The sequence below is a fragment of the Oryza sativa genome, chromosome 2 (genome assembly GCF_034140825.1).
Source record: "Oryza sativa Japonica Group chromosome 2, ASM3414082v1".
Classification (NCBI taxonomy): Eukaryota; Viridiplantae; Streptophyta; class Magnoliopsida; order Poales; family Poaceae; genus Oryza; species Oryza sativa.
The window spans coordinates 14,225,174-14,291,435 of record NC_089036.1 but is presented as its reverse complement, the minus strand read 5'-3'; the positions used below and the strand labels follow the sequence as shown (position 1 = coordinate 14,291,435).

The 66,262-nt window shown below is 45.7% G+C and overlaps 1 protein-coding gene, 2 long non-coding RNA genes and 3 other non-coding genes across 6 annotated transcripts; 2 read left to right on the top strand and 4 right to left on the bottom strand.

Moving 5' to 3' along the window:
* Nucleotides 1–8,481: 8,481 nt before the first annotated feature.
* On the bottom strand, nt 8,482–8,620 carry LOC112938019 (small nucleolar RNA Z247). The gene has a single exon (XR_003241067.1). It is a non-coding gene; the product is annotated as a small nucleolar RNA Z247 (small nucleolar RNA).
* A 2,572-nt stretch (nt 8,621–11,192) lies between these two features.
* Nucleotides 11,193–15,052, bottom strand: LOC112937980 (uncharacterized). Its single transcript, XR_003241010.2, has 4 exons — nt 14,288–15,052; nt 14,067–14,135; nt 12,684–12,765; nt 11,193–11,559 (listed from the first exon to the last, which is right to left on the bottom strand). It is a non-coding gene; the product is annotated as an uncharacterized lncRNA (long non-coding RNA).
* A 2,871-nt stretch (nt 15,053–17,923) lies between these two features.
* Nucleotides 17,924–18,029, bottom strand: LOC112938070 (small nucleolar RNA R71). The gene has a single exon (XR_003241120.1). It is a non-coding gene; the product is annotated as a small nucleolar RNA R71 (small nucleolar RNA).
* A 22,566-nt stretch (nt 18,030–40,595) lies between these two features.
* LOC112938069 (small nucleolar RNA R71) lies at nt 40,596–40,701 on the top strand. The gene has a single exon (XR_003241119.1). It is a non-coding gene; the product is annotated as a small nucleolar RNA R71 (small nucleolar RNA).
* A 3,843-nt stretch (nt 40,702–44,544) lies between these two features.
* Nucleotides 44,545–47,583, bottom strand: LOC136355223 (vegetative cell wall protein gp1-like). The gene is made up of 3 exons (XM_066307617.1): nt 47,578–47,583; nt 45,206–46,250; nt 44,545–44,654 (listed from the first exon to the last, which is right to left on the bottom strand). The coding sequence occupies exons 1-3, from the start codon at nt 47,581–47,583 to the stop codon at nt 44,647–44,649; spliced, it is 1,059 nt and encodes a 352-aa protein (XP_066163714.1). The 3' UTR covers nt 44,545–44,646.
* Nucleotides 47,584–60,946: 13,363 nt separating this feature from the next.
* On the top strand, nt 60,947–62,349 carry LOC136355479 (uncharacterized). Its single transcript, XR_010739752.1, has 2 exons — nt 60,947–61,238; nt 61,357–62,349. It is a non-coding gene; the product is annotated as an uncharacterized lncRNA (long non-coding RNA).
* The last annotated feature ends 3,913 nt before the right edge of the window (nt 62,350–66,262 follow it).

Genomic DNA, 66,262 nt, shown 5'->3' with positions numbered 1-66,262 from the left:
CCCAGTGTTACATGCCCCGCGACCATGAAGTTGATGATGGTTACATACCACGGGTCGGAGTCTGTGACTTTCAAGTTTCAACAGCATGTCATCTCGTAGATAGTCATTTATCGGTAGCTCTTGCATGTTAGTGATTTGCATACGCGACAAATGATCTGCAACAAAATTCTCCACTCCCTTTTTTATCCTTAATTTCGATGTTAAATTCTTGGAGTTGAAGAATCCACCTAATTAGCCGAGGTTTTGCATATTTTTTAGTGAGCGGGTATTTTAGTGCAGCATGGTTAGTGTAAACTATTACCTTAGCTCCCACTAAATATGACCTGAACTTATCAATGACAAACACTACAGCTAGGAGCTCTTTTTTAGTTGTGGCATAATTAAGCTGAGCTCCAGTCAATGTTTTACTAGCATTTGCGATAGCATGGTCAGTGTAAACTATTACCTTAGCTCCCACTGCAAAGTTACTAGCATCGCACATGATTTCAAACGGCTGCAACCAATCAGAGGGTTGGATGACTAGTGCTGAGATGAGTGATTCCTTACAGATGTTAAAAGATTTTAGACACTCATCATCAAGTCAAACGGGACATCCTTAGCTAGCACCACTGCTTGTTGCCCGTAAACATCGTCAAGACGGAGCCGTTGCACAATCTGTATGCCTTCGTCTCGTCACACCGAAGTCATCGTGAGGCCTGTGATTATGCCGAAATGAGATGTTGTCCGTCCGTGGTGCTTTTCCCCTCTTTGTCAAGAATCGATGCAGTCTGTCCGTGGTTCTCTCCCTTTCCGTGGAGTATGACATCGTCGCTCGTCCGTGTATTGGAGGGTCGCTTGTCTACATCAACATGAAGCAAGAATGGTACCGTCTATGATGCCAGGGAACCGTTCGTGTTGAATCTACACCAACAATGTCCTCAGCCGTTCCGCCGACATGGCATTTACTTCTTCCAAGGTCGTTGTTGTATTTCTTAACGACATTACTAGAAATATAATTCCAAGTAATGGCACAGAAATACTACTGGTATATTATGGTTACAGAGTTTATCCGCAAGCGCATGGATATACCGTTGTAGCATTTCACCCGAGAGTATTCCAAGGTATCATATTTGTTTAATCCCGTGGGAAGATTATAATAGAGAGAACCGTACTAATAATTTATATATTACTTGTAATAACCAAAGTCTAAGCAGGGGTTAATATAATTCATAGGGTAGAGTGTCACTAAGCAGAAGCAGTCATCCTCTTATTTATGATTATCTAAGCTAAGTGGAAAGAATATAGAAAGATCATATTCCTATACTTATAGTATACATACATATTATACATACATCCTAATTATATTATTACTTAGCTAATACCCTCTATCCGATGCCCTCCTGTTGCTTGTTGACGGTCGTTAGCGATCAGTTTCGACTGTCAATATTACCAAAATAGAGAACTAGTTATGGTTGCAATGCATATTAGTGTTAGAATAATAATATTCCACGTATTGGGTTTACTAACCTTTTGCAGAGAATAACCATAAAGTGGAGGAGAATCAACATCAAATTAGATGATCAATTAATCGGACGATGTCGAGGATCAGATTTATGTATGAATGGGCCAAGAACTTAGAAATGACACGACGAATTGGGCCAAAATTCACAAGTCTGTGGAGGAGAGCATGAGAGGAGGCCACCAACCAAAATTTGGGCTGGTTGGGCCGGCCCCTGGTTCGGCCGAACCTTCCTCACCGCCGTTCGATCTAGGTCTTTGCCTGGACGGTGTAGATTGGCTCCGAACGGGTATTTCCGACCATTCCAACCATCACAACCGTCATTGGGAAGCTATAAAAGGAGCTCTCATCCTCCATTTCTTGACATACTTCAAGCAAGAGCTCTCTCATATTCTTTCTAGTTTAGTTTAGTATTCTTAAGCTTGTGGAGTAAGGATAGAATAGAAATCTGAGTCCAGATGTAAGAGCCTTAGGTTCATACCAGGTATTTAGAAGTGCATTTGTTGTCCTTTAGATTTCATATTTACTATACTGCAATTTGATTATATGCGATAACAAAGTTAACTCTAATCGGTAAAATTGAAACCACTTCTATTTGATTAATAACTTGAACAGAAGTATACATGTTTAATAATTTATTCAAATACTAGTTTATTTATCACCAACAAATATAAATTATGTGGAATTTTTACTCTCTGTTTAGGCCTCCTACAAATCCAAACCAACTTTCAGCCTAACCAATTTCATCTTTTCACAAGATTTCAAATATTAGGAATTTATGTGTGAAACTTTGAAAAGTGGAACCTATAAACCAACACCTATCACCACACCAAATTCCTGAATTGTTGAACAAATTTTACCTAATCAAATTGAATTTACCAAGATAGGGAAAGAAAATAAATCCTGGAAATTTCAAGAACGAATCTATACTCAGTTTTTCACCCACCTCGACTTGGGCCCACTTGTCACTGACCTTGGGTGCCTCTTTAGCCCCACAACACACCCATGGGTGTGTTCCCACATCAGGACTTAAGGGGGGGCAGAGAAAACCCATTCTTCTTACTCCCCTTTCATCTTCACTGCTTGCTCTTTCTTTTCTTCTAAGCTGAGCTCTCATCTCACTTCTCCTCCCCAAACCCCATCCAATAGCCCAAGATCAATCCCTGCATGTTAGACCACAACAATCCCCATCATCCAAGCTTTCCATCCATCCCAACATCTTGCACATGCATGGAGACTTGAGAGAGATCGAGAAGGAATAAGAGAGTGGTGGTTTCAGCCTGCAGGGCTGCAGAAGCAGCATTTTGTTTTCCTCCTTTTGGTGAGCTTCCTTTTCATCCATGGTGCCTCTTTTGAATTCCCTCCATGTTGAACATTTGTAGCAACGTTCTATAGGTTGTCCACTCCATTACTGCAGCTAGAAGGTGGCTGCAACTCACCCTGAGTTCATCTTTTTTGATTTCGGTTGAAGCAGCCCTACGCAATGTCTCTTGCCGTCAGCCCGAGGCCTAGCTCCGCCTCTTGCCAACTGCCCAAGGCCTTAGCCTCGCACAATCTTACGTCCAGGTTGCTACCATGTGAGCCAAGTCCGGTGGAAGTTGGAGAAAAGGGGAGTGAAAATAGAAATCGATTTCTAAAACAACTATCGGACTGAAAGAGGTATGAACTTTAGAAATCCATAACTAATTCATATGAACTCCGAATTCAGTGAACCAAATTCCTATAGATTCATAAACAGAGCTCTTCAATGTTGTAAAATAAAAATGACCAACTTTTGTACTGGTTTTCCCAGTAAAAATATAAATAGCTATATGTATCCCTTGTGTCTAGCTCTTAATAAATTCGTATGAAATTATTGGTAAAATCTAAAATTGTGCAACCATTTTTGTTGAGCTTATATTTTAGTACTCTTTGCTGTTGTGAAAATGATTTTGACAAAACTACCTCTTAAATCATGTTTAGGAGTTTATTTAGAATTCCTATGTTTTTAACTTGTAAAATCCTTAAATAAATAATGACAACACATATAGCTTTGAAATAATTTTTCTTAGGACCTGTGAATGATGTTCTTCCCATAAAAATAATCATACTTGTAAAAACTTGGTTTGAGTTGCAAGATTCTTGGAATGCTCTAAAGTAGACTCAATTATTTGCAAAACTGCCATTATATGACCTGAAAGCTTGTCATTTTCATATCTCCTAAACTATATGTGATAATCTAGTGATTCTTTCACCTAAATTCAAGTTAACATGTGCTCTACCCACTGTATTTATTTCATAATTTATTGATCATTTTGCATGTGCACATGTTTATTTGGCTTTTTTTCACATATTGCTTTTTTTGATAGATTCAGAGATTTCGGAGAGTAGCGAGCCATATACAGAGGAGGATAGTGACTACCCTCAGCAGCAAGGCAAGCACCTAAGCATATAGAACGTATTCTTTCTCTAAAAATGATTTGGTTGCAATCTGTACGTGTATATATATATATATATATATATATATATATATATATATATATGCATGCATTGCCTAGATATTAATATTATCGGTTTATGGTGTATGGGTAGAACCTATTTATGCATTTAGTTCTTGTGATATTGCTGTCCTTATACCCTATTACCACTGGTTAGGATTACTTGGGATGTCTTATTCATTACTCCCTCCAGTTCGATATTAAGTGACGCTTTGGACAGGATTGCATATACCAATGACTTATTAATTAGTCACCATATTCCCTGTTATACCCTTATTAAAGACGCTCGGATACACTGCAAACCAGGAATAACTTGTCTCACTTGGTTAAAGCCACCATCCCAAAGCATATGGATCTGTGTTCGAGTGCTTGTAGCGCTCATTTTCATCCGATTTTGCATGGTACTGTAGCCATGCATGCAGGATTTTTTTATGTCATTTTTGCTCGCGCGCGCGCGGTGAAGTTTTGTAAGCTGATTTTTTTCGCTCGTTCGCGCTTGGTATAGAAAATTTTTTGGTGCATCTTGCAGCTGGTTTTGAGCGTTTTGGCGCCTGCTGCCTCTTTTGAAGATTAAACTACCCTCTTAATTACTCAATATAAAACTCAGGTGTATGCAGGAAAGCGTCACGGTGGACGCAGGGTTTCGTGTTGATTCACTAAACGCAAAAACGCGCTGAGTTTACAGATATATATGCGTGCAGATGTGTTGGTTCGGTGATCCTAATTACAAGGGATTAGAGTCCTATCCTCTATCTATCCGAACCAACATGCATCCGTGCATATCCATACAGAGAATGATAAGATATGATAAGATCTAACACTCCTCCTCAATCTTAACTCTTTCTAGGTTAAGATTGTTCTTGAACATCTCCATTTGTCTCACTGGTATAGCTTTTGTAAAACCATCTGCAACCTGATCTTTAGTAGATATATATGCAATTTCAAGCAACTTTCTAGCTACCCTTTCTCTCACAAAATGAAAGTCAACTTCTATATGCTTTGTACGAGCATGAAAGATTGGATTAGCAGAAAGATACTTAGCTCCAAGATTATCACACCATAGCTTGGCTGCTCGAGGCGATTCTACTCCCAGTTCTTGCAACAAAGTCTGTACCCACATAATTTCTGCTGTTGCATTAGCCAGAGCTTTATACTCAGCTTCAGTACTAGACCTTGATACTGTAGCTTGTTTTCTAGCACTCCATGATACAAGATTTGGGCCTAAAAACACTGCAAAACCTCCTGTTGATCTTCTGTCATATGGAGATCCTGCCCAATCTGCATCTGAAAAACCACTAACAAGCAGAGAGGGATTCCTACAGAACTTAAGACCCGTATCAACTGTATATTTAACATATCTTAAGATCCTTTTTACAGCTGCCCAATGAGTTGTAGTTGGAGCATGTAAGAACTGACACACCTTATTTATCGAAAAAGAAATGTCTGGTCTTGTCAAAGTTAAATACTGTAAAGCACCAACTACACTCCTATACTGAGTAGAATCCTGAGGTCCAAGCAATGTTCCCTCATTTACTGATAGTTTTTCTGAGGTTGACAGAGGAGTACTGACCGGTTTACACTCATACATACCAACCCGTCGTAGAAGATCCGATGCATACTTCTCTTGACTAAGCATGAGACCATCCTTCACTTTATGGACCTCGATTCCCAAGAAGTAGTGCAGATCACCAAGGTCCTTAAGAGCAAAGTCCTTTCTTAGTTCCTGCAGAAGTGTTGAAGTTGCATCTGGTACAGAACTGGCCACAATAATATCATCAACATATATCAGAAGAAATATAGAAACCTGTCCTTTCTTATAGAAGAACAGTGATGTGTCTGTCTTTGAAGGTACAAAGCCTAACTCACTTAACTTAGTACTTAACCTGGAGTACCAAGCTCGAGGCGCCTGTTTAAGTCCATAAAGAGCTTTATCTAATTTACAGACATAGTTAGGCATAGACTTCTTTTCATACCCTGGTGGTTGCTTCATATAGACCTCTTTTTCTAGGACTCCATGTAGGAAGGCATTTTTAACATCCAATTGTCTAAGACTCCAACCTCTAGAGACAGCAAGAGACAAAACTATTCTGATAGTAGCAGCTTTAACAACCGGACTAAAAGTATCCTCATAATCAATGCCATACCTTTGCTTGAATCCTTTTGCAACCAACCGTGCTTTATACCTGTCTAGACTGCCATCTGCTTTCCTTTTGACCTTATACACCCATTTACAATCTATGACATTTCTTCCTTTCTGAGGAGGAACCAAATGCCATGTCTTGTTTTCTATCAGTGCCATGTATTCAGCATCCATGGCCTCCTTCCAGTGTTTATTATTCACTGCTTCTTCCAGACTCTGTGGTTCACCAGAAGAAGTAAAATTTAGCCATTTAACAGTTCCATCAGTATATACCTTTTATTTCCTGATCCCGCTTTGGAGACGTGTTTTTGGTCTGATCGGTGCAACAGCTGCTTCTGGCATGGCCTGATCAGTTTGATCAGACTGATCAGTAGTCACATCATCATGCACGCCAGCCGATGATGCAACAGATGGCGATGTGGACGACGCTGTTTGTGGGGACGCCTGCACCAGGTGCTCCTCCTGGATTGGATTGCCATGCTGCTCAGCTGCCGACGCCATCGCATCATCTGTCACAGGCGAAGAGTGCTCCGGCGACGCATCATATGCCACACCATGCACGTCGTCCTGTGCACCACCATTTGCTGCTGCTGCTGCATTTTCATCTGCTGCTGCTGCATTTTCTTCACCGTTTGCTACAATTTCTTCACCGATTTCTGCATTTTCTTCACCAAACTGATCAGTAACATTAGGCGGATAATTAAGCACATGGTTATTCTGTTCTCCCCCTAATGAAGAAAGATGCGGAACCAAGGATGGTGGAAGGAGAGATATTTCCGCTCTAAGGCGTGCGCCGGCATTTGAGTGGAGTTCGGAGAAAGGAAAAATGCTTTCATCAAAGGTTACATCCCTGGAGACATAGACTCTGCCTGTGGCAATTTCTAGACACTTGAACCCTTTATGTAGGTTACTATAGCCTAGAAAAACACATCTCTTGGAACGGAAAGCTAATTTGTGTTTATTGTAAGGCCGAAGGTTGGGCCAAACAGCACACCCGAATATTCTCAATGCTGTATAGTTTGGTTTTTCCTTGAACAATTGTTCTAAAGGACATGCAAAGTTGATAACCTTGCTAGGAGTGCGGTTAATAAGGTATGCCGCAGCAAGAACGGCTTCGTCCCAAAATTTAATTGGCATAGATGCATGTGCTAGTAATGTGAGTGCAACCTCAATGAGATGTCTATGTTTTCGTTCAGCTGAACCGTTCTGTTGGTGAGCATAAGGACAGGAAACATGATGAGAGATACCTATCTTAGCAAAGAAGGTGTTGAGTTTTTGATACTCTCCCCCCCAATCTGTTTGAACAGCAAGAATTTTGTGACCAAAAAATCTCTCAACAAGAGTTTGAAACTCCTGAAACTTTTGGAATACTTCCGACTTATGCTTAAGAAGGTAAACCCAAGTAAATTTACTATAATCATCAATAAAACTGACATAAAACTTCTTTCCACCAACAGAAATAGGAGCAGGGCCCCAGACATCAGAAAAAATAAGTTCTAGAGGTTGACTTGACACACTTGAAGACTTAGGATAGGGAAGCTGATGACTCTTGCCCTTTTGACAGGCATCACAAATTGAGTCTTTATTTGCTACGGTAGAACAAGGTAAATTATTCTTGCTAAGAACTCTAGTGACTATGGGCACGGCTGGGTGTCCCAAACGACTATGCCATCGGGAGAAGGAAGGAGTTGTGGCGGCATGGACTTGCTTGGCAGGTGATGTAGGAAGGGAGTAGAGGCGACGGCAGCATCTCCCCTTAAGAATCGTGTTCCTCGTGGCTCGATCCTTTATCAAAAAATAATTGGAATGAACCTCAAGGAAAGCAAAATTATCCATAGCTAAACGATGAGCAGAGATAAGGTTCTTTTTCGCTTGAGGAACATGTAAAATATTTTTGAGATGTAATTCACGAGTAGGGGTATGAATGACAGAATCACCAATGTGCTTAATTTCCATACCTGCACCGCTTGCGGTGTGAATCTTGTCTCCTCCCTTGTACTTCTCCCGAACATCTAACTTGTCGAGTTCGTTGGTGATGTGGTCGGTTGCCCCTGTGTCGAGGTACCAATTGGTGTCGATGCCATATGCAGCTCTTGCAGCCGCACTCCTTTCATCAGGGACATAGGTCTCATCGTACCTATGCCAACACTCTGCAGCGACGTGCCCCCTCTTCAGGCACACTTGGCAGATGGGGCGGTCATTACCACCCCGAGTCTGATTTCCTCCAGTGCCGCGCCCACGTCCTGGAGCAGCAGGATTGCTGCGCCCACGTGTGCCACGGCCGCCGCCGCGACCACGCTGAAAACCACCACGGCCGCGTGCGGCCGCGTTCGCCGAAGCATGAGCTTGCCGAAGAGCTTGCCTGTTCTCAAAGTTAAGAAGCTGAGAGTACACTTCCGCCATTGTGGTCGACTCATTGCGTGCCACAATAGCAGATACAACAGGTTCAAAATCATCATCTAGCCCATTCAGAACATAAGCGACTAAATCTTCCTCATCAAGGGGTTTCCCTGAACTAGCGATTTCATCTGCTAGTGCTTTCATCTTGCCACAATACTCAGATATACTCATGTTACCTTTCTGGGTATTGGTGAGAGTAAGCCGGACGTTGAGCGACCGGGCTTTGGTTTGTGCAGTGAACATGGCGCACACCTGCTGCCATGCCTGCGCCGCCGTGGATGCCGTCGCCACTTGGGTGAGAATGTCTCTTGACAGCGTGGAGAGAAGAAAGCCTAGGACCTATTGGTCCGAGGCAAACCACTCCTGGTAGGCGGGGTTGACGATCTTCTCCGTCGTCTTGTCGCTCGCCGTCTTCTTGATCTCCATGGATGGAGCGGCGGTGGCGCCGGTGATGTGGCCATCAAGACGGGCGCCGCGTATCGCGGCCAGGACTTGCGCCGACCAGAGCGCATAGTTTCCTTTGGTCAGTTTCTCTGAAACTTGAACGCCAAAGAGAGGATTGGTGGAGGCAGTGCTTGACGAGGAACCTGCCATCACGCCGGACTTGCAGATCACGCCGGACTTTGAGGCTCTGATACCATATAAAACTCAGGTGTATGCAGGAAAGCGTCACGGTGGACGCAGGGTTTCGTGTTGATTCACTATACGCAAAAATGCGCTGAGTTTACAGATATATATGCGTGCAGATGTGTTGGTTCGGTGATCCTAATTACAAGGGATTAGAGTCCTATCCTCTATCTATCCGAACCAACATGCATCCGTGCATATCCATACAGAGAATGATAAGATATGATAAGATCTAACACTCAATCTATTTAAGCCATTGTTAGCTAGCAGTAAGAAACACTTCCATATGCACTTCAACCCAACCAGATATCTCATCAACATGGACTTGAACATGGAGCCGCCGGTGGAATTTGGAGCTGAGATTGATCTTAACATGGAGCTGCCTATAGATGATGGCAACGGTAAGTATTTCTATACTCCTTGTTCTTGGCCGTACAACAATGTTCTTTACAATGCTTGCTTGTTTGTTCTTGGCTGGCTGAGATTGCCTTTTCTTTTGACATGACAATATTTCAATGCTTTCATAGGTGCTTTTGAGTTGAACTTTGAAGCACCTCACATTGGCTTTGATCTGAACTTTGAACCACCCCATATTGGATTTGACTTGATCTCGTCAAGACCATTCTCGTGGACTCGGCTGCAGTGAACGCACACTTGCGTGAGCTGCTCCACCTCCATGGCGTCGGCGCTGTTGTCCTCCTGCGCGAGGTGGTCCACGATGCCGTCCGTCATCATGTCGTCCTCCAGCGCAACCTCAGCATCCATGGCGTCCTCCTGCGTGAGGTGGTCCACGATGCTGCCCGTCGTCATGTCGTCCTCCGGCGCAACCTCAGCATCCATGGCGCTGATGGTCACCTCGTCTTCATGTGCGACGGCGGCGTCCTGCAGCTTGGCATCCAAGATGCTGGTGCGCGACGAGCGGCGGTGGCAAGAGGCGAAGCGACGCAATGGCCAGAGGCGAGCAACTAGCAGCACACGGTGGCTATCATGGAGTCTTTCCGCTTCCGTGGCCAGAGTATTAGTACTCCAGGCATTAGTTAATTTTTGCCTTGGGATTTTTCCGCTGGATGGAGACGAAGCAACAGCATTTACTGTTTGCATGCATGCATGAGGGTATTCTGGAGAAATACAAGGGAGAGAGTTGCGGAGAGAGCTAAAACGTCTTTTTTTGCCAGCCAAAGAGGATTAACCCATAACGTCAGTTAATATAGAACTGGAGGGAGTAATGCTTAGCCATGCTTAGTGCTAATAGAACTATAGGGATGGACAATGCTATTAATTGTGGTATATAGACAATTTGCATTATTGGGCATAAAACTTGAGCACTTACACTAAATAATGGTTGATGAAATATGTTGGACTTGGACGGGTGATAGGGCGATGATGGGAGGTTGGTTTCCCTGATGCAAGTTGCCCCGTCTAGGTCATTAAGGATCGAACATTTTGACATCTAATCAAGCACCCTACGTACTTACCACATGCCTTATTTGGGACCGGCTTGTTCTTACTAGTTCTATTGCGATCATTTATACCTCGTTGGAGAGTCGTGAGGTAGGTAGCCTTTGGAGGGCCTCGGGTGCCTAGGTTTGGCCGGGGGTGCCTCCTGTGTGGCGCGCCCACCTTGATCACATCACGCACGCACGTGACTGAGTCGTTAGGAACCCCAACGTGGTATAGGTGGTTGGGGTGGGGCTAGGAAAGGGTATGTAATTAGCTTGAATCACTTGTGTACCGCACTCAACGGGGTGTAGCATTTGATCCTTGTTCATTTCGTGTGGGTCCAGTTGTACACCTCTGATCAGAGTATAATCTATTTGAATAGCCGCGTCCTCGGTTATGGACAATGCTTGATGTGTTAGTCAGTTATGTTAGCATCAAATGTAGATTATTATGGATGGGATTATGTTTGATGGTGGTGTTGGCATGTTGTGCCATGTTGGTATGGACTTTGGTAGTCCATGGTTGATGATGAGAGCTCCGTTTGGGCTCATTTGCTTATACATTCCAGAATTATATACTTGCTATCCATAAATTAAAATGATGCTAGATTTAGTTGTCCTTACTTATTTTACTCATTAATTGCTCAATAAAATTAGCTTTATGCAAATGTTGCACCTAGAGACCTACTATAGGCTAGAAAGTTGTCACGCCCAGAAATTCACTAGTAATTTCCGAACTGATTTGTGCATAAAATCCTCATCCAGGAATCAGCCGAGGTACACAAACTGATAATTTAATATACAGATTAATCAAAATAACTAAAGCAATAAATACTTACATAAGATACACTTAGTCCTCACCATGAAGAAAACTGCAGCGGAAAAATAAAATCTAGCGAAGCTCCGGCTCCACTCCCACAGGCAGCTCAACTGGGGTATAAGCCAAACGTCTTCTCCATCTGGATCCCTCTTCTTCGACTAAGGTTTGATTGATTATTGCAAGGTGAGTACATGGAATACTCCGCAAGCCACACAGCAACTATGCAAGTGCACAAGGATACCAAAGAATGGCATACTATAGGGCTCATTTGCAAAATCAGCATTTAGCAAACATTTGAGAATTGTAAAACAGTAAATTAATTAATCATCAATATTAATCAACACTGAACAGCACACCCATGCTGCACAGGCCCAACCTTACCTGAACAACCATACCCGACTGTACAGATCTATTTCTAATCCAGGAATGCACCATTCCAAAGCAGGAGCTAATCAAATTATTACCAGTTATATCATCATTTATTATGGTGAGAAGTGTGAGACTAATCACGAAAGACATTGTTAGACCCGCCCATGACCGCGGGCACGACTATTCGAATAGTTTTACTCTGTCCAGAGGTGTACCACTGTACCCATAAGACACGATTCCGCACATGTTACCATGCCCCGAAGTACCACCATGGCACTGCAAAACACAACCCAAAGCAGTGCACCGTTCCTGGATCATAATCACCCCCTTATAAAACAAGGCATGGACTCTCCAGTGACCCCCGTGGGCTTATCTCCGCCACTTCTCAGTCTGGTGCTCCACAATGAACCATGCTATACAAAAGATAAAGCCATTGCCCATGCTGGCTTGTGGTTGGCACGATTAATGTTTCACAACCGAAACTCATGAACCGGACATTAATTGTCACGTGCAGAACCGTCAAAACCATGTGCTCACAACCCACCATTGTCAAGTTTTAGTTGGCATATTGATTAATTAACCAATCACGATTAACCATCGTGAGCTATCATTAAATATCCATTATTAAGTAATAGTGAAACATTAGTTATCCCAATCATGTGCTAATGTTTCTAAGCATGGCTAAGCAGTTATATCTAATACATCTAGTTGAACCATTATATAAGTACAATTAGTCCAATTAAAACCAAAGGTATCAAAGAATAGGGTAATCAATGCAAATTAGCCATAACAAAGGAATAGGTTCACCCACCCGGTGACATTCGAAAATAAATGCACAGTTGAAAGAAATAGAGAATTTAAATATAGGATCAATATGTTCAAAGGAATTATGTTTGGGATCTGTGTGACTTGCCTTGCAATAAAGGGTCTTCAATAAGTCTTCTTGAACACTTCCGACACACTCCCGAACCTTCGAAACGACGAAAATGGACAAGCTAACACGCAAAACGAGGAAAAAGACTAATAAACACAAAATAAACAGTACATAAAAGTAAACAAACATGTAGATCATGATTTTAGATGAATTATGAGACTTGAACGGCCTCATTCCGATTTCGTATGAATTAGTTACGAATTTTATAAGATTTAATCCAATTAAACCTATTAAAGAAAAGCCTATTCCAAATTAATTAAACCATTTACAAATGATTTATAACTTAGATAGAAGAATAAAGCAGACTCCGGAAATAGATTAGATCATATTTGGTAGATGACATATGATAAAAAGAACTAATATGCCATTGAAATGAGAGAACGAATTTATATTGATTTTGGATGGCTGAGATTAATCTTGACCGAGTCAACCAAGATCGGATGGCTTGGATTGATCTGGCAAGCGAGCCTCACGAGATACCGATTCAACGAGTCAATTCTACGTGACACGGGATCACCCAAATGATCAACTGAAACCGGCGAACAGAACCGGCGGCTCTGAACTAATGGACTACTCAAAACGGACGAACAAACGAAGCACGGGGAACACCTCGTTCGAACGAACGAGCGAATGATTCAACAACGGCTGCGGTTAAACCGGTGGGCTAGATGCGATTCACGGTAAAGCCCCGGTACGGCAAACGATAGGCCGGTAGGAACCTAGAGTTGCACCTACAGCTAGACAACTTGACTACAGAGCAGCGGGCTAAAGCGGCGGCTAGGTTTAAGTGACACATAGCTGTGACACGTTGGCACTTGGGCGACTTGGCTCGGCTAGGTGGCGGCGGCTCGGCGGAGGCACGCGGCTAGGGTTAGGGAGACCGCATAGCCGGTAGCGACCATGCAAGGCTAGGGTAGCAGCGCTGCGAGCAAAAGCACAACCGACACGGCTGCGGCTGTGGCAAAGCGGCAAATAGCGGTAGCGATAATGATGCACGACAGCGGCGCGGCGGCTGCAGCGGGACAATAGCAGCTGCGGCTAGGTCTAGCCTCTAGGATAGCGGCGCGGCAAGGCGACAAGCAGCTGCAGCTAGGCGGCTCGGTAGCTACAGTAGCGGAACGGCAGCGACTTGGCATGCACGAGCATCGGCCAAACGGCAGCTAGCGGCAAGCGGCAACACACAGCAGCAGTAGCATGGCTGTGGCAGGGAGCGGCACGGTGACGGCTTGGCGACTAGCGCAGCGGCGACGCTAGGGCAGCAGCTAAGCGTTGCACGGCAACGTGGCAGCGACAACGCGGCTACTCGATGACATAAACGAGAGATTAAAACCTAAACCGAGGGAATATGGATAGAAGTCTCACCGAACCAAAGCGATCGGAGAGGGAGAGACGACGACGGTGACCCGGCGGCAACACACGGAGACGACGACGCTAGATAGACAACGGATTAAGTTAGATTGGATTAAGGCCCTAGGAAAAATCTCACCGGTGAACAGCATGGGAGCAACGGTTGCTGGCAAACCACGGCACAATAAAGCAAACGGAGGGCACCGGGAGGTAGAGAAGGCGACGGCGATTCTTACCAACACTTACGCGACGACGGACAGCGAAGGAGATGGCCGGCGACGAGCTCCGAAGGGCGACGAGGTACTGTCCACGATGATGATGGCTTTCCGGCGACGAGCGGCGGCAACGGAGGGGTGGAAGGCCTTCACCTCGCAGCTGCGAACCCAAAGGAGGCGGCGGCGAAGCTTGGCGACGACGGAAGGAGTAGCAGGGCCTCGCCGGAGATCAAAACGCCGCGGCGAGCTTGTTCTTAACGGCGACGAAGGGCTTCCTGTGGTCTTCAGCTTTGGGGAGATGGCTGCCGGGCTTCCTCTTGACCTTGCGGAGCCGAGAGAGGTGGCGACGCTGACCTGCGACGGCCGAGGCGACGGCGCACGGCGGCTGGACCGGCGGCCGGAGGTGGAGAGAAGGGGAGCGCAGGGAGGGCGTTTCCGGCGACGGCGGAAGACGGGACTTGAGGGGATGGGTAGAGGAAGACTAGGGGTCCTTTATATAGGCACGGGAGCTCGGGTCCGGGCCCAAATCGACGGGAAAAACTCGGGAAATTTAGGATTCCCGCCGGAAAAAGGAAAGGTTGATCCGCGAAATTGGAAATGATTTCCATAGAAACTTTTAGGAATTTCTTGGGGAAATTGTAGAGGAGATTGAGGGGATTCTATTCCCGCAACTAATTTGGAAAGAGGAGCAACGGCGAGGTCGGATTTGGTAGGAGCAGGCGGCGGCAACTGTGCATGGGCTGTAGACAGTCGGCTCTGTCTAGAGGTTGAAGAAGGAGCACTGTAGTGAGGGAGGCCAAACAGACTTTTGGCTGGGCTTCTATTACACAGCCCGATTGAAGGAGGGACACAAGCTGACTTTGGAAAAAAAAAGGCCGACCAGAGAGAGGAAGGAAGGATGGCCGAGGACTGAAAGAGAACTTTTCCTATTTCGGCCCCAAAAGGAAAAGGGGATTTTAATTACTTTTCGCAATTAAATTAATCCCTGAAATGATCTTTCAATTGTTAAAAATACTTCCAATGCTCAAATAATTCCAAGAAAAATCTTGAAAACAATTGGGCACTCAAAGTATTTAATAAAATTGAAAAAGCTCATTTAATGATTAATTTAATGTGTGAATCATTACTGAAATATTCTTTGTATTATTAAAATTAGGAATTGAGCTCTAAAAAATCCGAGAAAATTTCAGAGAGTATAATTAATCATGGATAATTTAATACAAATTAAATCCAGCCATGCTTTATATTTAGGAAATTTTATTTCCCACATTTAACTTCACTTGTAAATTAATGAACATTTAATATAAATTCTATTAATAATTTATTAAATAATTTGTAAATCCTGAAACGGAAATTCAGGCTGTGACAAAAGCTTGCATACTTCTCTCTCCCTTATGTATATATAATTTTGGGTAAGACTTGCGAGTACAATCTTGTACTTAACCCGGCGCCGCTGTTTCAGGTGAGGATACCGGTTATGAGTTATGCTTCTTGTGTGGTCATTGCTCTGCCGAGGGTGGCATGGGTGATGAGTGATCTCTTGTAGCTTGGCTCTTGCCCGGTTGGTTTGCCCTAGTGGGGTTGTGGCACCACCGGTTTTATCTTTTGCTTATGAACTCTATTTGAGACTTCCGCTGCTATATTTATGTGTTGTATGTTGGGACCTTGGACCCTATTATGTGTCATGTACCTCGCTGCACTTTAACTCTATTATGGTACTTGCTATGTTTATTAATTGCTTGTGATGAAAGTGTGAGGCTAGTCGCATTCCTGGGGACTAGCTAAGCATGAGTAACGGGTTTTGATCGCTTGAGATAATTAGGGATAGCGCTTTTGGATTGAGTCACTGGGGTATGTTTTTGGTCACCGCCTTTGTGTGGTAAGGCAAGCATATGACGGGGTGGACTAGCAAGCTATCTTATGATTATCTCTTGTGTTCACTACTCGGCATTCTGATTATTATATTACAAGATGTCAACCGTGATCATGGACACATTGAGGACGAGTGGCTATTTATGCGTGTATGGATCCCACACCTCCAATAGTATGTGGTGGTCGCGTTGGGCATTAGCTAGTATAATACTCGGGGTGTCCACACCGGAAGTCTTCGGAAGAGTTCGGGTATGGCTCTAGTAGCTCTCCTCTTCTCTTTTGTAAGCTTTGTACTTTATTCAGAATACTCTTCTTTATACTTTTCTGGTATTGAAATACTTTCCGAGTATAAGAATGCCAACTTTACTATATGTTCATGTTATACTGATTATACTGCTAGTTTATCTGGTAGATGCATAGGTACGGGTATAATGTTTGCTATTGCAATTACTCTATGTCATGACGATGATATTAGAGTAGTATCTGGTAGTTTAGGTGTGGTGTCTAGATTATTGGGTATCATTATTTGGGGTTATATGCTGCGGATAAGAGGTGAGCCGCTGATGGTGACAGCTCAGTACGGGTATTCCTCCTTGCGTGTATATAGTCCTAAGTTAATTTCCTGGAGAGGGTACTTCTCCGTATTTAGCCCCGGTTGTATGGTCATGACGGGCTATCATATGGAACTCGGCTGCCAGGGGTGGCTTCTCGAAGTACCATAAGGGCATCGGAAAGATGGTATTAGCTAGTTAATCATATAACTGGAATGTATATACTATGTATACTAGAAGTATAGGAATAGATTCTTTCTATTTTCTTTCCACTTAACTTAGATAATTTAGTATGAGAATGAGTAGTCCTATGCTTGTGTGTCACTCTACCCTATGGATTATTATAACTCCTGCTTAGACTATGATTATTACAAGTAACATATAAACTATTAGTACGGTTCTCTCTACTATGATCTTCCCACGGGATTAAATAAATACGATACCCTTGGAATACTCTTGGGTGAAATGCTACAACGGTATATCCGTGCGCTTGCGGATGAACTCTGTAACCATAATATAGCAGGAGTATTTCTGGCGCCATTGCTGGGAATTATATTTCTAGTAATGTCGTTAAGAAATACCAACAAGCATTTCTGGCGCTGTTGCCATGGAAGATTTATAATAGAGATTACCAATACTAATAATTTATATTTACCTCTGTATAATCACTGTCCTTTGCAGGCTAACCTTGATTGTTTTCACTATTGTTGTGGAAACAGGGTAGTGTATGATTGGTTTCAACTTGCCGGAAAACTTTAAAGAAAATCCAGAAGCTTTCTTTCGGAGCGTCAAACCACGAGTCGTCGCTCCGCAGAAAACTCTCCCGACAAAGAAACCAGCCATACCAGTGCCACCGACCTTCTATACTATGGCTGACAAGACCCTTCATGAATTCGCTGCTCCCTCTGCTGACAACGTGGCCAATGGGCCACAGATCAACATGGGAGACGTGGATTTCAATTTGAAGTCCAGCCTCATCACGATGGCGTAGGCTAGCCCGTTCTATGGCAAGCCTAACGAGGATGCTAATGCTCATTTACAATAGTTCCTGGAGATCTGCAGCACGTACACCATGAAGTGAGTCAGTCCTGACGCCGTCAGGCTGCGGCTGTTTCCGTTTTCTCTCCTTAGGAAAGCGAAGTAGTGGTTCTACGCCAATCGTGCTACAATCAACACCTAGGACAAATGCTCTACGGCATTCTTGTCAAAGTTATTCCCGATAGGCAAGACCAATGCCCTTCGCGGAAGGATTTCAAGTTCCAGCAGACGATGGATGAGTCCATTCCTGAGGCGTGGCAACGACTTCAGGAATATGTGGCCGCCTGTCCTCATCATGGGATGGATGACTGGCTGATTCTACAGAACTTTTACAATGGACTCACTCCCACGTCTCGCAACCACTTGGACGCGGCAGCTGGAGGGGCCTTTTTCTTTAAGACGGTTCGAGGAGCCATTGATTTAATAGAGAAGTTGGTCTCCAATATAGGTTGGAGCGAGGAAGGACCCTAGACCCGTCAGCGAGGCATGCACACCGTCAAGGAGACGGAAATGCTTGGCCTTGACGGAAATGCTTGCTGCCAAGCTGGACCTCCTCATGAAACGTCTGGACGACCACGACAAGAGGCCACAAGGCACCGTCAAGGCCTTGGACTCACACGTTATGTGTGAGGTCTACGGCAGCACGGGTCACTCTGGGAATGACTGCCCGGAGACCCGTGAAGAGGCGATATACATGGGCAACAAAAACAACAACGGGTATCGTCTATCAGGAGGTCGGGTGAGGAACCAGCCACGCCCATACTATCAAGGAGGTAACAACAATGGTAACTTCTCTAAACCAATCCTCCTTGAAAGATCTCATCTTTGCGCAAGCTAAAAACGCAGATGCTCTTAGCAAAAAGCTAGCCGCTAATGACAAGGTCCTAGAGAACATAAATGTTAAACTTGATGGCTTTGCTTCTGCATTTCAAAACCATCTAAGCTTTAACAAGATGATTGAAACACAGCTGTAGCAATTAGTTGCTTTAGTCCCTGCAAATGAGTTTAGGAGGATTCCGGGGCAGCCCGAATCCTCCGTTGAAAATGTTAAGGTGATCACAACGAGGGGAGGTAAGTCCATTCGTGATCCACCATATCCTAACCTTGCAGTGACTAGCAGTATCACCTGGGAAGCACCATCTGGTAACACGGCTGATGAAGAGGTTCAGCCAGAAAAGGTTGTGCCGCAGGAGTACTGCGACACCCGGTTTCTGCTGTTTCCTCAAAGAAGTAGGAAACCGTCAGTAGACGAGCAGTTCGCTCGTTTTTTTGAAGTAATCCAGAAGATCCACATCAACGTGCCGTTGTTGGATGCCATGCAAGTGCCAGCATACGCGCGCTATCTCAAGGACATCCTCAACAACAAAAGATCGCTCCCGACAATTGAGGTGGTCAAGCTGACGGAGCAGTGCAGCAATATCATACTCCACAAGCTCCAGGAAAAGAAGAAGGATCCGGGGTGTCCCACAATCACCTGCTCAATCGGGACTCAGCAGTTCGACCAAGCCCTTTGCGATATTGGAGCAAGTGTAAGCGTCATGCCCAAGGACATCTTCGACAAGCTCAATTTCACGGTGTTGGCACCAACACCGATGTGCCTGTAACTGGCCGACTCGTTGTAGGTATTTCTTAACAACATTACTAGAAATATAATTCCCAGCAATGGCGCATAAATACTCCTGGTATATTATGTTTACAGAGTTTATCCGCAAGCGCACGGATATACCATTGCAGCATTTCAACCGAGAGTATTCCAAGGGTATCGTATTTATTTTATCCCGTGGGAAGATCATGTAGAGAGAACTTGAGTAATAATTTATATATTACTTGTAATAATCATATTCTAAGCAGGGGTTAAGATAAACCAATGGTAGAGTGACACACAAGCTAAATGGAAAGAAAAGAGAAATATTATCTATTCCTATAGTTCTAATATACATAGTATACATACATTCTAATTAATCGATATACTAGCTAATACCCTCTATCCGATGCCCTCCTAGTACTTCGAGAAGCCTCCCTTGACGGCCGAGTTCCTTACGACAGCCCATCATAACCATACAACCGGGGCTAAATACGGAGGAGTACCCTCCTCAGGGAATTAACTTACGATTATATACACGCACGGAGGAATACCCGTACTGAGCTGTCACCATCAGCGACCCACCTTTCATCCGCAACATATAACCCCAAATAATGATATCCCGTAATCTAGACACCACGTCTAAACTAGCAGATACTACTCTAATATCATCGTCATGACATAGAGTAATTGCATAAGCAAACATTATACCCGCACCAAAGCATCTCCCAGATCAGCTAGCGGCATATTCAGTATAACATGAACATAATGTAAAGTTGGCATTCATATACTCGGAAAGTATTTTAATACCATAAATGTATAAAGAAGAGTATTCTAATAAAATTACGAAGCTTACAAAAGAGGAAAGTAAAGCTGCTAGAGCCATACCCGAACTCTTTCGACGGCTTCTGGACTCCTGATTTCTACTCTATTCCTATTCCACCAGCTTGATACTTCTAAACTAAACTTAAGAGAATATGAGAGAGCTTTGCTTGAGGTGTGTGAGTGAAGTGAGAAGAGCAACTCCTTTTATAGCCTCCCAATGACGGTTGTGACGGTTGGAATGGTCGGAAATACCCTCGCAATGAGTTGCTACTATGTATATCTCAAAGGTACAAGTGTAAGGTATATGTACCCTCTCTCAGATTAAATAATCTTTGGCACGGTAGCTTACCCTTACCCCTGATTCCCACGAGACACTGCTTCTCCTTGCCTTGGGTGGTTGAAAGACATAATAGCAATTAGAGCACCAATCACCTAATATTTATTCAACTCTTATTCCGGAAGTTTTCAAATGATTTTGCAAAAGAAAGCCAAGTTCCTCACATGATTCACTCAGTCTCTCCAAGTGTACCAATATGAATTCCTCACCAATTTTGCCTTTTTTTGATTCCTACTCTAAGCTGTTGATATGTGGAGCTTCGTAGGGTTCAAACATGGCATACTTGCATTCACATTTATTACTAAGTCAAAAACTCAGACTAAAGCAGATGACTAAACATACTCAAGATCAAGATCGTGCAAAGTGTGTGTGATATATGGTGGGAATGATATATAAAGAAAAATAAAGAAAATGCTTCTCCTTTGTGCTTACTTCCTTCTCCTAATTTTTTTTATTGATTAGGAGAGGGCATGGCTACACTTTTTTTTTTCAACATCATGCTCATGCTTGTGAGAGCATCTCTCTTCTTTTTTTTCATAACCATGCCTTTCCCTCCTTCTCTCTTTTTTTAGAAGACTTTCTTTTTAGGAGAAGAAAGCACTTGAAAGCATGGAGAATTTATTTTGGTGGTAATATGGAAATGGAATGGAATGTTTGCGTAGCTCCCAGTGTAGGAGTTTAACATGTGCAAATATGTGGGTGTATGATCTTGATCATAGAGCATGAAAAGTATCTACACAAGTCACAAGAATTTGACAAAGTTCAATGGAATGGCAAGCAGCCAAAGTGTATATAGTTTAATCATGATAGCACATTTTTGGCTCTGGTAGGAATTTATATCAAATGAGGAACTCTCAATTTTATCATTTTGAAAAACAAGACATCCGCAATTCAAGTCAAACTAGGATTAGGATCATAGCAACTCTTATTTACTATCTCATATCTTACAACAACTTAGACTCAGATCAGCATGTGCAGCTCATTTACCTCAGGTTCCCAGATAATTGTTGGCTACTTATATTTAACCTTTGAGAGAGCACTTTACCTATGAACCCATATATAAGAGATATAAAACAGAGCAACTATTCATCATTTCAACAAAGAGAACTAGCTTGTCTTACCTAGAATGACTCAAACCTATCCTATTTTGTTTTGGGTATTTTCTTTTTGGGTATTTTCTATTTTGCAAATTTTTATGTTGTTTTCAGTTTTATAAGATGCAATTCAAAAACAAATATGCAATTGGAAAGGGAAATATGCAATGTGATACAAGTACCTTAGTGGGGGGAGATCTCTCCCCCCAAGCTTGGCTTTCGCTCAGGGCACTTGATAAGGATTGAAGCCCTGGAAGCGGAAGTACGCTTGAAGGTTGTCGTGCTGTTGCTGCATCATGTTGTTGAAGTTGGCGAACTGAGCATCAGCATTCTATTGCCATTCTTGCGTCTGTGCTATGTGTTCCGTGAGGTTGTATTGGATCTCCCTGTCTGCACATCAAGAGTGTCCATTCTCCTAGTGATTTCACCCAAGTCCCAACGAGAGGAACTCGAGTGCCATTCACTTGGAGATGGAGGTACTTCACTTGGTCTGGGGGGTTGGTTGTCCCCCCATTTTATGTCATGAGGCACACGCCACCGGTCCTCACTAGCACTTGCCCAGCTTGAGACTCCGATGCTGTGACGTGGAGCTTGGGTCCATCCGAGCGCATCCCCAGTTGGTTCCCAACCTGCCTCATATATCTATACGGGTGTTGAGGATGATGAACTTTCCCGTTCATTTCTTGTCATGTTGCACGTCTCCCTGTATGCTCCACCTGCACGAGATTCTTCTATAGTCTGCAGGGGAATGGTTAGTTCATGGCAGTTGTACAAATGATACCCCGCATTTGGCAACGGGATTTTATTTGTACAATTGGGGAAAAAGTATATCAAAGATCCATCTACTGTCACATCCTGATTTTCGTTTTAGGATTTATAAATTATTTAATAAATTATTATTAGAATTTATATTAAATGTTCATTAATTTACAAGAGAAGTTAAATGTGGGAAATAAAATTTCCTAAATATAAAGCATGGATGGATTTATTTTTTATTAAATTCTCCATGGTTAATTATACTCTCTGAAATTTTCTCGGATTTTTCGGAGCTCAATTCCTAATACAAAGAGCATTTCAGTAATTATCCACATATTAAATTAATCATTAAATGGTCTGGTTTTAATATTGTTAAATACTTTGGGTGTCCAAGTATGTTCAAGATTTTTCTTGGAATTATTTGAGCATAGGAAGTATTTTTAACAATTCAAAGATCATTTCATTGATTAATTTAATTGGAAAAGTAATAATAATCCTCTTCCTAGTCTTGGGCCCTTTCCAGCCCATCTCCCTCTTTTGTGTGCACGGCCGTGCAGCCCAAGTCGGCCCAGCCGAGCTCCCCCTTCTCTTTCTTTCTTTGCTTTGTTTTCAGCCAGCCCAAGACGAAAAGTCTAATTAGCCTCCCTCGACACTGTTTATCTTCTACCTCTAGCAGCCGAACCGAGACCGATTTGGCTCGGTTTTTCTCCTCCAAATCTGATCTTTCCCCTTGTGTTTTTCTAAAATTAGTTGAGGGGAAATATTTCCTTTATCTTCCTCTTTCGTTTCCCCTAAGAATCGGAACCTAATTCCTTGTATTTTATCCGAATCAAATTCGTTTTTAGTTTATCTCTCCAAACTAACCCGATGATTTTCCGGCTTCGATTCCTCTTGGTTGGAGTCCGATCTCTTCAATCCAAGCCTATAAATAGCATCCCCTTAACGTCCTCTTTCGTTTGCCCTAACTCCCGAGCTCCCTCGTCGCCCGTAGCGCCCTAGCCGCCTCCACCCTAGCGCCGCCGTCGTCACCGAGTTTCCATCCGCGCCGTGCCGTCACCTCGGTCGTCCCCGACCTGTGCCTCCACCTCCCTCGGCATCGCAGCACCGAGAAGAAGCCCGTCCACCCCTCCGTTGCCGCTGCTCGTCGCCGGAAAGCCACCGCCGTCGTCGTCCCGACTTCGCCGCCGTTCGGAGCTCGTCGTCGTTCGTCGTTGTCCGTCGTTGTTCTTTGCATCGGTGAGTTCGCGTTGTCGTCCTCTTCGCGTGGGAGTCCTCGGAAGACCCGGCCGAGTCCTCTAGCTCCGGCGACCTCATGGTTCAGAGCCTCTCGCCGGTGATGACATCATCGATGATGTCATAAAGCCCTTTTCCCTTCTAAAAATAAATCTTAAAATCAGTTTAATCTTGTAAAATTCATAACTAATTCATATGAAGCCGGAATGAGGCCGTTCAAGTCTCTAAATTCATCTAAAATCATGATCTACATGTTTGTTTACTTTTTATGTACTGTTTATTTGGTTTTTATTTGTTTTTTTTTCCGTTTTGCGTGTTAGCTTGCCGTTTCCGTCGTTGCGAAGGTTCGTGAGTGCGTCGGAAGTGTTCAAGAAGATTAATTGAAGACTGATTATTGCAAGACAAGTCACACAGATCCTAAACACAATCCTTTGAGCATGTTGATCCTATATTTAAGTTCTCTATTTGTTTCAACTGTGCATTTATTTTCGAATGTCACCGGGTGGTGTGAACCTATTCCTTTGTTATGGCCAATTTGCATTGAATACCCTATTCTTTGATACCTTGGGTAATAAATTGATTAGGTTGAACCTTATATATTAGTTTGGTTCAGCTAAATACTATATATATATAATTGCTTAGCCATGCTTAGAAACATTATCACATAATTGGGATAACTAATGTTACACTATCACTTATGATTATATTTAATGGTAGCTCACGATGGTTAATCGTGTTATGATAATTAATTGATAACTAAAACTTGACAATGGTGGGTGGTGAGCACATGGTTTTGAAGGTCGTGCTCATGACAATTAAGGACCAGTTCGCGAGCTACTGTTGTGAGACATTAACCGTGCCAACCACAAGCCAGCGTGGGCAACAGCTTTACCTTCTGTATAGCATGGTTCATTGCGGGGCACCAGACTGAGAAGCGGCGAGAAGTCCGTGGGGGTCGCTGGAGAGTCCATGCTTCTGGTTATATTTATAGAGGGGGTGATTATGATCCAGGTATGGTGCACTGTGGTGAGTTGTGTTGTGCAGAGGGTATTGTCACAGCCTCTATTCGGGTACTTTCCAATATCGCGACGCATGGTAGACATGATGTTGAGGCTGTGTCTTGTGGGTACAGTGGTACACCTCTGGCCAGAGTAAAACTATTCGAATAGCCGTGCCCGCGGTCATGGGCGAGTTGAGCAATGTTTTTCGTGATTAGTCTCACACCTCTCACAATAACTATTGATGCTATAATTGGTAATAATTTGCTTAGCTCCTGGTTTGGAGTTAGATCTGTACAGCTGGGTATGGTTGTTCAGGATGGTTGGGCCTGAGCAGCATGTGTGTGCTGTTCAGTGTTGATTAAAATTGATGATTAATTACTCTACTGTTTTACTTATAAATGTTTGCTAAATGATGCTTTTGCAAATGAGCCTATATTATGCCATCCTTTGGTATCCTTGTGCACTTGCATATTTGCTGTGTGGCTTGTTGAGTATGTCATATGCTCATTCTTGCAATAATCAATCAACCTCAGTTGAAGAAAAAGGATCCAGAAGGAGAAAACGTTTGGCTTATACCCCAGTTGAGTTACCTGTGGGAGTGGAGCTGAAGCCATCGCTAGACCTTTTTTCCGCTGCTGTTTTTCTTTTCTTTTGTAAGTATATAACGTTATTATTATGATGGATTTGTATATTAAATTGTCAGTTTGTGTACCTCGGCTGATTCCTGGACAAGGATTTTATGCACAAATTAGTTCGGAAATTATTAGTGAATTTCCGGGCGTGACATCTACTCCATGTTTCAGAATATGCCCTTGCACTACATAATACACGGACGAGCGGCTGAGATAAAAGCAATTTGGTCACTAATGACCCCTAGCCCTTTTGCTATCCGAGAAATTGGAGAAGTGCACTCAGCAGGAGCAGAAAACCTTATACTTTCTAACCATTGCCTTATCATACATTTCACAGGAGTAATTTTGATCTTTCTAAACATGGCAAACATGATAATCAATTCATCCCCCCTAATGGGTCTAAGATCACCTCTAGGAAACAAAGTTATTGCAATCCACTTGTGCATGAGCCTAAGTGTAGGATTATAGATATCATTCGTCCTAGGTTTCATGCAAATTGGAGCACCAGAATTATCTTCCCAAAACCTATTTTTCTCGAACCCAGAAATTCCTTTCTAGAGATCGATTTTACAGGAATCGTGAAAACCAAGATGTGTACATAATCCTTTCCATGTAAGTGTGTATTCCTTATGAAAAAAGAGAAAGGAAATTCCATCTTCTATTTCTTTCAAAGTGCACAGAAATTGCAAAGTAAGCAAACGAGAACCAGACTCATCTACCATAGCAAATCTCTGCCAACCAACAGGTTTCCAAATGGCACAAAATTCAACATCCATACCTGTCTTTTTTAGCAACTCCAGAGAGTATTCTCGAGTGTGAGCATACTCCCGGTCACTCAGCATGTTGTAGGCTTGTCTTTCCCGATCACTGACAAGGTCGAGGTCGGTGTCATTCAGGAGTCGTCCCGGGATTTTGGCGTCTTCCATCGAGACATCGACGGATGAACGAGTGCTAGACTCGTCATGATGACTTGATGAAGAGCCGGACCCCTTGAACAGACGAGACAATCACCCCCTCATTCCGCACAATGGAGCAAGAACGGACTAACTCGGCGGGGGTTAGAAATGACAAGATTTTCACCCACCGGTTAGTTTCACCAAAGTAACTTGTATGTATGCAACTAAGTATTTGAATTTGAGGGAAACTATCAAGGCTTGAATGAACTTGAGAGCAAACTTTGGAGAGGGAATAAAAATGCGTTGAAATGGGGTGGATTTCCCTCTCCCGGCAACCGGCTTAAGTAGTGCACCCACAACGGTGAAAACTGACCTGTGGGGCCCACTAGCTGTTGCCTCAAAAAGAGAGGCAGCCGACCGTTGGGCTGGCTGCACTGGTTCGGCCGAACCCCTGGTGGGCCCAACCGGCCCTACTTTCGGCCGTTGTATTCCAACGGTCAGTGCGGTCGTGGCAAAGTGAATTTTCGTTGAAAATTTTATTTTGATTTGCTCTGAAAATTTCATTTGAAGAATTTCCTTAAAATTCAAAAATCCTAAATGCAATTTTGAAATTAAGACATGTGTTGATGCAAAAATTCAAATTTTTGAAAATAAACATGCGGGTACATACCAATTTACCTGTTGGCGAAGGTCGCGTCATTCAAAGTCCGACGTGCAGGACCGTACCTCCTTTCAGTTCAGTGCGCGGATTTTTCACCTATCTCCGGAGGTGATGGAGTGGGCGTCTTTGGCTTCTCCCTCCACACCTTCTTTGGCTTCGGTACGGAAGGCGGCTTCTTCGGAGCCGACTGCTCTAGTTTCTTGGCCAGTGTACTTGGTTTTACCGGCGTCTTCCAATAACGGTTCCTGTGCATTGTTGTTTCCTTCTCCAGGAAATTCTGCATGAACTTTACCAGGCTATTCGTCTTTGGTGGCTCCACTTCGACCCCTTGAATATTTCGCGGGTTTGGCCCATGGAGCATTGTTCGGTCCTTGGTTGAAACTCAAACTTTTCCTCCTTCCCGTTGATATGGAAACAGATACTTCCTGTTCCCACATCTATGTTGGCTCCCGCGGTGCTAAGGAACGGACGCCCTAGGATGAGTGGCGTCTCTTTTCCTGTGTCCATGTCCAACACCACGAAGTCAACCGAGATGAAGAAATCCTATATCTTGACTGGCACATCCTTCCTATCCCTGCCGGGTAACGGACTGACAAGTCAGCCAGTTGTAGGCGCATCGGTGTTGGTGCCAACACCGTGAAGTTGAGCTTGTTAAAGACGTCTTTTGGCATGACGCTGACACTGGCTCCAAGATCGCACAAGGCTTGGTCGAACTGCTGTGCCCCGATCAAGCAAGTGATCGTAGGACACCCCGGATCCTTCTTCTTCTCCGGAAGCTTGTGGAGTATGACATTGCTGCATTGCTCCGTCAGCGTAACCACCTCCGTTGTTGGGAGTGATCTCTTGTTGTTGAGGATATCCTTGAGATAACGGGCATATGTTGGTACTTGCATAGCATCCAACAGTGGCACGTTGATGTGGATCTTCTGGATTACTTCAACAAAACGAGTGAATTGCTTGTCCACTGACGGTTTCCTACTCCGTTGAGGAAACGACAGCAATCGTGTGTCACAGTACTCCTGCGGCACGGTCAGCCAAGTCACTAGATGGCGCTTCTTTTGCAATCCCGTTAGTTCCTGCAGGGTTAGGATATGGCGGATCACGAGTGGACTTACCTCCCCTCGTCGTGATCGCCTTAACATTTTCAACGGAGGAGTTGGGTTGCCCCGGAATCCTCCCAGTTTTATTTGCAGGGACTAAGGATGCCAACTGAGCTAGCTGGGTTTCTATCATTTTATTAAAGCTCAGCTGATTTTGGAAAGCAGAAGCGAAGTCATCTTAACTTAACATTTATGTTCTCTAGGATCTTGTCATTGGCAGCTAGCTTTTTGCTTAACGCATCAGTGGTTTTAGCTTGCGCAAAGACGAGATCCTTCAAGAAGGGTTGGTTAGAGAAGTTACCGTTGTTGTTACCTCCTTGATAATACGGGAGTGGCTGGTTCCACCCCTGACCTACTTGTGGACGGCACCCGTTGTTGTTGTTGCCCATGTACATCGCCTCCTCACGGGTTTCTAGGTAGTCATTCCCAGAATGACCCGTGTTGCCGCAGACCTCACGCGTAATGTGTGAGTCCAAGGCCTTGACGGTGCCTTGTGGCCATTTGTCGTGGTCATCCAAGCGCTTCATGAGGAGGTCCAGCTTGGCAGCAACTAATTCTGTCTCCTTGTGTCACACCCTAAAAATTCAAAATATATAAATTGTTGTTTAATTGGAATTTTTAGAATTTATTTTAAAAGCCTAGAAGAGAAGATCTAATTTTAATTAATAAATTCCAATATAAAATGGGGCCAGATAAAATTTCATTAAATACTTTGCTTAATTATATAATTCCTAGATTTTTCTGGGATTTATTTGAGCTAAGGAAGTATTTTTAATAAATGGAATTGCATTTCATAAATAATTTAAATTGAAAAAGGTTTTAAAAAGTCTTCTTTTGGCTTTGGGCCGAAAGTCGGCCCAAAACCCTTCTCTCTCTCCTCGGCCCAGTCTGGCCCAGTCCGCCGCCGCGCGCGCGCGTCCGCCCGCTGACAGGTGGGGCCCACCTGTCAGGGTCGTCGTCAACCTCCGGCTGCCGCCGCCCGAAACCCTAGTTTCGCGCCGCCGCCGTTTCCTTCCAAAATCCGGCCGCTCCTTTCCGTTTCCGGTGAAATTGATTGAGGGGAAACAATCTTTGGGATCTCCTCTACCTTTTCCCCTTTGGAAACGTCGGCTAATTCGTTTTGGAAGTTCGTGGAATCAAGTTCGATTCGGATCGGTCTCTTTCCTTCAAACCCCGATCTTTCCTTCCCGTCGCCGGCCGCCGTGGGCCTTCGCCGTCGCCTCCTAGCCCCTTTAAAAGGTTCCCCGAGCTCTCCTCTACCCGTCGCCACCTTCGCCTTCGCCTCTCGTCGTCCGTAGTGCCCTAGCGCCGTGTAGCTTCGAGCCGCCGTCTTCGCCGCCGCTCCAGCCGTGCGCCGCCGTCGTTTCAGCCGTCGCCGTCGCTCGGGAAGGTCGCCGTCGTGATCGTCAAGTCGCCGCCGTCCTCGTCCGCCGCTTCGCCGCCGCCGAAGATCGCCGGAGCACCGCCGTCACCGTCGACCCGATCTCCGCCGCCGTTTCAACCTCGTCGCCGTCGCTGTCCGTTGCTCTTCCGCCGCCTTTTTGGTCGCCGGTGAGTTCGCCGCGTCGCCCTCTACCCGTTGGTGCCCTCCGTTCGTGCCGTAGTGCAGCCGTTCGCCGGCGAGCATGCGCGCCCGAGCCGCCGAGCCGCCGTCGCCGGTGGTGACGTCATCGCCGACGTCATCGTCGCCCTTCCCCGTGAGCCGGTCGTGGACCGTTCGATCTCGGCCGTCCGTTTTGGATCAAGTCGATCTCGGCCGTCCGTTCGTGTGAACCGCCGCCGTGCGCCCGGTCCACCGAAACCCTAGCCCACTGACGCAATAAATCTCTTTTTCCTTTTCAAAAATAATTCATTATTGCGTCATAATTCAATTAAAATCAATATAAGTGTTTTAATCCGATTTAATCTTCAAAAATTCATAACTAATTCATCTTAGCTCCGATTTAGTTGGTTCAAGTCTCTAAATTTTTCTAAAATTGAGATCTACATGTTAAAAATATCCACATGTACTGTTCATGCTTGTTTATGTGCTGTTTTGGTGATTTTGCTCTTTTCTGTTTAGATTCCGTCGTTTCCGGAGAGTCCGTTTTCGCAGGAGAAGAGTTTGAAGAGTTCCAAGGCCAGCAAGGCAAGTCACACAGATCCCAAACAACCCTTTGAGCATGTTGATCCCGTTTAAAGCTATTGTTTCTATTCAACTATTGCATTTATTTTCGAATGTCATTGGGTGGAATTAACCTATTCTTTGTGATAGCCCTTTTGTTCTTGGTTACTTTATTCCTTGATACCTTGGGTTATTATAACTTGACTAGTTGAGCTTTATATATTGGTTCAGCTAGATATTAGATGTGATTGCTTATCCATGCTTAGAAACATTAGCACACTATTGGGATAACTTATGACTCACTATTATTTTAATGATGGCTTAATGATTGTTCACGATGGTCAATCGTGACTGGTTAATTAATTACTTGCCAACTAAAACCTGATAATGGTGGGTTGTGAGCACATGGTTTTGATGGTCGTGCTCATGACAATTAAGGACCGGTTCACGAGTTTCGGTTGTGAAACATTAACCGTGCCAACCACAAGCCAGCGTGGGCAACGGCTTTATCTTTTGTATAGCATGGTTCATTGCGGAGCACCAGACTGAGAAGTGGCGGAGATAAGCCCACGGGGGTCGCTGGGGAGTCCATGCCTTGTTTATAAGGGGGTGATTATGATCCAGGAAAGGTGCGCTGTAGTGGATTGTGTTATGCAAGGGGTATTGTCACAACTCCTTTCCGAGGTACCGTGGTGGTATTGAGGCACATGGTGACATGATGTGGGGTTGTGTCTTGTGGGTACAGTGGTACACCTCTGATCAGAGTAAAACTATTCGAATAGCCGTGCCCGCGGTTATAGGCGGGTCTAACAATGTCTTTCGTGATTAGTCTCACACTTCTCACCATAGTAAATGATGCTATAATTGGTAATAATTTGATTAGCTCCTGGTTTGGAATGGTATATTCCTGGTTTGGAGATAGAACTGTGCAGTCGGGATGGTTGTTCAGAATGGTTGGGCCTATGCAACAGGGTATGTTGTATAGCGTTGGGTTAATATTGTTTAATACTTAACTGTTTTATTAAATTCTCAAATGTTTGCTGAATGCTGCTTTTGCAAAAAGATGAAACCCTACTATGCCATCCTTTGTTATCCTGTGCACTTGCATATTTGCTGCGTGGCTTGCTGAGTATGTCATATACTCACCTTGCAATCATTCATCAGAGGAAGAGTTCTACAATGATGCTGATGGTGTGGAGGATTAGGTGTAGCCTTGGTCAAGCTGCTTGTGGAGTGGAGCCGTCTGCGCCGTTTATTTTATTTTCCGCTGCTTAGATCTTTATTGATTGAGAGGAACTATCTACCTCTGTAATGACATTTTATTCGCCTATTAATTAGAGTAATAATTGTACTCTATTATCAATTTGTTATTGTGTGCCTCGGCTGATTCCTGGACGAGGGTTCACACACATGTAAGCGTTTGGAATTTTGGATAGAAATTCCGGGCGTGACAAGTTGGTATCAGAGCCCCCTTGACCCTAGGTTATGCCAAATGGTTACCCATAGAAGCCCTCTAAAAATATTAGAAAAGTAGAACTGTTCTCCTCCCCTTCTCTTTTAATTAAACCAAACTAATGGCACATGCATTTCATAATATTTTTTTTAGTAGTTTTCATTCAAAATTTATTCCAGTGTTATTAGTACTGTACATCTATTACTGTACTAATGGCTCATATACCAGCAAAAGTTTTACAATATTGTTTTATTTAATCTTGCTGCAATGAAATAAATTTAGCATGTTGATTTTATAACTTTCTTTTATTTCTTTTGAAACCTGTTGTTCAAAAGTACAAAATTTGTGACCTTATTTCCAACTGTTTCAACTTATCTTGCAAGCTTGGTTTATTTTATTTACTTACCTTTTTTACTTTGATTTTCTAACTTTATTCAAATTAATCCAAAAACTTGTGCTATTAATTGGATAAATGTCTTAACTCCCTCCTTTCGCTTGTCTTTAGATGCCACGCTACAAGCCTGAGTACTTGTTTGGTGTGGAGGGTTTTGTCCAGGAGTTGCGTACGATGTCCTTTGTCATAGGATTTGAGACTGCCCCTTTTTATGCCCAGATTCCTCATGATCGTCATGAAGAGAAGTGCCGAGTCAAAGTCACCTTGAACAGTAATAGTGAAGATATCCCCTCAGTGATGTTCGAAGCTGGAGGAAGAAACTACAACCATGCATGTCAGGAGGTGGCAAGGATCGCCATAGGAGAGCTTCGCGATCGCTACAGTGATCAGTTGGCCGACACTGAGTATCGCTATCATCCTCGCCAACCCCAGGGAAGTGACCGTGGCAGCTACCTTGAGACTGAGGGAATTGAGAATGATGCTACCACAAGGCATTTGGTTGAGATGCTGTGGGCTATGGATGAAACCCGTGCAGAGACTGTGTTAGCGGCTCAAGATCGTGAAGATCGGAATTGTGGTAAGATTTGCAAGCTAGAAGACAAGGTGGATCGTTTGGAGAAGGAATTAGCCGCATTAAAGGGAGAAGCACCGCCGCAGAAGGCCAGGATTCGTCTCACCGCAAGGAAGAGAGCTCTATTTGTCCCTCGCTACCAATTGGCGCCAAAGGTCCGTGTGGTGGAGAAAGAAGTTACCCCAGCCCTAGCGGATCCTCCGGTCGTCAATGTAAGTGATGATGAAGGAGAAGAATCGAAGCGCACTCATTCCAAGATTGAGTGGGGAGCAACTCAAGATGATGAAGACGAGCCGAACGAGCCTTCAATCAACTCCGATGCTCGGAAGAACTAGAATGCCATGTCTAACCGTTGTCTTAGAACGTTGTGTTAGTTTGCTTGTTTTAAGTTTGCTTGTGTGTGTCTCGCATGTGATTTACATCAGTGGTGAGATGTAAGTGCATGTGTTTGTTTGCTTTCGAGTGTTAGGAAGTTGGTGAGTTTAGTGGTGTGAGAGTCTTCTGTTTTGTAATAATGAAACTCAGTTAAGATCAATAAAAGTTAAAGTAAATCTCTGTCCTAAGTAGTTCCCCCGGTTTCTCTTCTTGTGCCCTGCCCATACCAGATGGTGAATACTCGCAGCAACGGGAATGGCCCCAACAACAACAATAACAACAACAATGGAGAGAATCCCACACTTGCCCAAGTTCTGGCTCAACAGACTCAGTTAATGAACATGATGATGCAGCAACTTCAGAACCAGCAGAACCAAGGAAATAACCATGCACCTCCTCAGAATAAGTTAGCAGAATTTCTTCGTGTAAGGCCGCCTACTTTCTCTAGCACCACTAATCCTGTTGAAGCTGGTGATTGGCTGCATGCCATAGAGAAGAAGTTGGATTTGCTTCAATGCACTGATCAGGAGAAGGTCTCATTTGCATCCCATCAGTTGCATGGCCCTGCCTCTGAATGGTGGGATCACTTCCGTCTGAACAGGACTACTGCTGAACCTATCACTTGGCTTGAGTTCACCGCTGCTTTCCGGAAGACGCATATACCATCGGGAGTGGTGTCTCTCAAGAAGAAGGAATTCAGGTCGCTCACTCAAGGGTCTCGCTCTGTTACGAAGTATCTGCACGAGTTCAATCGTCTGGCTCGTTATGCTCCGGAAGATGTGCGCAATGATGAAGAGCGTCAGGAGAAGTTCTTGGAAGGACTTAATGATGAGCTTTCTTACCCACTCATGACTGGGGATTATCCTGATTTCCAGAAGTTAGTGGATAAGGCTATTCGTCAGGAAGACAAATACAATCGCATGAAGCAGAAGAAACGTCGGATCGCTCAATTCAAGACACAACAGGGGAATAATCAAAGGCCGCGTCTTACTTTAGGACCCCAGTCCATGCCACAGGGAGGTTCTTCGTCTGTTGTTCGTCCGCAGCGTCAGTTCTTCAACAACAATGCTGGCAACAACATCCGCAATCAAGCTCCACGTCCTGTTGCAGCTTCGACACAGCAACAGCCTGCCAAGAGGGAGCAAGGCAGCAAGCCCGTGGTGTGTTTCAACTGTGGAGACCCAGGACATTATGCTGACAAGTGTCCGAAGCTCCGACGCGTGAAGGTTGTCCCTACCCAGAGAAACTCTACCGTACCAGCATCAAAGGCCCGTGTCAATCATGTTGCTGCTGCAGAAGCTCAAGATGCTCCAGATGTGATTTTGGGTACGTTCCTTGTTAACTTAGTTCCTGCAACAGTGCTTTTCGATTCTGGTGCTACACATTCATTCTTATCTATGAGTTTTGCGGGAAATCATGGGATGGAAGTAAAAGATCTTAGACGTCCTTTGATGGTTAGTACCCCAAGTAATCAAGCACTCTCTTTGCAATGTAGCCCCTCTGTCAGAATAGAAATTCAAGGAGTACCATTTCTGGCCAATCTTATCCTGTTAGAATCCAAAGACCTTGATGTCATCCTAGGGATGGACTGGTTAGCCAGACATAAAGGTGTGATAGACTGTGCTAACAGAAAAGTAACTCTCACCAGCAATGATGGTCGAGTTGTAACTGTTCATGCATTGTCTCCTGAGTCTTTAAGGTCAAGACTGAACCAAATAACTTTGGAAGAGATTCCGGTAGTCCGGGAGTATTCCGAGGTGTTCCCAGATGATTTACCTGGTATGCCGCCTAAAAGGGATATAGAGTTCAGAATAGATTTGGTACCAGGAACAACTCCGATCCATAAGAGACCTTATAGAATGGCGGCCAATGAGTTGGCAGAAGTCAAAAGGCAAGTAGATGATTTGCTTCAGAGAGGATACATCAGACCGAGTTCATCACCATGGGGAGCTCCAGTTATTTTCGTGGAAAAGAAAGATCATACCCAGAGGATGTGTGTGGACTATCGTGCACTAAATGATGTGACTATCAAGAATAAGTATCCGCTGCTCAGGATTGATGATTTGTTTGATCAGCTTAAAGGTGCCACTGTTTTCTCCAAGATAGATCTTCGATCAGGGTATCACCAGTTGAGAATCAAAGAGGAAGATATACCTAAGATAGCTTTTACCACTAGGTATGGGTTGTTCGAATGTACTGTTATGTCTTTTGGACTTACCAATGCCCCCGCTTTCTTCATGAATTTGATGAATAAGGTGTTTATGGAATACCTAGACAAGTTCGTGGTGGTCTTTATTGATGATATTCTTATCTATTCCCGAACCAAAGAAGAGCATGAAGAACATCTTCGCCTTGCATTGGAGAAGCTACGAGAACATCAGTTGTATGCTAAGTTTAGCAAGTGTGAATTTTGGTTGTCTGAAGTGAAGTTTCTTGGTCACGTCATCTCAGCCGGAGGAGTTGCCGTCGATTCTAGTAATGTGGAATCCGTAACCAACTGGAAACAACCAAAGACAGTTTCAGAGATTCGCAGTTTCTTAGGCCTCGCAGGATATTATCGGAGGTTTATAGAGAATTTTTCCAAGATTGCTAAGCCCATGACACGATTGCTTCAGAAAGATGTGAAGTACAAGTGGTCAGAAGAATGTGAGCAGAGTTTTCAAGAGTTGAAGAATCGCTTGATATCAGCTCCTATTTTGATTTTGCCTGATCCAAAGAAGGGTTTCCAAGTATATTGCGATGCATCCAAACTTGGGTTAGGTTGTGTTCTGATGCAAGATGGGAAGGTGGTTGCCTATGCATCTCGTCAGTTACGTCCGCATAAGAAGAACTACCCTACTCATGATCTTGAGTTAGCTGCAGTAGTTCATGCGTTGAAAATTTGGCGTCATTATCTTTTTGGTACTCGTACAGAGGTATATACCGATCACAAGAGTTTAAAGTATATCTTTACTCAGCCGGATCTGAACATGAGACAAAGGAGATGGTTGGAATTAATTAAGGATTATGACATGGGAATTCATTATCACCCGGGAAAGGCTAATGTTGTAGCAGACGCTCTTAGCAGGAAAGGCTATTGCAATGCTACGGAAGGACGACAGTTGCCATTGGAATTATGCAAGGAATTTGAAAGATTAAATTTGGGAATTGTCAGTAGAGGTTTCGTGGCAGCCTTAGAAGTGAAGCCCACTCTAATTGATCAAGTTAGAGAAGCCCAAATTAATGATCCTGATATTCAAGAAATCAAGAAGAATATGAGAAGAGGAAAAGCTATTGGTTTCTTGGAAGATGAGCAAGGAACTGTATGGTTGGGTGAGAGAATCTGCGTCCCCGACAACAAAGATTTAAAAGATGCAATTCTGAAAGAGGCTCATGATACTTTATACTCCATTCACCCTGGTAGTACCAAAATGTACCAGGATCTCAAGGAAAGATTTTGGTGGGCAAGTATGAAGCGTGAAATCGCAGAATACGTAGCAGTATGTGATGTTTGTCAGCGAGTCAAGGCAGAACACCAGAAACCCGCCGGTTTGTTGCAGCCTTTGAAGATTCCTGAATGGAAATGAGAAGAAATCGGTATGGATTTTATCACTGGTTTACCCAGAACGTCATCAGGTCATGACTCTATTTGGGTGATAGTCGACAGACTTACCAAAGTGGCTCATTTCATCCCAGTAAAGACAACCTATTCTGGAAGTCGGTTAGCGGAATTGTATATGGCCAGGATTGTGTGTTTGCATGGCGTCCCTAAGAAAATAGTGTCTGGTCGAGGCAGTCAGTTTACTTCAAATTTTTGGAAGAAGCTTCAGGAAGAGATGGGTTCTAAGCTGAACTTTAGTACTGCTTATCATCCGCAGACAGACGGACAAACCGAAAGGGTAAATCAGATTTTGGAAGACATGTTGAGAGCTTGTGCTTTAGATTTCGGTGGAAGTTGGGATAAGAATCTACCTTATGCAGAATTTTCGTATAACAACAGTTATCAAGCTAGTCTTCAGATGGCTCCTTACGAAGCACTGTATGGTCGGAAGTGCCGCACTCCGCTTTTGTGGGATCAAACGGGAGAACGTCAGGTTTTCGGGACGAATATCCTAAGGGAAGCAGAAGAAAAGGTGAAAATCATTCAAGAAAGATTGCGAGTGGCTCAGTCTCGACATAAGAGTTATGCCGACAATCGCCACAGAGATTTGAGTTTTGAAGAAGGAGATTATGTGTATTTTCGTGTCACGCCTTTTCGAGGGGTTCATCGTTTTCATACCAAAGGAAAATTGGCACCACGTTTTGTGGGACCTTATAAGATTGTCAGTAGAAGAGGAGAGGTTGCTTATCAGTTGGAATTACCTCAATATTTGGCAGGAGTCCATAATGTGTTCCATGTGTCGCAACTGAAAAAGTGTTTAAGGGTACCTACCGAAGAAGCTAATCTTGAACAGATAGAAGTCCAAGAGGATCTGACCTATGTTGAGAAACCAATCCGTATTTTGGAAATAGATGAGAGAAGAACCAGAAATCGAGTTATCCGTTTTTGCAAAGTCCAATGGAGTAATCACTCGGAAGAAGAATCAACTTGGGAACGAGAAGATGAATTGAAGTCAGCTCATCCGCATCTGTTCGCCAGTTCTTCCGAATCTCGAGGACGAGATTCTGTTTAAGGGGGGTAGGTTTGTCACACCCTAAAAATTCAAAATATATAAATTGTTGTTTAATTGGAATTTTTAGAATTTATTTTAAAAGCCTAGAAGAGAAGATCTAATTTTAATTAATAAATTCCATTATAAAATGGGGCCAGATAAAATTTCATTAAATACTTTGCTTAATTCTATAATTCCTAGATTTTTCTGGGATTTATTTGAGCTAAGGAAGTATTTTTAATAAATGGAATTGCATTTCACAAATAATTTAAATTGAAAAAGGTTTTAAAAAGTCTTCTTTTGGCTTTGGGCCGAAAGTCGGCCCAAAACCCTTCTCTCTCTCCTCGGCCCAGTCCGGCCCAGTCCGCCGCCGCGCGCGCGCGTCCACCCGCTGACATGTGGGGCCCACCTGTCAGGGTCGTCGTCAACCTCCGGCCGCCGCCGCCCGAAACCCTAGTTTCGCGCCGCCGCCGTTTCCTTCCAAAATCCGGCCGCTCCTTTCCGTTTCCGGTGAAATTGATTGAGGGGAAACAATCTTTGGGATCTCCTCTACCTTTTCCCCTTTGGAAACGTCGGCTAATTCGTTTTGGAAGTTCGTGGAATCAAGTTCGATTCGGATCGGTCTCTTTCCTTCAAACCCCGATCTTTCCTTCCCGTCGCCGGCCGCCGTGGGCCTTCGCCGTCGCCTCCTAGCCCCTTTAAAAGGTTCCCCGAGCTCTCCTCTACCCGTCGCCACCTTCGCCTTCGCCTCTCGTCGTCCGTAGTGCCCTAGCGCCGTGTAGCTTCGAGCCGCCGTCTTCGCCGCCGCTCCAGCCGTGCGCCGCCGTCGTTTCAGCCGTCGCCGTCGCTCGGGAAGGTCGCCGTCGTGATCGTCAAGTCGCCGCCGTCCTCGTCCGCCGCTTCACCGCCGCCGAAGATCGCCGGAGCACCGCCGTCACCGTCGACCCGATCTCCGCCGCCGTTTCAACCTCGTCGCCGTCGCTGTCCGTTGCTCTTCCGCCGCCTTTTTGGTCGCCGGTGAGTTCGCCGCGTCGCCCTCTACCCGTTGGTGCCCTCCGTTCGTGCCGTAGTGCAGCCGTTCGCCGGCGAGCATGCGCGCCCGAGCCGCCGAGCCGCCGTCGCCGGTGGTGACGTCATCGCCGACGTCATCGTCGCCCTTCCCCGTGAGCCGGTCGTGGACCGTTCGATCTCGGCCGTCCGTTTTGGATCAAGTCGATCTCGGCCGTCCGTTCGTGTGAACCGCCGCCGTGCGCCCGGTCCACCGAAACCCTAGCCCACTGACGCAATAAATCTCTTTTTCCTTTTCAAAAATAATTCATTATTGCGTCATAATTCAATTAAAATCAATATAAGTGTTTTAATCCGATTTAATCTTCAAAAATTCATAACTAATTCATCTTAGCTCCGATTTAGTTGGTTCAAGTCTCTAAATTTTTCTAAAATTGAGATCTACATGTTAAAAATATCCACATGGACTGTTCATGCTTGTTTATGTGCTGTTTTGGTGATTTTGCTCTTTTCTGTTTAGATTCCGTCGTTTCCGGAGAGTCCGTTTTCGCAGGAGAAGAGTTTGAAGAGTTCCAAGGCCAGCAAGGCAAGTCACACAGATCCCAAACAACCCTTTGAGCATGTTGATCCCGTTTAAAGCTATTGTTTCTATTCAACTATTGCATTTATTTTCGAATGTCATTGGGTGGAATTAACCTATTCTTTGTGATAGCCCTTTTGTTCTTGGTTACTTTATTCCTTGATACCTTGGGTTATTATAACTTGACTAGTTGAGCTTTATATATTGGTTCAGCTAGATATTAGATGTGATTGCTTATCCATGCTTAGAAACATTAGCACACTATTGGGATAACTTATGACTCACTATTATTTTAATGATGGCTTAATGATTGTTCACGATGGTCAATCGTGACTGGTTAATTAATTACTTGCCAACTAAAACCTGATAATGGTGGGTTGTGAGCACATGGTTTTGATGGTCGTGCTCATGACAATTAAGGACCGGTTCACGAGTTTCGGTTGTGAAACATTAACCGTGCCAACCACAAGCCAGCGTGGGCAACGGCTTTATCTTTTGTATAGCATGGTTCATTGCGGAGCAACAGACTGAGAAGTGGCGGAGATAAGCCCACGGGGGTCGCTGGGGAGTCCATGCCTTGTTTATAAGGGGGTGATTATGATCCAGGAAAGGTGCGCTGTAGTGGATTGTGTTATGCAAGGGGTATTGTCACAACTCCTTTCCGAGGTACCGTGGTGGTATTGAGGCACATGGTGACATGATGTGGGGTTGTGTCTTGTGGGTACAGTGGTACACCTCTGATCAGAGTAAAACTATTCGAATAGCCGTGCCCGCGGTTATAGGCGGGTCTAACAATGTCTTTCGTGATTAGTCTCACACTTCTCACCATAGTAAATGATGCTATAATTGGTAATAATTTGATTAGCTCCTGGTTTGGAATGGTATATTCCTGGTTTGGAGATAGAACTGTGCAGCCGGGATGGTTGTTCAGAATGGTTGGGCCTATGCAACAGGGTATGTTGTATAGCGTTGGGTTAATATTGTTTAATACTTAACTGTTTTATTAAATTCTCAAATGTTTGCTGAATGCTGCTTTTGCAAAAAGATGAAACCCTACTATGCCATCCTTTGTTATCCTGTGCACTTGCATATTTGCTGCGTGGCTTGCTGAGTATGTCATATACTCACCTTGCAATCATTCATCAGAGGAAGAGTTCTACAATGATGCTGATGGTGTGGAGGATTAGGTGTAGCCTTGGTCAAGCTGCTTGTGGAGTGGAGCCATCTGCGCCGTTTATTTTATTTTCCGCTGCTTAGATCTTTATTGATTGAGAGGAACTATCTACCTCTGTAATGACATTTTATTCGCCTATTAATTAGAGTAATAATTGTACTCTATTATCAATTTGTTATTGTGTGTCTCGGCTGATTCCTGGACGAGGGTTCACACACATGTAAGCGTTTGGAATTTTGGATAGAAATTCCGGGCGTGATACCTTGATGGTGTGCATACCTCGCTGACAAGTCTGGAGTCGTTCCTCGCTCCAACCCATATTGGAGACCATTTTCTCTATTAGATCAATGGCTCCTCGAACCGTCTTAGAGAAAAATGCTCTGCCAGCTGCCGCGTCCAGGTGATCGCGGGATATGGGCGTGAGTCCATTGTAAAAGTTCTGCAGGATTAGCTAGTCGTCCATCCCATGATGAGGACAGGCGGCCACGTACTCCTGAAGTCGTTCCCATGCTTCCGGAATGGACTCGTCCCTTGTTTGCTGGAACTTGAAATACTTCCACGAAGGGCATTGGTTTTGCCCATCGGGAAGAACTTGGAGTGGAATGCCGTAGAGCATTTGTCCTAGGTGTTGACAGCAGCACGGTTGGCATAAAACCACTGTTTCGCTCTCCCAAGGAGGGAAAACGGAAACAACCTAAGCCTAACGGTGTCTGGACTGACACCCTTTATAGTGTATGTGCTACAGATCTCCAAGAACTGCTGCAAATGAGTGTTGGCATCCTCGTTAGGCTTGCCGCAGAACGGGCTAGCCTGCGCCATAGTGATGAGGCTGGACTTCAAGTCGAAATCCACGTCTCCCATGTTGATCTGCGGCCCAATGGCCACATTGTTAGCAGAAGGAGCAGCGAACTCACGAAGGGTCTTGTCAGCCATAGTCTTAAAGGTCGGTGGCGCTGGTATGGCTGGTTTCTTTGTCGGTAGAGTTTTCTGCGGAGCAACGACTCGCGGCGTAACGCTCCGGAAGAAGCTTCTAGATTTTCTTTGAAGTTTTCTGGCAAATTGAAACTAGTCATGCAGTACCCTGTTTTCACAACAAAAGTGAAAACAATCAAGGTTAGCTTTTAAAGGAAAATGATTATACAGAGGTAAATATAAAATATTAGTTTAGGTAATCTCTATTATGAATCTTCCCCGGCAGCGACGCCAGAAATGCTTGTTGGTATTTCTTAACGACATTACCAGAAATATAATTTCCCAGCAATGGCACAGAAATACTCCTGGTATATTATGGTTACATAATTCATCCGCAAGCGCATGGATATACCATTGTAGCATTTCACCCGAGAGTATTCCAATGGTATCGTATTTATTTTATCCCGTGGGAAGATCATGTAGAGAGAACTTGACTAATAATTTATATATTACTTGTAATAATCATAGCCTAAGCAGGAGGTTAAGATAATTCAAGGGTAGAGTGACACACAAGCATTAAGCTACTCATTCTCATACTAAATTATCTAAGCTAAGTGGAAAGAAAAGAGAAAGATAATCTATTCCTATACTTCTGGTATACATAGTTTACATACATTCTAGTTATTCGATATACTAGCTAATACCCTCTATCTGATGCTCTCCTAGTACTTCGAGTAGCCACCCCTAACTGCCGAGTTCCTTACGACATCCCATCATGACCATATAACCGGGGCTAAATACGGAGGAGTACCCTCCCCAGGGAATTAACTTAGGATTATATATATGCGCGGAGGAATACCCGTACTGAGCTGTCACCATCAGCGGCCCACCTCTCATCCGCAGCATATAACCCCAAATAATGATATCCCGTAATCTAGACACCACGTCTAAACTACCAGATACTACTCTAATATCATCGTCATGACATAGAGTAATTGCATAAGCAAACATTTTACCCGCACCAAAGCATCTCCCAGATAAGCTAGCAGCATATTCAGTATAACATGAACATAATGTAAAGTTGGCATTCATATACCCGGAAAGTATTTCAGTACAATAAATGTATATAGAAGAGTATTCTAATATAGTACAAAGCTTACAAAAGAGGAAAGGAAAGCTCCTAGAGCCATACCCAAACTCTTCTGAAGGTTTCCGAACTCCTAATTTCTACTCTATTCCTATTCCACTAGCTTGATAACACTAAATTAACTTGAGAGAATATGAGAGAGCTCTTGCTTGAGGTGTGTGAGTGAAGTGAGAATGGCAATTCCTTTTATAGCCTCCCAATGATGGTTGTGATGGTTGGAATGGTCGGAAATACCCTCCAACTGTCATTGGGGGCTAATTCACACCGTCTAGGCAAAGACCTGGATCGGATGGCGCTGAGGAGGGTTCGGCCGAACCTAGGGCCGGCCTAACCAGCCCATGGTTTGGCTGGCGGCCTCCTCTGTTGCTTCTCTTCGTAGACTTGTGAATTTTGGCCCAATTCATTGTGTCAATTCTGAGTTCTTGGCCCATTCATACATAAGTCTGATTCTCGACATCGTCCGATTGATTTATCGTCCGAGTTGATATCGATTCTCCTCCACTTTATGATTATTCTCTGCAAAAGGTTAGTGAACCTAATACTAGTGGAATATTATTATTATAACATATTTATGCTTTGCAAGCATTACTAGTTCTCCTCTATTTCGGTAATATTGACGGTCGAAACTGATCGATAACGACCGTCAACAGATACCAAAGACCAAGGTTAGGTGTGTGCACTAAATATCTCTTCACAGCCACAAGTTTACACTCCTTCGGAGCGTCTTGAAATCTTGCAGACATGCACACACTAAGCATAATGCCTAGATGCACAAAGGTAAAGGAGTGAGCCAATGATGGAACGGTTGTCGCGACCGAGAAAATTGCATTTTCCCGAACGCTAGTGTATTAATCCCCGTCCCAGGAAAAGCCGGGGTACACCATACAAACATGATATAAAAGACACATCTTTATTATATCGATAATATTTACATTATTACAAAGGCACTTAAGGCCTGACAATCAAAAATAAACAGCAGCGGACTAGCGGGCCTACGGCTCCATCTTCACAGGCGCTCAACTGGGGTATAAGCCAAGACTCCACCTAAGACTTCTTCTCCAAAGCTTCTCTTACTGAAGGGGGGAGAAAGATAGAGCAAGAATGAGTACAACCACAGTACTCAGCAAGCCACACCGGCGGATGCACGATTAATGCAAGGGGGTACAAGGGGTAATGATATAGGGGTTAAGTTTTGCAGAAAACAGCATTTAAAAGTCACTTAGTTGCCCAAAGCCATTTTAAAAAGACGATCCTAAAGCTACACAGTATTATTAATCAAGGTCGTGAACCCTCACGAACCTGCCTTAACCCAAGGCCTACGATGATTCAGACCGAACTGGCAACCCGACCCTGGGTCCCAGCTCGTCCCAAGCCAACCCAGGCCAACCATTCCACATTTTAGTTGTTAAGCAAATTTTAAGAATTAAAACACTGACTTGGGTACATTGCTCGGCTTGCCCATAACCGAGGGCGCGGCTATTCGAATAGATTATACTCTGATCAGAGGTGTACATCTTTACCCACAAGACACATCTTCCTCACGTGTAACCACGTGCCACATACCACCACGGTATACGGACGGAAGACGTGACATAGTTTCCAACCCATCCTAGCCATAGACAAGAGTACCGACCCAACCCCACCTACGACCGGAACCCACGGGACAGGCAGGCAGGATTGAGCCCCCTAGCAGCAGGACACCGGCCCTGTGCCATGACATCTCGACTACCGGGCCGCAACTCGTGTAGCCTTCATTTGTCCTAGAGATGTCCATCGACCCCCGACTTCGTCCATCTCCATCCGTGTACTTTTGTTTATAACCAGACTGAGCCACAAACTAAGCCTTACCCACTAGACATGTGGAAGTACGGTAGTGCTTTGCAACAGAGGCCCGAGCTTAATCCTTATAGTGGCCGGGGTGCTACTTCCCACAACTAGCATGCACCCAAACCCCACCGGAAAACAGGTTTTAGGGGTTTTGAAAGAGGAAGAGAGGTGTATGTCCAATTCCACCATAAGCCAACCATTCCATAGTGTCCAAATGATATGAGAATTCCCAAAGTCTAAAGTTATAAAAACCACCTAGTGTTGTCCTATTAATCAGCGAAGCATCTACCTAAATTCATACTAGTGGAACCATGAAAAGAGTACCCACTAGTTGGGGTTTTGTTTTCCTAGGGTGAACAAGGTAATAATAACAATAGCAATAATAAGGTCATAACAAAGGTAAATAGGCATGGCTAGATAAAACAGTGATAACGCGGGAATTTAAATAAAGCGATAATGCAATATTTAAATCAACATAATTTTATAAACTGGGACTCAATATGTTCAAGGATGATGTGACTTGCCTTGCTCAGAGAGAACGGCCTTCCGAACCTTCGGCGACGACCACGAACCACGCTTCGGGAACCTCCGGAACGACGAAAGCTACGCGAAGCACACAAGCAAAGCTACAAGCCTATAAAGAAGCAATAACAATACATAAAAAGAAAGCACAGGGTTCTTTAGGTTATAACAAACATTAAGAGACTTGAACGGGTCGGTTCGGAGCGGGTATGACCAAGATATGATCATCCGAAGTTTAATGCTGTTATATGGAGATTTGCGGATTATTATAATTAAGCTTTGCAACTATAAAACAGGTGTAAGCGCTAGCCTGGAAAAGACAGGAAGGCTGCGCCGTTGACATGCGGACCCCACATGTCAACCTAAAGGACCGCGGTAGACCGGGTACACAGAGGCGGTCCACGGGTCGACGGAAGCGGACCCCGTGTGTCAACCGAGGCGAGTAGCTGACAAACGGACTCCACTAGACACCACGCGGGCTGCACACGTGGAAACCACGCGGCTACCGAGCGAACACACTAACACGGACACTACACGGTCACCACCCGCACACGTGAACGACTACCGACACCGGTACATGGGTACCGGGGTCGACGACCGCACAACGGGTACGGGGCGACACCGAAAGGACGAGGACGGGGCAGCGAGAGGAGAGATCCTTACCACCACGCGACGAGGCGAGGGAACGACAACGACGAACTGGCGCGGCGGAGACGGACAGCGAGGGAACGACTTCGGCGGCGATCCTTGGACGAAGGCGAGACGCGGCCGGCACGAGGCTTGACGACACGGAGCCGAGGACGAAGACGACGACGGGGGCTGCAGCGGCACACTGGACGAACGCGGACGACGGACGAGAACGGCTTGACGGAGGGACGAACGCCACGACGACCGGGAACGACGGGAGGATGACGACGACGACGACCGGGGCCGGCGAGGAGACGACGAGGGCAGCCGGTAGCGGCTGCACGGAGGCGAGGATGGCGAGGAACACGCCGCTGCGATGCCGACGACGGAGGCGGCGCCGCGAGACGACGAGCCGGCGAGGATGAACGGTGAAGACGACGACGGACACCGGCGGTGTTCGGCCGAAGGGGAAGCGATGCCGAGGACGACGTCGCGGCTGCGATGCCGAAGGTGGTGGAGGTGCGGCTGACCGGTGCACGGGTGAGGAGGGACGGGCGGCCGAACAACTCCGGTGAGGCGGACGGAGAGGTTCGCGGCGACGTTCCGGCGAAACCGAGGGCAGGCCGGGGTGGAGGGCGATGTGGCGACGCCGAGGGAGGAGACGGCGACATCGGCCGACGCTCTGGCGCGGCGACCGGGGCGACTGAAGGCGGTACAGTGGCGGCAACGCCACTGTTTTGCCGGCGAGGGCGCGTCTCCGGTGGTTTCCCCGCGAAACGGAGGGCTGACCGAGGGAGAGGAGGCGGCTGCGAGGCCGAGGGAGAAGACGGCGCGGCCGGGCGGCGCTCGGGCGAGGAGGGAGAGGCGGCTGGAGGCGGCCGGCGCGAAGGAAAGAGAAGGGCGACGGCGGGAACGTAGCTCCGGGGGTCTCCGCGGGAAACGGAGGGCAAGCCGGCGAAGAGGAGGCGGCTGCGATGCTGGAGGAGGCGACGGCACGGCCGGCCGACGTGCTAACGCGGCGGCAGGGGCGGCTGAAGATGGCCGGCGGCACGGGAGAGAGGGGACGACGGCGGGGAGGTGGCTAGGGACCACGGGAGAGCTCGGGAGGAGACTAAAACGGTAGAACGCAAAGAGGGGGTTCTATTTTATAGGATGGGGGAGGGAGCCGGGCACGGGAGAGGGCGGAACGGCGACGGGAATGACGGCCGACGGCCATGGAAAGCGGCCGGACTTGGCGCGTCCGTTCCCGGCGATTGGGGGCGCCATTCAAGGGGGAATTAAGGGGGAAAGAGAGAGGAGGGAAAGGGGATTAATTCCCCCTAATCAATTTGGGAATCCCATGCTTGAATCGCGCGGATTTGAGGGAGGAATGGCGCTAGGGTTCGCACGGGAGAGAGAGAGAGGAAGGAGGCCGGGCGGGAGGAGGACGAAGCGCCTGGCGCGTGGGCCCCACGCGGGCGCGCGGCGTCAGCGCGCGTGCGGCGCGCGTGCGCACGCGGCTGGCTCGGGCAGGGGGTGGCTGGGTGGCGCGGCTTGGGCCGGGACGCGGCCCAGGCGGGAGGGGGCAGGGCGGCCTGGGCCGGGCAGGCCGGGAGGGGAGGGAGGAACGGCCCGAGAGAGAGAGGGGAGGGGGAGGGAGAGGGAGAGAAAAAGAGGGAGGAAAGAGGGACTTCGGCCGCGGGCCGAGAGAGAGAGAGAGAGGACTTTGGGCCAAACTTGGCCCAAAGGGAAAGAGGGGGTTATTTTTAGGTTTTTCTTTTTAATAAACTCTGATAATTATTTTTGTTGCTTAATAAATATTTCCGGTGCTCTGAAAATTCAAGTAAAATTTGAGGGCTCCTTTTTAGACCAAGGAGAATTTAACAAAAATTCTCCGGGCCACATTCGAATTTTTCTTGTACGTATTTTAGTGTTTGCCAATTTCTTTCCGAATTTTAATTAATTCTATTATTCCTTTTAGCGAATGATTTTTAATTTCGGGATGAATTTATCAGGACGTGACAAATCCACCCCCCTTACAAGAATCTCGTCCCCGAGATTCGAGGAGGCTAGCAAGAAGATAGGTTGGGCGGTCTTCTCTTCTTGTCTGACTTCTTCCGTCGCGTCTTCTATAACAATCTTGCCTAGCAAAACCTCTCCACTCTGGACTGCTTGGCTCGATCTCCTGTTATAGATGGAATCTTCTCTTCACATGACTTTTCCCTGGTTGCACCTCTAGCTGACTTCGACTGGGCTGCGGCATTGGAAGATGGGGCTTCAGTTCCAGAACTTCTCATAATTCATATCTTTGGCGTCAACCTCATACAAGTTACCCACTTCACGTTTTGCGTTGATATCAGCTTGTCATTACTAGGATACCATGCTTGTCATCATGAGAATACCATGCTTGTCATTTACTTCTAACTTACCACCATATGCTTTAGACTATGATATCCCGCTTACTAAGAATACCATGATTGACAACTTGCCACTAATTGTCTCATATTAGCTTTCCTGGTCTCCGGTGCTAGATATTTCCTCTATTCAATGTGAGGGTCGATAACTTTGCATTTGAATTATGTTTCCCAAGGGAACCAAATTATCCCACTTGACATGCTTTGACGTCTTCCCAAATGACTTTACTGCTGAACTTCTTATTGTTTGATCGTTATCCTGCCAAATCTGAAGCTTCGTTGTTAGATGTGATTTTAATCTGACCTCTGTAGACTATCTTCGAACATATCACTTGGTTCTTTACATTCAGTTTACTTCCCACTATTATCTTCAGGTTGTCATTATTTAGCATTCAACGTATTCCTTTACTCCTTTGACCTTGATGAGTTCCTTCCCATTGGATCATCTCCCAAGACATGGCATTGCCTGGTAACCGGTGCTTGCAGTTTTCACTCCGTGTAGCATCTGATACTGAGTTGAAGATTTCACTCCTTGCCTTCATAGAAACACTTTTACCTAGGTCATCTTGCTTACTCACGACTTTTTTTTTTCTCTCAATGACAAGGTGACTGTTGCAGGGCGATTACTATCAGGGGTCTTCCTTGAGTGATGCAGAGCATGTTTTTGATTATCCTTTATCAATCACCTTTCGGCCTACATCTTTCCTGCTAGAGAACCTCTTTGCCAATCTCTTTTATCAATCATCTTTCGGCCTATCTCTAACAGGTGGTACTCTTTAATGTGGGTTGCGGACACTTCTGGTGGCGATGAGGTCCTTTGGTCTGCTGCCTTTCAGTGAATCCTTGAAGTGTTTCGCCAAAAGCTATACTGACTGCCATTACCTTTGATCCGAAAAAGACACATCTGAAACTCTTAGTCCAAACAAATGTCTCTTTGGTTAATCGCTTGATTTCCTTTTCCATCATCAGGTTGGTTATTAACTCGAGGTTAGAACATAGTTCCTCTGAAATGAGACCCTAGGTCTCCTTTGACAGTAAACAATTATACACATAATCCCATATCAGCATCTTCTGAAAGAGTCCTCATAGAACTTGTTTTTATTACACATTTTTCCCATATTACATGAATACGAGGCACTGCCTTAAACAAAAAGGGAAGGTGCTTAACATCGGTACATTGTATCCTCAACATGAATCATCCATAAGCATAGCAAGCTCACTGTTTATAGACATGAATATATTTATGTATTACATGATTGCTGCAAACTTTCGATTACACAATGATAAGTAGCGAACTGAAAACCACAAACATGGCTGCTCATTTTGATTCTGGAGAGATATAGCTGGCATTGTTCTAGTGACTGCATCCTTGATTGGTTCTGTGATGATGTGATAGGACTGCATATTGCTATCATTCACAGGAGAAGCTTCCTTCTGATTGCTGGTTGAAGCGAATAACGGTCTTCTGCTTGGTATCATCCTCCTGAGGTTGATTGCCCTTCGCTCGGCCTGGAGTAGGTCGGGGAGAGACACAACTTCTTCCATCGACGACAATTCTTTGCTGAGGCCGTCGGTGCAGAGAATGGTTGGTGCTGAAGGTATTATTGCTATGATTTATTGCAGAGTCAGGTGCAGCAAGAGGAGCATTGGTGCTGTGGATGATATCGTCGATGTTGCTGTTGGAGCTGACTAACTGACGAGACAATCGTAGGGTTGTTCGTTGGATTTCTGCGGTCTTGGTCAACAACACACTGAGTTGGCAATCCTTGGGCACATGGTTTGTACCTTCGCACAGAAAACATGTGACCTTGCGGGTGGGACATTCACCTGGTGGATGGTCTTCCTCACAATGAGGGCAGAGTGTGAAACACATGCTAGCAACATGTCCAATTTCTCCACAACGGGGGCATGCTTTTGATTCCATCTCTTCCTCGCCGAGATGTCGGGGAGACTCATCTTCATAATCCGAGGAGACTTGATCTGACCCTTCACTATCAGATACTCTGCCACCATGGCTTAGGAGGTGCTGGGTCAACTGTCGTGCACCTCGGAAAGTATTTCCTCTTTGACGTCTAGGAATAGTTATCCCAGCTGGAGGCCATTCGGTGCTGGTAATAGTCATCTTACGTACTTCTTCTTCAGTTCGCATCGGTGCTTTTCTCTTCTGATTCTTACTCTTCTTGCCTTTGGCTTGCTTAGTACGTGACCCCACGTGGTACGAAAGGCTAGGAGGAAAGCATTTCCCGGGATTCAATGGATTCTCTCCAATGGGCTCTCTCCTTTGTACACTAGGCTGCAAGCTTGACTTGGTGCGAGGAGGCTGGTTTAGCGATGTCTGCCCTGCTAAACCAAAGGAAGGGGCTTCTTTGGCATATACCCATGGACAATTCAGGGCATAGTGTCCTTGTTCTCTACAATCATGACAAAAGGGGACATGCTCTTCTGGCATTGGAAGCTCATTGACCTGGGTGGCAAATGCTCGATCAAACACACACTGATTTTGGTCTTGACTTCCAACCAATGGTAGCTGTGAACTAAGCAGCATGCTTGGAATGGACCAAGGGTGTGCCCTTGTTAACTCTCTTGAGGCTAGTGGTGGATTGAGTTGAAAACTTGAGTTACTGGAGGCATACCCTCTGACATTCTTTCCTTTTTCTCTGTTAAACATCTGTTACAGGGATTGAGGTGAGAGAGGAAACAAGCTAGGAAAGAATAGACCAGAACTAGAGACAGGACCTTAAAGGAACTAACTCTTCTTGTTGATGTGTTGTTTGTTTCACTTATTCTGCAAGTTGATTAAGCAAACAACCTAGCATGGTTACATCACAACCCACCGATGCAAACCACGCGCTACACACACAAGCAAGGAAACACACGACAAACGAAACACTAGAGGGTGGCTTAGGTTCTGCGACGGGTTCTCCAAGATCTTCACTCCTTCACAGCTGGCTTCACTGCTTCCTCCACTTCGCTAGCGGATCCTGCAGTCTTCCGGAGCTTCGGCAGACAATTGACGACATCTTCTTCTTCGCAAAGCTGACCATCTAGTACTAGTTGAAAATCCGAAGGAGGAAGAAGAGAATAAACATTTTGCAAATAGCATTAGGGAAAGGAGGAAACAGGAACTTTCGCAAATAGTTTCATTTACAAAATATGTCCTTAGGTTTTATCCACTTGGCTTATCCTACAGTCGAGATGGCTCTGATACCAGCTTGTCGCGACCGAGAAAATTGCATTTTCCCGAACGCTAGTGTATTAATCCCCGTCCCAGGAAAAGCCGGGGTACACCATACAAACATGATATAAAAGACACATCTTTATTATATCGATAATATTTACATTATTACAAAGGCACTTAAGGCCTGACAATCAAAAATAAACAGCAGCGGACTAGCGGGCCTACGGCTCCATCTTCACAGGCGCTCAACTGGGGTATAAGCCAAGACTCCACCTAAGACTTCTTCTCCAAAGCTTCTCTTACTGAAGGGGGGAGAAAGATAGAGCAAGAATGAGTACAACCACAGTACTCAGCAAGCCACACCGGCGGATGCACGATTAATGCAAGGGGGTACAAGGGGTAATGATATAGGGGTTAAGTTTTGCAGAAAACAGCATTTAAAAGTCACTTAGTTGCCCAAAGCCATTTTAAAAAGACGATCCTAAAGCTACACAGTATTATTAATCAAGGTCGTGAACCCTCACGAACCTGCCTTAACCCAAGGCCTACGATGATTCAGACCGAACTGGCAACCCGACCCTGGGTCCCAGCTCGTCCCAAGCCAACCCAGGCCAACCATTCCACATTTTAGTTGTTAAGCAAATTTTAAGAATTAAAACACTGACTTGGGTACATTTCTCGGCTTGCCCATAACCAAGGGCGCGGCTATTCGAATAGATTATACTCTGATCAGAGGTGTACATCTTTACCCACAAGACACATCTTCCTCACGTGTAACCACGTGCCACATACCACCACGGTATACGGACGGAAGACGTGACATAGTTTCCAACCCATCCTAGCCATAGACAAGAGTACCGACCCAACCCCACCTACGGCCGGAACCCCCGGGACAGGCAGGCAGGATTGAGCCCCCTAGCAGCAGGACACCGGCCCTGTGCCATGACATCTCGACTACCGGGCCGCAGCTCGTGTAGCCTTCATTTGTCCTAGAGATGTCCATCGACCCCCGACTTTGTCCATCTCCATCCGTGTACTTTTGTTTATAACCAGACTGAGCCACAAACTAAGCCTTACCCACTAGACATGTGGAAGTACGGTAGTGCTTTGCAACAGAGGCCCGAGCTTAATCCTTATAGTGGCCGGGGTGCTACTTCCCACAACTAGCATGCACCCAAACCCCACCGAAAAACAGGTTTTAGGGGTTTTGAAAGAGGAAGAGAGGTGTATGTCCAATTCCACCATAAGCCAACCATTCCATAGTGTCCAAATGATATGAGAATTCCCAAAGTCTAAAGTTATAAAAACCACCTAGTGTTGTCCTATTAATCAGCGAAGCATCTACCTAAATTCATACTAGTGGAACCATGAATAGAGTACCCACTAGTTGGGGTTTTGTTTTCCTAGGGTGAACAAGGTAATAATAACAATAGCAATAATAAGGTCATAACAAAGGTAAATAGGCATGGCTAGATAAAACAGTGATAACGCGGGAATTTAAATAAAGCGATAATGCAATAATTTAAATCAACATAATTTTATAAACTGGGACTCAATATGTTCAAGGATGATGTGACTTGCCTTGCTCAGAGAGAACGGCCTTCCGAACCTTCGGCGACGACCACGAACCACGCTTCGGGAACCTCCGGAACGACGAAAGCTACGCGAAGCACACAAGCAAAGCTACAAGCCTATAAAGAAGCAATAACAATACATAAAAAGAAAGCACAGGGTTCTTTAGGTTATAACAAACATTAAGAGACTTGAACGGGTCGATTCGGAGCGGGTATGACCAAGATATGATCATCCGAAGTTTAATGCTGTTATATGGAGATTTGCGGATTATTATAATTAAGCTTTGCAACTATAAAACAGGTGTAAGCGCTAGCCTGGAAAAGACAGGAAGGCTGCGCCGTTGACATGCGGACCCCACATGTCAACCTAAAGGACCGCGGTAGACCGGGTACACAGAGGCGGTCCACGGGTCGACGGAAGCGGACCCCGTGTGTCAACCGAGGCGAGTAGCTGACAAACGGACTCCACTAGACACCACGCGGGCTGCACACGTGGAAACCACGCGGCTACCGAGCGAACACACTAACACGGACACTACACGGTCACCACCCGCACACGTGAACGACTACCGACACCGGTACACGGGTACCGGGGTCGACGACCGCACAACGGGTACGGGGCGACACCGAAAGGACGAGGACGGGGCAGCGAGAGGAGAGATCCTTACCACCACGCGACGAGGCGAGGGAACGACAACGACGAACTGGCGCGGCGGAGACGGACGGCGAGGGAACGACTTCGGCGGCGATCCTTGGACGTAGGCGAGACGCGGCCGGCACGAGGCTTGACGACACGGAGCCGAGGACGAAGACGACGACGGGGGCTGCAGCGGCACACTGGACGAACGCGGACGACGGACGAGAACGGCTTGACGGAGGGACGAACGCCACGACGACCGGGAACGACGGGAGGACGACGACTACGACGACCGGGGCCGGCGAGGAGACGACGAGGGCAGCCGGCAGCGGCTGCACGGAGGCGAGGATGGCGAGGAACACGCCGCTGCGATGCCGACGACGGAGGCGGCGCCGCGAGACGACGAGCCGGCGAGGATGAACGGTGAAGACGACGACGGACACCGGCGGTGTTCGGCCGAAGGGGAAGCGATGCCGAGGACGACGTCGCGGCTGCGATGCCGAAGGTGGTGGAGGTGCGGCCGACCGGTGCACGGGTGAGGAGGGACGGGTGGCCGAACAACTCCGGTGAGGCGGACGGAGAGGTTCGCGGCGACGTTCCGGCGAAACCGAGGGCAGGCCGGGGTGGAGGGCGATGCGGCGACGCCGAGGGAGGAGACGGCGACGTCGGCCGACGCTCTGGCGCGGCGACCGGGGCGACTGAAGGCGGTACAGTGGCGGCAACGCCACTGTTTTGCCGGCGAGGGCGCGTCTCCGGTGGTTTCCCTGCGAAACGGAGGGCTGACCGAGGGAGAGGAGGCGGCTGTGAGGCCGAGGGAGAAGACGGCGCGGCCGGGCGGCGCTAGGGCGAGGAGGGAGAGGCGGCTGGAGGCGGCCGGCGCGAAGGAAAGAGAAGGGCGACGGCGGGAACGTAGCTCCGGGGGTCTCCGCGGGAAACGGAGGGCAAGCCGGCGAAGAGGAGGCGGCTGCGATGCTGGAGGAGGCGACGGCACGGCCGGCCGACGTGCTAACGCGGCGGCAGGGGCGGCTGAAGACGGCCGGCGGCACGGGAGAGAGGGGACGACGGCGGGGAGGTGGCTAGGGACCACGGGAGAGCTCGGGAGGAGACTAAAACGGTAGAACGCAAAGAGGGGGTTCTATTTTATAGGATGGGGGAGGGAGCCGGGCACGGGAGAGGGCGGAACGGCGACGGGAATGACGGCCGACGGCCATGGAAAGCGGCCGGACTTGGTGCGTCCGTTCCCGGCGATTGGGGGCGCCATTCTAGGGGGAATTAAGGGGGAAAGAGAGAGGAGGGAAAGGGGATTAATTCCCCCTAATCAATTTGGGAATCCCATGCTTGAATCGCGCGGATTTGAGGGAGGAATGGCGCTAGGGTTCGCACGGGAGAGAGAGAGAGGAAGGAGGCCGGGCGGGAGGAGGACGAAGCGCCTGGCGCGTGGGCCCCACGCGGGCGCGCGGCGTCAGCGCGCGTGCGGCGCGCGTGCGCACGCGGCTGGCTCGGGCAGGGGGGGGCGGGGGGGCGCGGCTTGGGCCGGGACGCGGCCCAGGCGGGAGGGGGCAGGGCGGCCTGGGCCGGGCAGGCCGGGAGGGGAGGGAGGAACGGCCCGAGAGAGAGGGGAGGGGGAGGGAGAGGGAGAGAAAAAGAGGGAGGAAAGAGGGACTTCGGCCGCGGGCCGAGAGAGAGAGAGAGAGAGGACTTTGGGCCAAACTTGGCCCAAAGGGAAAGAGGGGGTTATTTTTAGGTTTTTCTTTTTAATAAACTCTAATAATTGTTTTTGTTGCTTAATAAATATTTCCGGTGCTCTGAAAATTCAAGTAAAATTTGAGGGCTCCTTTTTAGACCAAGGAGAATTTAACAAAAATTCTCCGGGCCACATTCGAATTTTTCTTGTACGTATTTTAGTGTTTGCCAATTTCTTTCCGAATTTTAATTAATTCTATTATTCCTTTTAGCGAATGATTTTTAATTTCGGGATGAATTTATCAGGACGTGACAACGGTATACCTTTTGGTCGACGTCTTTACCTTGCTCATTGAGGTCGAGGTGACAATTTGATGGCATGGGAGTGTGGATTGGCTTGGCGTTCTCCATTCCAAACTTCTTGAGCATGTCCTTCAAGTACTTTGTTTGGCAAATGAAAGTTCCTTCCTTTAGTTGCTTGATTTGAAGGCCGAGGAAGAACTTCAATTCACCCATCATGGACATCTCAAAACGCTTGGTCATCATCCTACTAGAGCCCGTAGAGCGCCTTGTGGAACTTGTACACGTGGTTGGGATACTTCGGATCCTCGAAGCCCAGTGGTTGCTCCACGTATACCAACTCGTTGATAGGCCCGTTGAGGAAGGCGCTTTTTCACATCTATTTGATATAGCTTAAAATTGAGGTTAGTAGCAAAAGCAAGCAATATGCAAATTGACTCAAGTCTAGCTACCGGCACAAAAGTTTCACCGAAATCTAATCCATCGATTTGGGTAAACCCTTGTGCCACTAACCTTGCCTCATTACAATGCTGGCCTCATCTTGCTTGTTCTAGAAGATCCACTTCGTGCCAATCACATTTTGCCGAGGTCGCTCCACCAAAGTCCACACTTCATTCTGGGTGAAGTTGTTCAACTCCTCTTGCATCACTATCACCCAATCCAGATCATTAAGAGCTTCTTCCACCCTTAGAGGCTCAAGAGAAGACACAAACAAGTAATGCTCACAAAAAATTGCAATACGAGAACGAGTGGATACTCCCTTGTTGATGTCTCCTAAGATGTTGTCGGGGGGGTGATCTCTTTGGATACTTTGGTGGATTCTTGGGCGAGCTAGATTGATCGGTTAGGGTGACACATGCTCGCCTTCTTCGCCTCGATCCAAGCTTGAAGAAGAGGGATCGTCGGCTTGGGTCGATGTAGGTGGCTCCACTTGTGCTGAGGAAGAGGCCCCCTGTTGTGGCTCCCTAGGACGTACGTCCCCAAGAGCCAACCTCTTGATTGCTACGCTCGGGTCCTCCTCTTCACCTAACACATGTGAGTCAACTTGCTCTACTTGAGAGCCGTTAGTTTCGTCAAATGTCACATCACGCGCGATCCCAACAATACCAGAGGTTTTATTGAAAACGCGGTATGCACATTCATTTGACCCATACCCAAGCAAGAACCCCTCATCCACTTTAGGAGCAAACTTTGAGGATCTAGCCTTCTTAGTAAGAATGTAGCACTTACTACCGAAAACACGAAAGTAAGAGACATTTGGTTTGTTACCGATAAGAAGCTCATAGGGAGTCTTCTTAAGAAGGCGGTGAAGATAGAGGCGGTTGATGGCGTGGCATGCGGTGTTGACGGCTTCGGCCCAAAAGCGGTCCGATGTCTTGTATTCATCTAACATTGTCCCGAGTACGTGTTACTCCAACATTTCCATATGGGTCTGGATAAGGAGTTTGCATTCTATCTGGACATAACCGCCGGGGGATCGTTCATGCACAAAACGCCGTCGGAAGGAAGAACAATTTTGGATCATCTTCATGATGCAACACGATGAACCCCAGCCGGAGGCATCCGTGTCCAAGATAGAGGAACCTCTAATGATCGAGCCACTCTCTGAACCATCCACTTCTGCTAGCTCTATTGATGAGAAGTTTCCTGAACAACCGTCTGTCGAGAATGAAGAAATTCAGACTCTGGATCGTGCCACTATTCTGTTCAGGGATGGTTTTGACCAAGACTATGGTAACACCCTGAACTATTTTAGCAAGAAGAAACCACTCGTTCCTTTGCCGCCTCCTGATCCTATGGAACTTGGGTTCCTACGGGAAACTGTTCGGGAGTTAACATCCATAATGAGCAACGAATGGCTAAGGGAGGCAGAACTTTCATCCGAAGTAATTCGGATAAATACCGCTCTCCGAATCATTCCTTGCCATCTGGAAGGGAACAACGTTAGTATTCTCTACAGTCCAACTGTCGGGGCCAATCTCATCTCCGAGTCTTTTGCATTCGCTTATTTAAGCGATATGACAGTGACCTCGACAGACAAATTCTTTAAGCATCCGAACGGAAATATCATTGAAGGATTTGGGATTGTACAAGATGTGCATGTCTGCTTTGAAGACAGGGAGGCGATATTGGATTTCCACATCTTTGAAATTCAAGACTTTGACATCCTAATCGGGCTACCCATTGAGTTGCTTCTCATCAACACACCCCGATTAGATAGCCTCAAAATAACGTTGGGAGGGAATGAATTTTCCGTTCCATTCTCGCGGGCAAGGATTGCCTTGACCAACCCTCTCCTAGAAATTGAGTCAGCGAAGGAGATTACCGCAGTTCCCCCTCACGAGTCTCCTAAGGCCCTTCTGGAAGATGAAGTCCCCGATATCATCAAGGAAGAAGCAGATCCCAGTGAGACTCTCGATCTGCCAATTATGGAACTGCCACCTCGACCTCCGCTTGAGCTTAAGCCTCTACCTCCAGGCCTACGTTATGCTTTCCTACACAATGACAAAGAAGCTCCTGTCATAATCAGTGAAAAGCTCTCTGAAGACGAGACTCAACGTCTTCTCATCGTGTTGAAAAAGCATCGTTCTGTTCTTGGCTATTCGCTTCAAGATCTCAGGGAGATTAATCCTGCACTTTGCACCCATCGTATCACTATTGACCCCGAGAGTACTCCGTCTAGGGAACCTCAACGACAGCTCAATAATGCAATGCGAGAGGTTGTAAAGAAAGAGGTCTTGAAACTCCTGCATACCGGGATTATTTATCCCATATCATACAGTGAGTGGGTTAGCCCAGTCCAGGTTGTGCCAAAGAAGGGAGGAATGACGGTCGTTGCAAATGCTCAAAATGAACTTATGCCGCAACGAACCGTAACCAGATGGAGGATGTGTATTGACTATAGGAAACTTAACAAGGCTACGAAAAAGGATCATTTCCCGCTACTTCATTGACGAAATGTTGGAACGGCTGGCAAATCATTCCTTTTTCTGTTTCCTTGATGGGTATTCCGGGTATCATCAAATTCCTATCCATCCGAAGGACCAGAGTAAGACTACGTTCACATGTCCATACGGCACCTATGCATACCGTAGGATGTCCTTCGGACTGTGCAACGCTTCTGCATCTTTCCAAAGATGTATGATGTCTATTTTCTCGGACATAATCGAGGACTGTTGGTATTTCTTAGCGATACTATTGGAAATATAATTCCCAGCAATAGCACTAGAAATAATCCTGGTATATTACGGTTACAGATGTGATCCGCAAGCGCACGGATATACCATTGCAGCATTTCACCCAGGAGTATTCCAAGGTATCGTATTTATTTTATCCCAAGGGAAGATATGATAAGAAAGTACTATGCTAACAGTTTATATATTACTTGTATACATCAAGGTCTATGCAGGGGTAAGTTAAGCTTAAGGGTAGAGTGACACACAGCTAAGGATTTAGCTACCTCCTACATCTCCTAATTATGGCTAAATGGTAGTAGTTTAGATATGTTCTATTCCTATACTTCTAGTATACAACATCTTAGTATATTCTAACTAGTATACACTATGTAGTATAACCCCTTTAACAATGCAGCATAGCTAAGCCTAAGCATAGCTATGCCCTCCCGATGCATCGCAAAGTTACCCCGGGTTGCCGAGTTTCTCACGACCCCAGGAAATTGTATGTAGGAATATAAACTGCGGGGGAGACGCCCGTACTGAGCTGTCACCATCAGCGGCCTGCAAATCACACAGAGAATATACCCCAAATAATGATAAGTGATAACCTAAACCCCATGCTTAAGTTACTACTTATTACTCTACGGCCTTGCAATCGGTGCTTTGCATCTGAGTCCCTAGGCCATAGCTCTCGGCCTAGCCAGAGTAGACTAATGACCCGGTAACCAGACATTATAACAGCATCAACGCAAATCCCAGAAGGTTTAACTACACAGATTATACTACTTATGAATAAACTAAGACTGGTACTCATACTCTATGATTGGAATAAAGCACCGAACTTGTATAAAGAAGAATATTATATTAATAAATGGAAGTCTTACAAAGAAGAAAGGAAAAGCTATAGAACCTTTACCGAACTCCCCGAAGCCTCCGCGGACTTCGAACTATTCTACTTCTACTCCACTAACACTAATACTAACTCTGTAGAGAGCTTTGATCCTTGCTTGAGTGTGTGTTGGAGAAGAGAGTGTGCCCCTCCTTATATAGGCAGGTATGGCGATTGTAGAGCATGGGAATTGTCGGAAATGCCCCGCAACCGCCATCAGGAGTTCATCCGGAGCGTCCACGCCAAACCCCAGCCTGAATGGCTATGATGGGGGTTCGGCTGAACCATGATCTGGCCCAAATGGCCCAATTTTTGGCAGGCCGACTCGTTGGCTCCTCATTCCAAAACATGGAATTTTGGGCTTAATTGATCATGACTTTTCTAAGTTCTTAGCCCATCTATCCATAAGTCTGATTCTCGACAGCATCTAATTGATCGTTTGTCTATTTTCTGTCGATTCTCCTCATTTATATGTGCTTCTCCTGCATACATGTTAGTAGCAAAGTATATAGTGGAAGTAGATATTTTATTTGGAATTTGTGCATTGCAAGCATAGCTAGTCTTCATACTTTGGTTAATATTGATGGTCGAAACTGGTCGATAATGACCGTCAACAAGGACATTATGGAAGTCTTCATGGATGACTTCTCTGTCTATGGAAAGACCTTCGGTCATTGTTTGCAGAATTTAGACAAAGTCTTACAACAATGCCAAGAGAAGCACGTGGTACTTAACTGGGAAAAGTGCCATTTCATGGTCCGTGAAAGGATAGTTCTTGGCCATCGAGTGTCCAAACGAGGAATCGTAGTTGATCGTGCTAAAATTGATGCTATAGATCAGCTTCCTCCTCCTGTAAACATCAAAGGGATCTGTAGCTTCTTAGGACACGGCGGCTTTTATAGAAGGTTCATGAAGGACTTTTCTACAATCGCCCGACCTCTTACCAATCTGCTGGCCAAGGATGCGCCCTTTAAGTTCGATGACGCGTGCCTGAAATCTTTTGAAATTCTCAAAAAGGCACTCGTCTCCGCTCCAATCATTCAACCTCCTGATTCGACTCTGCCCTTCGAGATCATGTCTGATGCAAGCGATTTCGCCGATGGTGCGGTCTTGGGCCAAACCAAGGATAAGAAGCATCATCCAATCTGCTATGCTAGCAAAACTCTGACAGGAGGTCAGTTGAATTATGCGACTATCGAAAAAGAGCTCTCGCGGTTGTTTTTGCTATTGATAAGTTTAGGTCTTACTTGGTGGGAGCTAAGGTGATAGTCTATACTGATCATGCTGCTTTGAAGTACCTGCTCACTAAGAAAGATGCTAAACCGCGTCTCTTAAGATGGATTTTGCTGCTCCAAGAATTTGACTTAGAAATTATATATATATATATATATATATATATATATATATATATATATATATATATATATATATATATATATATATATATATATATATATATATATATATATATATATATATATATATATATATATATATATATATATATATATATATATATATATATATATATATATATACACTATATGGCACCTTAAGGTGCTACGTATTAAACGGCACCTGACACACAGACCCACCCACTGCCCATCACCCCACTCCCCTCCCGACTCCACGCACTTTGATTCACGAGTTAAATTTTTACTACTACATAGCCCACCATATATATTCACGTTTAGTCAGTTAAATTTTAACTACATGTGATTCAGCAACTATAATAAACGTGACTTAGCATATTGAGTTATTTATTAACTAAAGGAAACTTTTTTTTTGCTTATGCCTTAATTTTTCTTGTTATTATTATTTTTATTCTGTTTCATTATGTTTTTGTAAAATTTAAACGTCTATGTTTTTTTTTACGAATCAAATGTTATTTTTTTGACTCCTCTCCGCCGGCCATGCTGGATCCGCATCTCCGCTGCCGGCCTCGTCGCCCGGCTCCACGACGCCAAGCCTTCGATACACACACTCCACCTTTTGGGATTCTCAGAGGAAGCGACGGGTGATGGCTTCAAGCTGGACGGCGACATCTCATCCTGTACCCTAGATCCACACGAGAGGATGGACTGGCCTCTCGGCGGCTCGATCTGCGGGGCTCCCATGGCGATAGAGGGCCTCTGGGCCTGCATCCGCCGCTGCTTTTCTACCATTGGTTGCTGTCCATGCTAGAGCAGCAAGATGGGATGGATCTGATGGGGAGGAATGAGTTTGTTTCTTTCGATCTGTGTGTGTTCTTCACGGATGGATTATTCCATTCGTTCGCTTCCAATTTGTTATTTCTACTCACTAGGGGAAAAACAGGTTTGCATCTTCTTACATTTTGTTGGTTGCTCTTGTTGTAGATTGCGGGCATCCAAAGTCAGCCATGTGGAGAGCATCGTCGGCGACCATGATGTGAGGAGGCAGCAAGGGTACCGGTTTTAGGTGCCCGTAGTGGATACCGTCACCCCGCATCTGGTGGAGGAGGCGGCTGGAGGCAGGATCCGGTTTCTGGCAACTTGATCTAGTTTTGTGGTCATGTCGTTGTGTTGAGGGCGGCAGCTCGATCTGCCCTCCGGAGCGAGGACGGCGTTGCTGCGCAAAGGTGACGTCCTGTTCCCGGTGCCGGTGGCAGTGAGTTAGGGAGGGCAGGATGATGAGGCCACGAGGCGAAGGTGCAGCAAATGGAGGGCGTATCTAGGTTCTGGTCCGCAAGGTCAGTTCACAGTATCACCGGGCGGCGTTGGTCTCTGGGTAGGCGAGTGACGAGCTGCTCTGGAATTCCTAGCGAGAGGGGATGGTGCTCCTCTCCGCCATCAGTGTGGATCTCACATCGTCAACGAGCATGTCGTCATCACCCCAACATGACCACCTCCTCCAAGAGTCTACCATGGCTGCACGCAAGGAGGCCGCCCACGGCTTCACCGCCGCTGCCGCCTGGCCGGATGCCAGAATCGGCGGGCGTCACTATCGAAGGCAGGCTTCAACTCCCCCGGCGAGGCTTCTCCATCGTTGTGTGATTGTCGGCCTTGCTCTCCTATGTTCATGCTTTTTGCTTGTCGGGTTTTAAGCACTTCTTTTTTGTGCTCACCCTTTCAACACCATGTCAAGACCAGCGGCGACCTCGCCGAGAGAGCAGCGGGCCGCCGTTCCTCCTATGTCCAAAGAACGTTTTCCTGTATATATATTTTTTTGGGTTCATTTGATGCGTAAATTTTATATCCGTAGAGCGATTCCATTATCCTCTCTCCCAGTATGTATTTCCTGTCTACTTTCTTGCGTTCGTTTGATGTGTACAATACGATTGATTTGCATGATTAAATAAACTTGATTGTCTGTGATGTATGCACCGTAAATATATGTGAGTAAAAATATTACTATGAACACACCAAAAAGTGATAAAAATATCCTGAGTTAAAATTTTACTGCTAGCACTCCAAAACCATCATGACAAAACATACTCACTGTTGTTTAAAATACTTCAATGACGACTCCCCATTTTAAGTTAATTTTTAACTAAAAAGAACTAACGCACATATCAACTCCACGGCACTGTACTTAGAGAAATACAGTTATTTGGAAGTTAGTTATGAGTCAAAATTTACAATAGTTAAATTATAACTCACATCATAACTACGGTTATTTGGTAGTTAGTTACGAGTCAAATTTTGTAATAGTTAAATTATAACCCACATCCCCACTGGGATTTTTTGCTCCCACTTCATATGCTTGAGTTAAATTTTTATTCACCATATCATTGGCGGTGGGGGAACGGACCTACGACCTTTTCTCCACCGCTTTGTGTGTCGCATCATATAGTTCCATGGCGCGCAGCGCCTGTGTGTGGCGCTATGTAGCGCCACCGTATATAAGGATAAAAAGGGAGTAGAAAATTCCATAGCAAATCATTTGTCTAGGCTATAGATCACTGACACACAGGAACAGCCGATAAATGAGTTATTGAGAGATGACATGCTGATGACGGTTCGCGACTCCAACCCGTGGTATGCCAACATAGTGAATTACATGGTATCCAAGTACATACCACCAGGGGAGAATCAACGGAAGCTGAAATACGAAAGTCGCCGTCATATATGGGATGAGACATACTTATATCGGGTTTGCTCCGATGGCTTACTACGAAGATGTGTGCCGACTGATGAAGGACTTAAGATCATAGAGCGATGTCATGCCTCACCTTACGGTGGCCATTATGGTGCATTCCGCACCCAGGCCAAGATTTGGCAGAACGACTTCTTCTGGCCAACAATGTACGAAGACTCAAAAGAATTCGTTAGAAGATGCACAAGCTGGCAGAGGCAAGGAGGAATCGCCGCTCATGATGCAATGCCCCTCACATACAATTTGCAAGTCGAGATATTCGATGTTTGGGGTATAGACTTTATGGGACCTTTCCCTAAGTCTCGCAACTTCGAGTACATTCTGGTGGCAGTCGACTATGTCTCCAAGTGGGCTGAGGCTATGCCGTGCAGTGCCGCAGATGCGAAGCATGCCAATAAGATGTTCACGGAAATCATCTTCCCAAGATTTGGTACCCCTAGGATGGTCATAAGTGACGGAGGTTCTCACTTTATTGACAAAACCTTCCGAGACCTCCTATGAGAGATGGGAGCTAAACACAATGTGACCACTCCTTACCATCCACAGACCAGCGGTCAAGCAGAAACATCAAACAAACAAATCAAGAATATTCTTTAGAAGACGGTCAACAAAATGGGAACAGGATGGAAGGATAGATTGCCGGACGCACTGTGGGCATACCGGACAGCATACAAGACACCCATTGGAATGTCTCCTTATCAGATAGTCTACGGGAAGTCATGTTGACTTCCTGTAGAACTCGAGCACAGAGCATACTGGGCCATCAGGAACTAGAACATGGACTTTGAAGGAGCAGGAGAATGGAGAAAAATGCAAATTGCTGAACTTGAAGAGTGGAGAGAGAAGGCTTACCACAACGCGAAGATATACAAAGAAAGGACAAAGCGCTGGCGTGACAAAAGGATAAAAATCAAGAAATTCAAGCCAGGAGACAAAGTGCTAATATTCAACTCCAGGGTTAAGCTTTTCGGTCACGGAAAATTGCGCAGTAAATGTGAAGGACCATTTGACATCATCGACACCTCTTCGCACGGGGCAATCACACTCCGCGACGACTCAGGTAATATATTCAAGGTAAACGGTCAACGCTTAAAGATTTTCCTTGAACCAAATGAAACTTTAGATGAAGTGGATGTTATTGAATTTATCGATTATAAACCATGATGATCTCATCTATTGCATGCTTAGAACCCTGTATAGTTGTCATTTTTTGTGCCTAGCTTAGGAATTAGTGGGCCTAGGAAAGAAAATGGAGGCCTGCCGGACCAACCAGGGTTCGGCCGAACCAAGGCGGCGCCTGTTCGGCCCCGTTTTTGAATGGTAGTCTCCCCCGCTCATCCTTAGTCTGTTTAGATACGAGTTTGGAGGTAGAGCGATCAGATCACGCCCCTGAGCTAGTTCCTCTCTTTCTTCCTCCTTTGCAAGAGCCTCTCCATTCAATCTCACATTCATCCTCAAAATCTTTGATCCAAATCCTTGTACCATCCATGGCTGGCAAATCTCTCATGCCTTACATTGGTTCATCCTCAAACAACACCTACAATCTTGAAGGAGAACCTACACTGGCGAATCAACTCATTCGGGTGGAAGAATACACGATGGAAGGAGTAAACGCTGTATGGGCTCAACCCCTTGCAGCTATGCCAGGCTCCCCTGCGATTTTGGAGCCAATCGGCGAGCTCCCTGGTTCGGCCGAACCAACCCCTCTCGGCCCCGTTCAGCCCCCCGTTCGGCAGCATGATCCCTCTCCCCTCGCCATGTTACGAAGACCAAAATTCGGGGGGATTCGCCTGCCTATTGAACTCGGTCTATTGAAGGCGCGGAGCCTTTTCCAAGACGATGAGAAGGCCGCTCCGCCTCCCGCCGAGCGCTATGTGGGCACCCTGTTCACCAAGGCAAATGATGAGGTGCTCCACAAGTATGTAACACCCACCGCTACTCCATCCACTCCGAAGGAGGATCGGTTCCACATTCAGGGAGTGCGAACTCCCGGCGGTGGGTATGGCAAGGGTTTACTCTGGCCTTTGACGGCATCGGAGAAGGAGGGGGCAGCGGAATCCCGTAGCCCTCCACCTATGAAGGTGAAGCGTCATTTAACGCCCCCACCAATTGTAAGGGCAGCCGGCCAATGTCAAGAAGATGAAGTAAAGTTGTCGGAGCCCTCGATCCATAAGCTCGCCGTTCAAGTAAAGAAACTCCGCAAGGAGAACATAGAGCTTAGGGATCGCAATGCGGAGCTAGGGGTAGAACTCGCTGAAATTAGAAATAATTTTGATACCCTTAGTCGCGGTTTGTGCGCTAAAATCAAGCGTGCATTCATAGAGATGGGGAAGGAGAATAAATATTATGCTAATTAGATGTCTCCTTTCCCCTAAAAAAATGGTAGTAGGTGCTTGGTTTTTATTTTCCAATCAAGTAAGCACTTGCTATGAATAATGTGGCTCATTGGTGTTAACCCCAATGCATGCCAAGTTTGTTTTTGTTTCATGTTTAATAAAGTTCAGGTTTTGAATAAGTGTGAGGGAGATATCCCAGCTTCTGACGTGCATATACTCTGAGAGTTGATGAAATAACTGGACACCTGGAAACACTGAACTCTGCAGAAAGTTGCAGAGGGATCAGGCGCAAGAGTGGTTCGGCCACCAAAGCTGGCCCCAATCCTTTTCACAGGTAAGCAGATGAGTACATCCATTATCTGTATATCTCCACCATGGTTTAGTACTAGAGCTGAAAATTCAGGAAACAATTGGTTCAAGCATAAGTAAAAAATAAAATTTCCAACTAATGAAATTCTTCATATGATTAATCTTGTATATTCATTATTCTCAGCTAAACTTGTGCTTGTGAACAACCATCCATGTTTAGGGAACCTTATGCATCTAAGTAATTGCTTCATGGGAGATGATTCAAGATGAAAGGAATTCTTGCAGCTCTTGTTATGACTCTTGGGAATTTGTTTTCAAAATAAAATTGTTTTAAAAGCTCAATCCTCCAATTGACTTCATTTTATACCTACCAAGGCCATATGCAAGTATATCTTTGATCAAACTTATTATGCATATGATTGTTGGACATTATATTGAGCTTTGTCAAATTTGTGTGACTCGTGTTTGATATCTTTCATGCACTCATGATCAAGGGGTCATT